The 71,290-nt window shown below is 33.2% G+C and overlaps 8 protein-coding genes and 1 long non-coding RNA gene across 25 annotated transcripts in view; 4 read left to right on the top strand and 5 right to left on the bottom strand.

Moving 5' to 3' along the window:
* Positions 1–308: 308 nt before the first annotated feature.
* Positions 309–3,662, bottom strand: LOC146940225 (uncharacterized). Its single transcript, XM_085753892.1, has 4 exons — positions 3,240–3,662; positions 1,447–2,910; positions 923–1,325; positions 309–829 (listed from the first exon to the last, which is right to left on the bottom strand). Exons 2-4 carry the CDS (start codon positions 2,898–2,900, stop codon positions 515–517), a joined length of 2,172 nt encoding a protein of 723 aa, XP_085610018.1. The 5' UTR covers positions 2,901–2,910; positions 3,240–3,662; the 3' UTR covers positions 309–514.
* A 2,106-nt stretch (positions 3,663–5,768) lies between these two features.
* On the bottom strand, positions 5,769–21,356 carry LOC146940226 (uncharacterized). Of its 12 annotated transcripts, none has more exons than XM_085753902.1 (7): positions 10,383–21,332; positions 10,172–10,238; positions 10,038–10,072; positions 9,800–9,905; positions 8,979–9,057; positions 7,948–8,023; positions 5,769–7,829 (listed from the first exon to the last, which is right to left on the bottom strand). In XM_085753902.1, exons 1-7 carry the CDS (start codon positions 10,415–10,417, stop codon positions 7,817–7,819), a joined length of 411 nt encoding a protein of 136 aa, XP_085610028.1. In that variant the 5' UTR covers positions 10,418–21,332; the 3' UTR covers positions 5,769–7,816. The 12 variants fall into 12 exon arrangements, 7 of the variants coding, with proteins under 7 accessions (XP_085610028.1, XP_085610025.1, XP_085610023.1 ...); XM_085753899.1 differs by lacking the exon at positions 7,948–8,023 and having other exon boundaries at positions 10,383–10,838; positions 21,116–21,330; XM_085753897.1 differs by lacking the exons at positions 7,948–8,023; positions 10,172–10,238 and having other exon boundaries at positions 5,769–6,734; positions 7,665–7,829; positions 21,116–21,356.
* A 2,768-nt stretch (positions 21,357–24,124) lies between these two features.
* LOC146940227 (uncharacterized) lies at positions 24,125–28,503 on the bottom strand. Its single transcript, XM_085753903.1, has 8 exons — positions 27,874–28,503; positions 26,718–26,876; positions 26,388–26,483; positions 26,229–26,303; positions 25,989–26,108; positions 25,591–25,752; positions 25,114–25,434; positions 24,125–24,708 (listed from the first exon to the last, which is right to left on the bottom strand). The coding sequence occupies exons 1-8, from the start codon at positions 28,336–28,338 to the stop codon at positions 24,430–24,432; spliced, it is 1,677 nt and encodes a 558-aa protein (XP_085610029.1). The 5' UTR covers positions 28,339–28,503; the 3' UTR covers positions 24,125–24,429.
* Positions 28,504–32,567: 4,064 nt separating this feature from the next.
* LOC146940228 (Cysteine proteinases superfamily protein) lies at positions 32,568–35,954 on the top strand. Its single transcript, XM_085753904.1, has 8 exons — positions 32,568–32,672; positions 33,552–33,671; positions 34,271–34,505; positions 34,609–34,776; positions 34,895–35,029; positions 35,124–35,205; positions 35,288–35,398; positions 35,485–35,954. Coding segments are annotated over exons 1-8 (915 nt in total). The 5' UTR covers positions 32,568–32,671; the 3' UTR covers positions 35,548–35,954.
* Positions 35,955–37,202: 1,248 nt separating this feature from the next.
* EMB2423 (telomere length regulation TEL2 family protein) lies at positions 37,203–45,833 on the bottom strand. Of its 2 annotated transcripts, XM_085753905.1 has the most exons (13): positions 45,677–45,833; positions 45,559–45,587; positions 45,189–45,291; positions 44,925–45,096; positions 44,563–44,748; positions 44,243–44,403; positions 42,481–42,757; positions 41,420–41,628; positions 41,017–41,115; positions 39,439–39,968; positions 38,364–39,133; positions 37,940–38,138; positions 37,203–37,610 (listed from the first exon to the last, which is right to left on the bottom strand). In XM_085753905.1, the coding sequence occupies exons 1-13, from the start codon at positions 45,825–45,827 to the stop codon at positions 37,458–37,460; spliced, it is 3,039 nt and encodes a 1,012-aa protein (XP_085610031.1). In that variant the 5' UTR covers positions 45,828–45,833; the 3' UTR covers positions 37,203–37,457. The 2 variants fall into 2 exon arrangements, with proteins under 2 accessions (XP_085610031.1, XP_085610032.1); XM_085753906.1 differs by lacking the exon at positions 45,559–45,587.
* Positions 45,834–54,708: 8,875 nt separating this feature from the next.
* LOC146940230 (Radical SAM superfamily protein) lies at positions 54,709–56,861 on the top strand. Its single transcript, XM_085753907.1, has 2 exons — positions 54,709–55,508; positions 55,839–56,861. Exons 1-2 carry the CDS (start codon positions 54,724–54,726, stop codon positions 56,500–56,502), a joined length of 1,449 nt encoding a protein of 482 aa, XP_085610033.1. The 5' UTR covers positions 54,709–54,723; the 3' UTR covers positions 56,503–56,861.
* A 4,076-nt stretch (positions 56,862–60,937) lies between these two features.
* Positions 60,938–61,849, top strand: LOC146940231 (uncharacterized). The gene is made up of 2 exons (XR_015031914.1): positions 60,938–61,402; positions 61,510–61,849. It is a non-coding gene; the product is annotated as an uncharacterized LOC146940231 (long non-coding RNA).
* Positions 61,850–67,845: 5,996 nt separating this feature from the next.
* Positions 67,846–69,960, top strand: AZG2 (Xanthine/uracil permease family protein). Its single transcript, XM_085753908.1, has one exon. It carries the CDS (start codon positions 68,071–68,073, stop codon positions 69,685–69,687), a length of 1,617 nt encoding a protein of 538 aa, XP_085610034.1. The 5' UTR covers positions 67,846–68,070; the 3' UTR covers positions 69,688–69,960.
* Positions 69,961–70,592: 632 nt separating this feature from the next.
* The window catches only part of LOC146940233 (B3 domain-containing protein Os01g0905400-like), a 4,701-nt gene continuing 4,003 nt past the window's right edge, over positions 70,593–71,290 (bottom strand). For all 5 annotated transcript variants that reach the window (XM_085753910.1, XM_085753911.1, XM_085753913.1 and 2 more), the window contains 2 exons: positions 71,269–71,290; positions 70,593–70,967 (listed from right to left, as the gene is read on the bottom strand). The exon at positions 71,269–71,290 is cut by the window's right edge and continues 61 nt beyond it. In XM_085753910.1, the coding sequence (XP_085610036.1) occupies positions 70,731–70,967; positions 71,269–71,290 (259 nt within the window). In that variant the 3' untranslated portion in view covers positions 70,593–70,730. The remainder of the gene's footprint in view (positions 70,968–71,268) is intronic.

Consider the following 71,290-nt stretch of genomic DNA (forward strand, 5'->3'; position numbering starts at 1 on the left):
ACGTAGTATTTGGAAAGCAAAAATCACGTGGAACATTAGGGGCAAGAGATGATATATTCAACACGGTATGGCTTTGCAGCCCCTTGTTCACGTGAATATTGCTTTTCAAAATTTAAAGGTGGCTGATCTTTTAATGTCCCATGCAATGTTTTACAAATCGAGAGTTTACCTCGACTCGTTTTACCTGGGTAAACTCGAATCGTAAACTCGACTCGTAAACTCGTACGAGTTTACCTAAAATTGAAATTTTATATAATTTATTATACACATGACATAGGTAAGCTAATATAATATTGTAAAAAGATTAATAGTGCAAAATATGACTTAATTATAAATGCAAAGTATACCAAAAAGTGGTATACTTAACTTAGTATCAAAATAAAAAAGTTAGCACACAAAAGCATAAGTTTTATAAGTCTTTAACACATCCCAAAAAGCAAGTTTCTAAACTTGAGAATAAAACTATCCAAATTCTTCTCTGTCTTCATTCCAAAAAGCAAGTTTCCAAATTCTTCTAAAGTTCCATAAGATCATTTTCATCTATGTCTTCATCTCCATCTACATCAAATTCTTCTCCAAGTGATAAAGAGTCATCAATATCAGAACCAGACACATGGCTTGCACTCACTTCAACATTGGGCAGCTGCACATTCTCACCATCATCATTATGATCAGTGCTAGTTAGAAACTCATCATCAGATTCAATATCAACAAATTCAAAAGGTTCCCTCTTTCTTGTTTCTCTCCTTGTTAACCTCATATTGGCCATCACATAAACCAAATCATTCATTTTCTGTTGGCGCAACCGGTTCCTTTTTTTTGTATGAACCTTGAAAAACAGAACATAACTAAATTTAAAAACTATAAACTACAGTAATATATGAATGTAAAAAGTAAAAACTATACTATTTTATTCAATTACCATTTCAAACGCACTCCAATTACGTTCACATCCAGAAGAGCTACATGTCAAGCTTAAAATTCGAATAGCAAACCTCTTTAGCTCTGGTGTATAATCTCCATACATCTCCCACCATTGTCCTGGATCCATCTCTGCCCTAGCTTTCTTTGCATACTCGGAACCAAAAAGAGGCCCTCTAGAAAAATGAAAGTCTGCAAGTTGCGAATTTATCTTGGCCCTCTCTGCAGCATCACTTACCAACTTTGATATTACCGAAAATAGTCCATTTTTAATGTCAATATCATTACCTTTAAAATTAGGGCCAAAGTGAATTTGGGGATTAAGATAATATCCAGCTGCATGCAATGGCCTATAGAGCTGACCCATCCAACGTTGATCAATAATTTTACATACAGGTTCATAACTACAATAAAAATAAATAACAATGAACTATGACATAAAATTTATCAAACAGTACCAACTTAAACTATCACAAATATAATAATAAAAGTTTAAACAAGACAAATTATGTAAACTTAACTTACCATTTTTGAACATTGTTGAAGTTGTTTTGAATTTGTTTTTTGCAAGCATCCATCGCCTCATAAATGTAACCCATGGCGGGTTTTTCTTCTGAATCCACTAAATGAAGCACATCCATTAGAGGAGCTGCAGTTTTGAGGCATACACCAATATTCTTCCAAAAACGTTGATCCAAGATACCGGATGCCATTTTTTTCCCCTCTTCTGTAGTTGCAAACCTACTAGACTTCCAATCATTTGAGTCAAACATATTAATCAACGATGCTTTGAGATCATTGAGACATCCAATAGTCAAATATGCAGTGGCAAATCTTGTCAAAGCAGGCCTAATCAAATCCCTCCCATTTGTGAACTTCCTCACCATGGTAATTAGTATGGTTCTATTGTAAATATAAGTAGTGAACTTTCTTGCATTCTTTATGGTGACATTGTGAATTATCATCTCTTTTTCAAAATCCTCAAGTATCAAATCGATACAATGGGCAGCACAAGGTGTCCAGAACAACTTTGTTCGCTTCAGCATCAACAATTCCCCACCAGCTTTGAAATTTGCAGCATTATCGGTGACAACTTGGATCACATTATCCTCTCCAACAGCATCAACAGCATCATCTAACATCTTAAAAACTTTATCAGCTGTTTTGGAAATATCAGAAGTGTCCAATGAATATAGAAAAACTGTCCCCTTAGGACTGTTCACCATAAAGTTGCAAATTGAACGTCTTTTCCTATCTGTCCACCCATCAGACATGAGTGAACAACCAGTTGTCTTCCACTCTTCCTTATATGTGTCAACAATTTCATTAGTTTTATCCACTGCTCTTACCAATAATTTATCATTCATATCACGATAAGAAGGAGGTTTGTAGTCAGGTCCATATTTTCCAATTGCCACGCACATTTTTGCAAATGCTGGATTTTTTATACAGTTAAATGCAATCGCACTTGTGTAGAAAAACTCTGCAACAGCATCATCTGCCTCCACCTTTAAGGGTTTTTTAGCAATGGCATCAATTTTGGTTTGAGTCCCGGAAGCGGTAGCTTTCCCCTTTCCTTTTTGCTGAGGCTGAGAGACTTCAAATGCCATATTTTCAGTTACATTACCCTGAGCAATTTCAGCCATTTTTCGTTTCTTCTCTGCTGCCTCTTCAAGAGTTGCAACCCATTTCAACATTTCCATTTTTGCTTCATCTGACACTAGTGCACAAGGACCAGAATCATCACTAGTCCCCGCAAGATGATGCTTGAATCTATAAATTCCACCAGAGATGACTTTTGCGCAAAAACTACATTTAACTTTCCTAGCATTACCATGAACATCTGTTCCATATTTCCACCCAATATCAGTCCTATTACCCCTAATATTTTTCCTCCCTCTTCCTCTAAATGAAGAAGATGATCCACATGCACTTATGTTCCTTTCTAGTCCTCCACCATTACTATTCTCAGAAGCCATGATTGTGAACCTAGAAAACAAAACATAACCTAATTTAAATAACAAACTTTAACAAGCTTCTGAATATTAACAAACCAGTTATTTAGAAAAAGTGAAAACTGAAAAACACTACAAGCAGTAGCACTAGCACAATAACACCGGTTGTGAAAACTGATAAAAGAGAATCAACTGTCGGAATCGGAAAAGAAACAATAAAGGAAATCGAAGTACCTTTTGAATAAAGGAAAGGAAAAGAAACAATAACACAGCTTTTGAATAAAGAAACAATAAAGGAAATCGGAATCAACTGATAAAAGAAACAATAAAGGAAAGGAAAAAGAGAGTCTGAATTTGAAGTACCTTTTGAAGTTTGAAATCGGAGTTTCAACTGTCGGAATCGGAATTTCTTGTTTTCCGTCAGAAACCTAATTTTCGTTCGCCGCTCCCCTGTTCTTGAGGACTCAGAGAAATTGATATGAAACTTTCCCTTTAGGTTGAAACGTGTGTTGTAAAGTTAGAAAGTACTAGAAATGTTTCATTTGGGCTTTAAAATAATGGGCCAAAAAAATGGGCCATTTTTAATTTTTAAAAAAAGGCTGGACTAAACTCGCAAAAACGGTAAACTCGCCCGATTTTACGCGAGTTTACTACGAGTAAACTCGGTCAAACTCGTCAAACTTCCCGAGTTTACCAGAAATCGAGTTTACCTCCGAGTTAACACGTTTTCGGCACCTAAGCACGTAAACTCGGTAAACTCGCCGAGTTGACACGCGATTTGTAAAACACTGGTCCCATGACAAATGTTGGAACATACCTGATAATTCATGCACTGTTCAACATAAAAGTACAAGACAAGTTTTGAAAACTCCTTTGTTTCGGTATGTTTAAACTTATGCGAATACGAAAAGGATGGCCTCTAGTATGTATTCGGTGTCGAGTGTATAACATTTTTGTATCACTCAAGCTGTGTTCGATAACATATGTGGGTCGTTGTATCCCTGCAAGATCAAGACTCCTTTCGCGTGGGGTTTAATGTCCAACATCTTATGTTATCTATGATGATGCTAACGAAGACAACCTACATGTCTTATTCTTGAGCCATAAAACTCATCAATGTTGGCAAAGAGTGGGGCTATGGACTACAATTGAAGAAGAGCTCAATGAAGATTTCACTATTAATTTCTTTTCCAAGAGAATGTCATGTTTTGGAGCCTTTGGAAACAAAAATAACAAGGTAAGGAACTGTTGGAACAATGTTTTAAAAAACTGTTTAAAAGGTTTTCCAGCCACATAAGAAATTTTTGGGATGAGTCACGTACTAGGTCACTATCTTTAAGATTATTCGTGGTACTACCAAAATTGATTATCAACCACTTAGCCTCTAGGATAAAACAACCTAATCAAAAAACTGTATTGGATTTCCTACTAGACTGTACCATTTTGTGTATACACCCTCTATACGGTTTTAGACCGCTCTTAATTCTGAAGGGACAATTCCAAAGGTACATAAAAGAAAGAGGGAGAAGTTGGATTGCATTGAGCAGAATAGGGAGAAGATAGAAAAGTTCTCGAAAACTCAATAGAACTTTTGGTGTGAGTAGAAGTGAAGGAGATGAGCTCCATTTATAGGCGAGGATCCAAGGATAAGTTACAAATCCAATGGGTTAGGATCATTTGACAGCTACAAAATCAATGACTTGATCCGGCCTCTTAATTTCAAAAAAATAATAATTAAGGTTTCGTGTTATTAAAAAAAAAAAATACCACACAACCGAAGCTACTCTCATGGGAGTCCTACCTCCACTATATAAACACCGGTGTTGTGTGTAATCTACTGGGACATAAGAATTTTCTCGACACTCATAGTGTTTCAACTTTCAAGAGGAACGATACTACTGAAACAATTCACGAGGTTTGGATAAGAGCAACCACTCTATTAATGAGCTAGAAAAATGCTCAATCTGTGCGGCAAAACACGTCTCAAACATATATGGACAAGATACATGTATGGTGTGGTCCAAACTCTAAACCTTCGTCGGGAATGTATAAATGCAACGTAACGTTGGTGCCTCTTTCTCCGATATTAATAATTTTTCTTCGCATTCAGCATTCTTAAACACAATTATGGAATGTAACCAAAAAAAACACAATTATGGAATAGATTGACCATTCCTAATTCATGATTCACCATGCTCATAATTTCATGATTCACCATTTACACTGAATCAAAACAATTAATTAAATGACACCTAACTCGGAAAGTTAGTGTAATTTTTTATTATAATAAAAATAAAAATAAAACACAATATATGATGGTTCCACGTTTTCTACTTCAATCAATCCCCAAATCAGAAACGTTGAACCTCATATTATTTCCAAACAGGAACATAATTTTATTTGTATTCGTCTAACTTTTCTTCCCCAATACTTATGACTCATATGTCAGTTTGTCCTACGACACCAAATTATGTAGCTCATGTGCCATTTCATATAATGTGATTCTTTTATTCTAATTTTAATGAGAAGTTACACTCATACATTGAAGTTTTATGCTACATCTACAAATTGTGTCTGATTAGTATATGTTTGAGAATAATGGGGAGACTACCAAATTGGAAAAGGGGAAAGTTTAGACACTAAAATCACTCGGAAAAGAAAGACGGAACTAAAGCCATACAATCGTGATATTTTGAGGACCAAAATGAACTTAAGCCCTTCTAATAAATAAATAAAAGTCATTAATAATATTGCAAAGGTTTGCAGGTTTGCATCCATTTGCCATCTGCATTTTGAAATAACAATTTCCCATAGTTACCTAGATGGCTACCTACCATAATGCCACGTCAATCGGGAAGCTATTTGATAAAGGACTGAGTGGGACTGTTAAACTTAGAGAACAATTTATCTTTCACTGATATGATACAAAATACGTGAAACTAATTAACTCCTATGTGATTATAAATGGAAAAATATCATCCTTATGATACAGATAATAACAAATTAACAATACAACAACCGTCTACGCAAAGGAAATGATTCATCTTCCTCTTGCAAATTTGATAGAGACTAACATTCCATGATGGTTTAGCAAAAACTACAAGTGGGGACACCATCATCATGGCATGCTAACCAAATGAGAAATTTTAGCATTTTCAAGCTTTATTTAGCCTTTAGCCTTATTTGTGTATCATTTTCAAGATTAGAACTTAGCTTTCATTTGTGTAGGTTCCATTAACATTTCCAGCTGAATGACAACATCAGTGACTTTAGAATTCAGATATAGTTGCATACAGGATAAACTTTATCCAATCATTATACCAAAATCAAAGATCACCAGCTCCTACCGGAATCTCTAAGAATAATCTTGGCCTTAGTAAGGAAATTCCAAACTACGGAACCTGAAATCTTACACCTGACAGTGAGTAGTTTGTGGTTCCCACACCAGGTTTCCAAGCATAGCAATATAAACTTTTGTAGCCATTCTCACACTTAAGCCGCAATTTTTTTCTACCCAAAATTATCACATTCCAGCATACTTGTAGAGCATAACAAAGTCTTTGAAACATAGAAACAAAGCATGTAAATCTCAATAACTCATGAAATTCCCCTGCTATCCATCATATTTGAATTTAGTCCTTTCAAACAGAAAATTGAGTCATGCACAACATCTCACATACCAAAGTACATATATAAAACCAAATTTAAGAGCATCTGGCTAGGGCCACCTAGGATCCTTAAATCTTTTCTTTTTAACTTTGTGCATCCTACTATCTAAACCTGAAATTGAAGGGAAAAGAAAAAAGAACTTCCTTCCAAGGTCGTCCTTGCATGACTGCCGCAAACAAGAATCCTCCTCTTGATTATGTATACATGTGAGCAAGGAATACAAAAGATAGTTAGAAAGTAGCATAATTAAACCATCACAGAATGATTTTTTACAAAAATAATCAACCAAGATGATTACCACCCACCCACTGCAGCAAAATCTACGATTGTGAAAATTTTACACGTGTGAGTCACCACAGATCCGAGCTTTTGAAACACTTCCTAATTCAAATATGTGCATTACATCTGACTTAACCTAGTACACAATGGATGCAAAGCCCAAAATATAGATCTCACATTAACAACCAAAGTATTTAAACTCAAAAGTTAAATTTACTTTTTTTTAAAGAGCTTCCACATATCACATTTTATCATAAAATAATTACATTAAGAAAAGCTTCTGCACATTTCCTATCGATAAATCAGTTATTTCATCCTTATGTATAATTCCTATCATAAAGTCAAGGGTAAGGGCCAAGGGGAATTACAGTCACTAATTCTCATGGAATCCACATGCAGTCAGACACAATACTCCATGTATATACCCAATATGAGAAGGTGATTAAGTAATTATTAGAGAGCCTAAGTAATAGGAGTATTCTAATTAAACACCTTATATTGTGACCTAACATGCAGGCTCTTTTTCATGGTCTCTTTTTCATTTGGACTGGGTTCCAATTCTCACATTCATCACATATAACTAATATGCACCTATATACCGCTCTTGTTTAGAGTCCCTCAACCTTAGAGTGTTTACATTCCCTAAAGTTGCATCTGAGGTCATAAAAGTGCAACCATCTTTAGTTTAGTTTCAAATTTAATTTCTTTAAGGGTAATGAAAGCACGATAGATATCATCTCTTACATCATGAATAAACTCACATTCATATCAAACTTAAGTCATCATTAACCCAACACTTGCAAAATTATATTAATCGACTCCTTTCAGGTTACAACTTACAAGACATCCAAATAGTCACACAATTTAAGCTCATATTCCATCTTCAGTGGCAATTCACATTCACAGTATAGAACTGCATTTGGGACCATAAGACATCCAAATAGTCACACAATTTAGGCTCACATTCCATCTTCAGTGGCAGCAATTCACATTCACAGTATAGAACTGCATTTGGGACCATAAAAGCACAACAATAAATTCATGGAGCAAATACATCATGAATAATGATTAACCCAACACTTGCAAAATTATATTAATCGACTCCTTTCAGGTTACAACTTACAAGACATCCAAATAGTCACACAATTTAGGCTCATATTCCATCTTCAAGGGCGGCAATTCACATTCACAGTATAGAACTGCATTTGGGACCATATAAAAGCACAAAAATAAATTCATGGAGCAAATAATATCCATAATTCATTTTGGATCATTGAGGTCATTGACTTTTATGCTATGAGTGAAGTGTTCAAAGTATTTCCTTTAGGGTCATTGAGGCGTCCAAACACTAGCAGCAATTATGAAACAAATAATATTCATTAATTCTTTTCGGGTCATCGAGGCATTATGAATGAATAAAAATTCATATCAATTTCGCATTTAAGGCATCATCCAACCATTACATTATACGTAAAGTGTTCATAATGTTTGTTTTAGGGTCATCTAGACATCCAAACACTTGCAACATTTATGGGACAAATAATATCCATCAATTCCTTTCGGGTCATCGAGGCATCATATAATTTCAAAATTTAGGCTCATATATCATATCTGAGTAACAATTCATAGTCTAGAATTGCACTCAAGATCATAAAATCACCGAGGCATGCCACCATTTACAAAATGTAGTATTCTTTAAAATCACCGAGGCATCCCACCATTTACAAAATTTAAGGAGCAAAATTAATATTCACCATTTCCTACCATTAGACTTTGGATTATATCATCCTTTTTCAAATTACACAAAAATTGATTTCAACTCACAAAGACAATCACAGTATAACAAAATCTCAATAAACTTTGATTATTCACACAAGATTTTTAACTCATGAAATTTCTTGCTATCCATCATATTAAATTTAGTCCTTTCGAACAAAAAATCATGTCATGCACAAACCTCACTATGCAGCATGCAAACAACATCTCACATGCCAATGTACATCATACATAAAAATCAAATTTTGGAGTCTTTGGCTAGGGCCACCTAGGATCCTTAAATATTTCCTTTTTTTTTTTTTTTTACTTTGTGCATATTTATAATTCATTTCAAAGATCACTCCCTTAAGTTTGTTGATTCAGTTTATTCCCCCATACCATTTTCTAAACCTGAAATTGAATGAAAAAGTGAACTTCCTTCCAACGCTGTCTTTGCTTGACCGCCAGCCAGAATCCTCTTGATTTAGTATACATGCATGATCAAGGAATATAAAAAATGGTTAGAAAGTAGTAGAATTAAACCATCGCTTGAATGATTCATGCAAAGGTCATCAACCAAGATGATTACAATCCATTGTAGAAAACTCTAAGATTGTTAAGGTTTTACATGTGTGAGCCACCTGAGATCTGGGCTCAAATCAGCTTGTACAACTGAAAATTTACTTTAGCTATATATAGATCTCAAGCTAACAACCAAAGTATTTAACTCAAAAATTAAATATACTTTTTCAAAGAGCTTCCACATATCATATTTTATCATAATATAATTACATTAGTAAAAGCTACTACATATTTCCTATTGATAAATCACAATTATTTCATCCTCGTAACTCCTCTCATGAAGTTAAGGGCAAGGGCCACGGGGCAATACAGTCGCTACTTATCCTCATGGAATCCAATGGCACACTTCTCCAAGTATATTAGACACGTTTGAAATGACAAACCAGCACTACAAGACTTGGTAGCTACAGTATTAGGACCCAATACGAGTCCAAATAATAGGAATATTCTACTTAAACACCTTTTCATAATGGGTCATAACATGCAGGTTCTTTTCATGGTCTCTTTTCAATTTCGATTGGGTTCCAATTCTATGGTTCATCACAGATAACTAAAATACATCTATATATTGCTCTTGTTCATCAACCTTAGAGGAATCTAGAGACATACTATTATTAAGCAACCTAAAATTGACATACCAGCATTACTTGACTTTTGTAGCTGCAAGTTCTATTCAAATTCAGTGCATCTATGCAGAAGATCCTTTCATTGTCTCTGTTCCTCGTTGGACTTGGTTCCAATTCTCTTGTTCGTCACATATAACAAATGTAATATATTATATATAATGTGATGCATTGATTAAAACACAAACGAGAACAATATTTATACACTAAAATAGCAACAGAACGCTGCGCTGAAGACAAACAATAAATATACCGAAATGCACTTTCAATTGGTTCTACTCCATAAATCTACAGAAAAAACAACAAAAACCGCAGAGTTAACAAGATAAATATTAAGAAAACTTGTTTCCAGTCCCCAAACTTAGTCCCCACATTCATTTCATCAACCTTGATTTTATGGTTTTCTCTCTTTACGAACTTTCCAGTACCTATTTTGTTTACCCAGGACTCAATCCTACAACCAAAGCATCAATTTTCCAGTCAAATCTCAGGGAAAGTAGTTTTACAGTGAATCTAGAAGGACGACAAATTAATCAGTTGCAATATTTTCACCCCAACAGCAAAATTAGGAATTAGGAAATATGAATAATGAGAATACCTCCAAATTGCAAGATTTTCAAATTGCTGCAACATATAGCTATATAACGTTTTGAATATTATCACTTCTGCCTTTGAAGAACTTCATCAACTCCTTCGTAGGGTCAGTCAAATATACCTCAACTCCAAAAGCTAAGAGTATAATTTATCCCTCAAAACTAACATTAGATGACTAGTCACTTAAACTATAAAGCCCCTCATCCTATGCTGACCGACTTGTAGGCTCAAAAAGAACAGTCTAGAATTTCATTGAGTGACATAAAAGTGCGCAACGGGTACCATCCCTTACATAATGAATAAAAATTCACACCAATATCACATTTAAGGCATTACCTAGCTTTTACATTATGAGTGAAGCGTGACTGATGCTTTGTATAGTGTCATCAATGCATCCCAACACTTACAAAATTCATAGAACAGGTAATATCCATTGATTCAATACAGTTCATCGAGACATCTGGAGAGACAGGCACAAAATTAAGTCTTGTATTCCATCTCCCAGTGGCAATTCAAATTGAATTTCATTAAGGGTAATAAAAACACGATAGATATCATCTCTTACATCATGAATAAAAATTCACATTAATATCACACTTAAGCCATTATCAAGGTTTTCCTTTAGGGTCACCGGGGCATCCCAACACTTGCAAAATTCATGGAATAAATATTATTAAATGATTCGTATTCCATTCAGGTCATTGAGGCATCCCATATTCCATCACATTGCGGAAATTTACATTTTTGAATTGCATCATCCAACTTTTACATAATGAGTGAACTGTTCATAATGTTTCTTTTAGGGTCATCCAGACATCCAAATACTTGCAACATTTATGGAACATATAATATCCATTGATTCCTTTCGGACCATCAAGACATCCCACATCCAATCTCATAGTGGCAATTCATAGTCTAAAATTGCATTCAGGGTCATAAAAGCACAACGGATCCATATCAATATGTATTAGGGTCATCAATTTTTACACTATGAGTAAAGTATTCAAAATATTTCCTTTAGGGTCATTGAGGCGTCCAAACACTTGCAACATTTTTTAAACAAATCATATCCATGAATTCTTTTCAGGTCATTAAGGTATTATGAATGAATAAAAATTCATATCAATATCACATTTAAGGCATCATCCAACATTAACATTATGAGTAAAGTGTTCATAATGTTTGCTTTAGGGTCATCGAGGCATCCAAACACTTGCAACATTTAACATTTATGGGACAAATATTATTCATCAATTCCTTTTGGGTCATCGAGACATCATAATAGTTTAAAAATTTAGGCTCATATATCATATTTGGGTGACAATTCATAGTCTAGAATTGCACTCGAGATCATAAAATCACTAAGGCATCCCAACATTTACAAAATGTAGTTTTCTTTAAAATCACTGAGGCATCCCAACATTTACAAAATCCTAAGGAGCAAAAATAATATTCATCGTTTCCAACCATTGGACTTAGGATTATATCATCCCTTTTTCATATTACAAAAAATGATTTCAACTCACAGAGGCAATCACAATACAGAATTCCAGTCAGGTCATAAAAGATATCATCCAACTTCTACATCATGAAAATAGTGTCCATTATATTTTCTTCAAAGTTGTCAAGGCACCCTAACTGTTTCAAAATCTAGGCTCATATACTGTGAAAAAAATTCATAAAATTCATCTAGCAGTGTTTCACTATTTTATAGGGTTTATATGTATATATACCCTTTTAACTTTTTGATTTACAAAATTGTAGGTTTTTTGTAACTTGTTAAGGAAGAAGATAGAATGTTTTTGAATATTCAAGCGTTAGAAATTGGCTAGCCTAATAACAAAATTCCCAACATGTATCATTTATTATAAAACCAGAAGGATTTGTAAAAATTCCCTTACCTTGGCTAACGAATAAATTGTCTTTTAAAACATCGACGCTAAAAGGTCTCCGAATAGAAATAAAGTTTTATTGAATGATTCCAGTAAATACCAATTTCATTGTTAATGGTCATCAATTTTTACACTAAGTAAAGTGTTCAAAATATTTCCTTTAGGGTCATTGAGGCGTCCAAACACTTGCAACATTTATGAAACAAATCATAACCATTAATTCTTTTCGGGTCATTGAGGCATTATGAATGAATAAAAATTCATATCAATATCACATTTAAGGCATCATCCAACATTTACATTATGTGTAAAGTGTTCATAATGTTTGCTTAAGGGTCATTGAGACATCCAAACACTTGCAACATTTATGGGACAAATAATATCCATAAATTTCTTTCGGGTCATCGAGGCAACATAATTTCAAAACTCAGGCTCATATATCATATGGGTCATCGAGGCATCCAAACACTTGCAACATTTATGGGACAAATAATATCCATCAATTCCTTTCGGGTAATCGAGGCATAATAATTTCAAAACTCAGGCTCATATATCACATATGAGTGACAATTCATAGTCTAGAATTGAACTCAAGATCATAAAATCGTAGTTTTCTATAAAATCACCGAGGTATCCCAAAATTTACAGCTCATATATCATATATGAGTGACAATTCATAGTCTAGAAATGCACTCAAGATCGTAAAATCAACGAGGCATCCCAACATTTACAAAATGTAGTTTTCTTTAAAATCACAGAGGCATCCCAACATTTAAAAAATGTAGTTTTCTTTAAACTCATTGAGGCATCCCTACATTTACAACTCATATATCATATCTGAGTGACAATTCACAGTCAAGAATTGCACTCAAGATCAAAAATCACTGAGGCATCCCAACATTTACAAAATGTAGTTTCCTTTAAAATCATCGAGGCATCCCAACATTTACAGCTCATATATCATATCTGAGTGACATTCATAGTCTAGAATTGCACTCAAGATCATAAAATCACCGAGGCATCCCAACATTTACAAAATGTAGTTTTCTTTAAGATCACCGAGGCATCCCAACATTTACAAAATTTAATGGGACAAATAACATCCGTCAATTCTTTTCAGGTTATCGAGGAATCATAATAATTTCAAAACTTTTGCAAAATCACCGAAGTGACAATTCATAGTCTAGAATTGCACTCAAGATCATAAAATCACCGAGGCATCCCAACTTTTGCAAAATTGAAAGGGACAAATAATATCCGTCAATTCATTTCGGGTCATCGAGGCATCATAATAATTTCAAAACTCGGGCTCATATATCATATCTGAGTGACAATTCATAGTCTAGAATTGCACTCAAGATCATAAAATCACCGAGGCATCCCAACATTTACAAAATGTAGTTTTCTTTAAAATCACCGAGGCATCCCAACATTTACAAAATTTAATGGGACAAATAACATCCGTCAATTCTTTTCAGGTTATCGAGGAATCATAATAATTTCAAAACTTTTGCAAAATCACCGAAGTGACAATTCATAGTCTAGAATTGCACTCAAGATCATAAAATCACTGAGGCATCCCAACTTTAGCAAAATTTAAAAGGACAAATAATATCCGTCAATTCATTTCGGGTCATCGAGGCATCACAATAATTACAAAACTCGGGCTCATATATCATATCTGAGTGACAATTCATAGTCTAGAATTGCACTCAAGATCATAAAATCATCGAGGCATCCCAACATTTACAAAATTTAAAGGACAAATAATATCCGTCAATTCATTTCGGGTCATCGAGGCATCATAATAATTTCAAAACTCAGGCTCATATATCATATCTGAGTGACAATTGTTAGTCTAGAATTGCACTCAAGATCATAAAATCACCGAGGCAACCCAACATTTACAAAATTTAAAGGGACAAATAATATTTCCGGTCATCGAGGCATCATAATAATTTCAAAACTCGGGCTCATATCATATCTGAGTGACAATTCATAGTCTAGAATTGCACTCAAGATCATAAAATCATCGAGGCATCCCAGCATTTACAAAATTTAAAGGGACAAATAATATCCGTCAATTCATTTCGGGTCATCGACGCATCATAATAATTTCAAAACTCGGGCTCATATATCATATCTAAGTGACAATTCATAGTCTAGAATTGCACTCAAGATCATAAAATCACCGAGACATCCCAACATTTACAAAATTTAAAGGGACAATATCCGTCAATTCATTTCCTGTCATCGAGGCATCATAATAATTTCAAAAATCAGGCTCATATATCATATCAGAGTGACAATTCATAATCTAGGATTGCACTCAAGATCATAAAATCATCGAGGCATCCCAACATTTACAAAATTTAAAGGGACAAGTAATATCCGTCAATTCATTTCGGGTCATCGAGGCATCATAATAATTTCCAAACTCAGGCTCATATATCATATCTGAGTGACAATTCATAGTCTAGAATTGCACTCAAGATCATAAAATCACCGAGGCATCCCAACATTTACAAAATTTAAAGGGACAAATAATATCCGTCAATTCTTTTCAGGTCATCGAGGCATCATAATAATTTCAAAACTCAGGCTCATATATCATATCTGAGTGACAATTCATAGTCTAGAATTGCACTCAAGATCATAAAATCATCGAGGCATCCCAACATTTACAAAATTTAAAGGGACAAATAATATCCGTCAATTCTTTTCGGGTCATCGAGGCATCATAATAATTTCAAAACTCAGGCTCATATATCGTATCTGAGTGACAATTCATAGTCTAGAATTGCACTCAAGATCATAAAATCACCGAGGCATCCCAACATTTACAAAATTTAAAGGGACAAATAATATCCGTCAATTCTTTTCAGGTCATCGAGGCATCATAATAATTTCAAAACTCAGGCTCATATATCATATCTGAGTGACAATTCATAGTCTAGAATTGCACTCAAGATCATAAAATCACCAAGGCATCCCAACATTTACAAAATGTAGTTTTCTTTAAGATCACCGAGGCATCCCAACATTTACAAAATTTAATGGGAAAAATAACATCCGTCAATTCTTTTCAGGTTATCGAGGAATCATAATAATTTCAAAACTTTTGCAAAATCACCGAAGTGACAATTCATAGTCTAGAATTGCACTCAAGATCATAAAATCACTGAGGCATCTCAACTTTTGCAAAATTGAAAGGGACAAATAATATCCGTCAATTCATTTCGAGTCATCGAGGCATCATAATAATTTCAAAACTCTGGCTCATTTATCATATCTGAGTGACAATTCATAGTCTAGAATTGCACACAAGATCATAAAATCACCGAGGCATCCCAACATTTACAAAATGTAGTTTTCTTTAAAATCACCGAGGCATCCCAACATTTACAAAATTTAATGGGACAAATAACATCCGTCAATTCTTTTCAGGTTATCGAGGAATCATAATAATTTCAAAACTTTTGCAAAATCACCGAAGTGACAATTCATAGTCTAGAATTGCACTCAAGATCATAAAATCACTGAGGCATCTCAACTTTTGCAAAATTGAAAGGGACAAATAATATCCGTCAATTCATTTCGAGTCATCGAGGCATCATAATAATTTCAAAACTCTGGCTCATTTATCATATCTGAGTGACAATTCATAGTCTAGAATTGCACACAAGATCATAAAATCACCGAGGCATCCCAACATTTACAAAATGTAGTTTTCTTTAAAATCACCGAGGCATCCCAACATTTACAAAATTTAATGGGACAAATAACATCCGTCAATTCTTTTCAGGTTATCGAGGAATCATAATAATTTCAAAACTTTTGCAAAATCACCGAAGTGACAATTCATAGTCTAGAATTGCACTCAAGATCATAAAATCACCGAGGCATCCCAACTTTTGCAAAATTGAAAGGGGCAAATAATATCCGTCAATTCATTTCGAGTCATCGAGACATCATAATAATTTCAAAACTCTGGCTCATATATCATATCTGAGTGACAATTCATAGTCTAGAATTGCACTCAAGATCATAAAATCACCGAGGCATCCCAACATTTACAAAATGTAGTTTTCTTTAAAATCACCGAGGCATCCCAACATTTACAAAATTTAATAGGACAAATAACATCCGTCTATTCTTTTCAGGTTATCGAGGAATCATAATAATTTCAAAACTTTTGCAAAATCACCGAAGTGACAATTCATAGTCTAGAATTGCACTCAAGATCATAAAATCACCGAGGCATCCCAACTTTAGCAAAATTTAAAAGGACAAATAATATCCGTAAATTCATTTCGGGTCATCGAGGCATCACAATAATTACAAAACTCGGGCTCATATATCATATCTGAGTGACAATTCATAGTCTAGAATTGCACTCAAGATCATAAAATCATCAAGGCATCCCAACATTTACAAAATTTAAAGGACAAATAATATCCGTCAATTCATTTCGGGTCATCGAGGCATCATAATAATTTCAAAACTCAGACTCATATATCATATCTGAGTGACAATTCATAGTCTAGAATTGCACTCAAGATCATAAAATCACCGAGGCATCCCAACATTTACAAAATTTAAAGGGACAAATAATATCCGTCAATTCTTTTCGGGTCATCGAGGCATCATAATAATTTCAAAACTCGGGCTCATATCATATCTGAGAGACAATTCATAGTCTAGAATTGCACTCAAGATCATAAAATCATCGAGGCATCCCAGCATTTACAAAATTTAAGGGGACAAATAATATCCGTTAATTCATTTCAGGTCATCGATGCATCATAATAATTTCAAAACTCAGACTCATATATCATATCTAAGTGACAATTCATAGCCTAGAATTGCACTCAAGATCATAAAATCACCGAGGCATCCCAACATTTACAAAATTTAAAGGGACAAGTAATATCCGTCAATTCATTTCCTATCATCGAGGCATCATAATAATTTCAAAACTCAGGCTCATATATCATATCTGAGTGACAATTCATAGTCTAGAATTGCACTCAAGATCATAAAATCACCGAGGCATCCCAACATTTACAAAATTTAAAGGGACAAATAATATCCGTCAATTCTTTTCAGGTCATCGAGGCATCATAATAATTTCAAAACTCAGGCTCATATATCATATCTGAGTGACAATTCATAGTCTAGAATTGCACTCAAGATCATAAAATCATCGAGGCATCCCAACATTTACAAAATATAGTCTAGAATTGCACACAAGATCATAAAATCATCGAGGCATCCCAACATTTACAAAATTTAAAGGGACAAATAATATCCGTCAATTCTTTTCGGGTCATCGAGGCATCATAATAATTTCAAAACTCAGACTCATATATCATATCTGAGTGACAATTCATAGTCTAGAATTGCACTCAAGATCATAAAATCACCGAGGCATCCCAACATTTACAAAATTTAAAGGGACAAATAATATCCGTCAATTCTTTTCAGGTCATCGAGGCATCATAATAATTTCAAAACTCAGGCTCATATATCATATCTGAGTGACAATTCATAGTCTAGAATTGCACTCAAGATCATAAAATCACCAAGGCATCCCAACATTTACAAAATGTAGTTTTCTTTAAGATCACTGAGGCATCCCAACATTTACAAAATTTAATGGGACAAATAACATCCGTCAATTCTTTTCAGGTTATCGAGGAATCATAATATATAATTTCAAAACTTTTGCAAAATCACCGAAGTGACAATTCATAGTCTAGAATTGCACTCAAGATCATAAAATCACCGAGGCATCCCAACTTTTGCAAAATTGAAAGGGACAAATAATATCCGTCAATTCATTTCGAGGCATCATAATAATTTCAAAACTCTGGCTCATATATCATATCTGAGTGACAATTCATAGTCTAGAATTGCACTCAAGATCATAACATCACCGAGGCATCCCAACATTTACAAAATGTAGTTTTCTTTAAAATCACCGAGGCATCCCAACATTTACAAAATTTAATGGGATTTGCACTCAAGATCATAAAATCACCGAGGCATCCCAACTTTAGCAAAATTTAAAAGGACAAATAATATCCGTAAATTCATTTCGGGTCATCGAGGCATCACAATAATTACAAAACTCAGGCTCATATATCATATCTGAGTGACAATTCATAGTCTAGAATTGCACTCAACATCATAAAATCATCGAGGCATCCCAACATTTACAAAATTTAAAGGGACAAATAATATCCGTCAATTCTTTTCGGGTCATTGAGGCATCATAATAATTTCAAAACTCGGGCTCATATCATATCCGAGAGACAATTCATAGTCTAGAATTGCACTCAAGATCATAAAATCATCGAGGCATCCCAGCATTTACAAAATTTAAAGGGACAAATAATATCCGCTAATTCATTTCGTGTCATCGACGAATCATAATAATTTCAAAACTCAGACTCATATATCATATCTAAGTGACAATTCATAGTCTAGAATTGCACTCAAGATCATAAAATCACCGAGGCATCCCAACATTTACAAAATTTAAAGGGACAAGTAATATCCGTCAATTCATTTCCTGTCATCGAGGCATCATAATAATTTCAAAACTCAAGCTCATATATCATATATGAGTGACAATTCATAGTCTAGAATTGCACTCAAGATCATAAAATCACCGAGACATCCCAACATTTACAAAATTTAAAGGGACAAATAATATCCGTCAATTCTTTTCAGGTCATCGAGGCATCATAATAATTTCAAAACTCAGGCTCATATATCATATCTGAGTGACAATTCATAGTCTAGAATTGCACTCAAGATCATAAAATCATTGAGGCATCCCAACATTTACAAAATTTAAAGGGACAAATAATATCCGTCAATTCTTTTCGGGTCATCGAGGCATCATAATAATTTCAAAACTCAAGCTCATATATCGTATCTGAGTGACAATTCATAGTCTAGAATTGCACTCAAGATCATAAAATCACCGAGGCATCCCAACATTTACAAAATGTAGTTTTCTTTAAAATCACCGAGGCATCCCACCATTTACAAAATTTAATGGGACAAATAACATCCGTCAATTCTTTTCAGGTTACCGAGGAATCATAATAATTTCAAAACTTTTGCAAAATCACCGAAGTGACAATTCATAGTCTAGAATTGCACTCAAGATCATAAAATCACCGAGGCATCCCAACTTTAGCAAAATTTAAAAGGACAAATAATATCCGTAAATTCATTTCGGGTCATCGAGGCATCACAATAATTACAAAACTCGGACTCATATATCATATCTGAGTGACAATTCATAGTCTAGAATTGCACTCAAGATCATAAAATCATCGAGGCATCCCAACATTTACAAAATTTAAAGGACAAATAATATCCGTCAATTCATTTCGGGTCATCGAGGCATCATAATAATTTCAAAACTCAGACTCATATATCATATCTGAGTGACAAATCATAGTCTAGAATTGCACTCAAGATCATAAAATCACCGAGGCATCCCAACATTTACAAAATTTAAAGGGACAAATAATATCCGTCAATTCTTTTCGGGTCATCGAGGCATCATAATAATTTCAAAACTCGGGCTCATATCATATCTGAGTGACAATTCATAGTCTAGAATTGCACTCAAGATCATAAAATCATCGAGGCATCCCAGCATTTACAAAATTTAAAGGGACAAATAATATCCGTTAATTCATTTCGGGTCATCGACGCATCATAATAATTTCAAAACTCAGGCTCATATATCATATCTAAGTGACAATTCATAGTCTAGAATTGCACTCAAGATCATAAAATCACCGAGGCATCCCAAAATTTACAAAATTTAAAGGGACAAGTAATATCCGTCAATTCATTTCCTGTCATTGAGGCATCATAATAATTTCAAAACTCAGGCTCATATATCATATCTGAGTGACAATTCATAGTCTAGAATTGCACTCAAGATCATAAAATCACCGAGGCATCCCAACATTTACAAAATTTAAAGGGACAAATAATATCCGTCAATTCTTTGTCATCGAGGCATCATAATAATTTCAAAACTCAGGCTCATATATCATATCTGAGTGACAATTCATAGTCTAGAATTGCACTCAAGATCATAAAATCATCGAGGCATCCCAACATTTACAAAATTTAAAGGGACTAATAATATTCGTCAATTCTTTTTGGGTCATCGAGCCATCATAATAATTTCAAAACTCAGGCTCATATATCATATCTGAGTGACAATTCATAGTCTAGAATTTCACTCAAGATCATAAAATCACCGAGGTATCCCAGCATTTACAAAATGTAGTTTTCTTTAAAATCACCGAGGCATCCCAATATTTACAAAATTTAAGGAGCAAAAATAATATGCATTGTTTCCTACCATTGGACTTAGATTTTATCATCCCTTTTCAAATTACAAAAATTGATTTCAACTCAGAGAGACAATCACAGTAAAGAATTCAATTCAAATCATAAAAGATATCATCCAACTTCTATATTATGAATAGTGTCAACGATATTTTCTTTAAAGTCCTCCACCTCCAGGCACCCTAACGGTTTCAACATTTAGGCTCGTATATTGTGTAAATTGATCTTGCAGCGTTTCACACTTCTATAGGGTTTGTGTATAACCCGTTTAAATTTTGATTTACAAAATTGTATAGGGTTGTTGTGGTTAAAGCAGAAGATTGAAGGTAGTTGAATAAGCTAGAATGAGAGAATGGCTAAGCTTAACAACAAAATTTCCAACAGAGCGTATAGGGTTTATGAATGAATATTCAACAATCAATACCTAAAAATCAAGATAAAGTTAGAAACGTACCATTGAAGATGAAAGGGACAAAACAGGGCGTGTTTCATCATCTTCTTGAAGAAAAAAGAATCCGGCAAAGAAACAACGAAACGACCGTAACCTTCGAATGGGAACGGTATTGATTTTCATGTTTTGATCGTTGAATTATTTTCCAACAGATCAAAAGGGTGTTTGGTATTTATAGGATTTTCTCATGGGCTTTTTTGATTTAAAGGCATGTTATGCCCTAATTCTGAATATTATTATTTCTTACTTTTATATTTACACCCGTTTCTTTTTGTTTTAGCGTAAGTAATTAGTTAACTATTTTTTTTACTTTTTTTTTTGTGTTCAACTTAACTTTATTTTTACTTTTTATTTATTATACACTAACTAAGTGTTCGTCAAAGAGATGGTAGAAAACTAATTTTTATAAAAAAAAAGTGATCAAAGTTGATTCTAAGTTTTTTTAATTAATAAAAAGTAACTTTGATAAAATAATTGATATAATTTATTTATTATAACTAGTAATAGTTCATCAAATTATTCAATATCCAATGTATAGAAGTTGAAAGTGTTTCAACTGATAGGGACAATGTATTGCAATGTGCAGGAGACAGAGTTCGAACTTTGAATTTTTCACTTTTTCATTTTTAAGGGTAAGTATATAGCCATTGGGCAATCATTTGAGAGAGAAAACATTTTCTAATAAAAGTATAGTAGTAATTTTAATTATGTAAGTTTTTTTTTTTATAAGCCAAAAGCAAAATGACATCAAAAAGAATAGTGTCCAACTAAATTGGTACCCTATTCTAGTCTCTTGCCAATTGCTCATATATATTATTAAAAAAAGGAAAAAATTACAGGAAAACTGGGGGGACATAAAACCTGACCCAATCAACAACCCTAACGGACAAAACCAAAAACTAAAAAATAAAAATCCCAAAAGTGGATTCAACCTTAAACATTTGTAATAATTAAGCTCAGGTCTAAATTTTGGCGAATGAACCGATCGTCAACACGAAATCGGATCACGTACCACCAACTCCCTGCAACAAAGACAGCAAGCATTGACAACTCTTTCGAGTCCCTACAGTACCACGGACAAATGCTTGAAAATGGGGGTGAATTCGACCTCCAACACTGTAATTAACGAATTCACGCGCACCAACTCATCTTAATTAGCCATTTCTGGCCCACATCAAGCGAACATACAAACTCAGCCGAGGCACATTTAGGATGGCATATGAACTCGACCGCCAACACGGTAACGAATATCGCACATCCACAATTTACAGTGACAAACGACGCAAACTCACAGCCATTTCTAGCCACACAATCCAAAATCGATCGCGAGATCGAGTAAGATTTTTTGAAAACGGCAACAACCAAAGCATGTCAATCCTTGCAAAACTGAAACGTGAAGCAAGCGAACCTGCAGAGAAACCAGTTATGCAACAACCGTCCAAACAGAAACCACCATCGACACCCACCACAACCCTTGCAGACGGCGAATCAAAGAAAGCCGGAGGAGGGTTGATCGTGTTGGAGCAGAGGTGGCCGCATGAAAGAATGGTAAATCTCACCTTGATTGTTGAAACCAGACGACCCAAACCACCAGCGGTGGTTGTTGAAAACAGACAGCCCAAACCACCAGCGATGTGGAGGACGTCGACGAACAAGAACAACCTCCCCAAAACCGTCGACGTAAAATCGCCGAGAGATAAGGGAGAGGGGTGGTGCGGAGGGCAGCAGCCGCTCATCGCACCACCATCTATAACAGCTACATGAGAGAAAAGAGCGGAAAGCGGTGATAGATTGGTGCGGCGGCTAGGTTTGGTGAGGTGAGGTGCGGCTAGGTCGAGAGAGAGAGAAAACCAACTTTGCAACGAAAATTAGCTTGTGCTTGATATAAAGATCTCTGAAAACTAATCTCTAGATTATTTTATTATACAGATAATACAACTTTTGTTTTAATCTTAAACAAACATATTGGTGTCCAACTTTGCAACGTGAGAAAAATACTAACATGATATCTATTTTTTTGACAAGATAGTGTAAGGGTTTGGCCCTTTGTAATTGATGAATGCAATGAAATATAACACAAATAGTGAAATAACTTTGTATGCTTCACTGAGTTACACAATACAAGAGAAATTGATGGAATTAAATGTAAATCAACAACTTAATGAACTAGTAGAAAGAGAGAAGAAGACTTAGTTCAAGAAGCTAAGCCATTACTCTCAAGGAGAGTACCAAAGGGAGAAGGAGACTTTTCTTCAATTTTCTTCATGCCCTTGCTTCCAATCATCAGACCCTTTTATAGAAGGTTAAGGGTACGTTTGATTTGTTAAAAAATGAAGGACATGACAGAACAACTCCAGTTGTCCAGTGTTTGATTTGTAAAACTGTTTCATGGACAGAACAAACTGGAGGCAAGGGACAGGACAAAAACTGAAATTTTTGTCCCTCACCAAACCACAGCACAACTTTTTGTCCCACGTACAAGTTGTCTAAAACACCAAAATAGCATTTCGTCCCCCAAAAATAATATAAAACAAGAAATTATTCAATACCATAAAAATTTGTCTTGTGTTGTTATGCCTTGTGTTGTGCTGTTCTGCATTGTACTGTTTTGTTCAGTACTTACTGTTTTGCAAACCAAACGCACCCTCAGAGAATATTTTCTTGTTCCCTTAATTATTGGATCAAGTGACAAATGTCCCAAATATTTTGAATCATAACAGATAGTAATCATCTAATTTTTTTTTACAGGAATAATCGACTAAATAGAGAGCTGAAAATTTGTAACATCATTGTTGTCCTTTTTAAAATGTTATAATGCGAGCTTATATTGTAAGACAAATAAAAAGCTCTTCATAAATTTGTAAAATTGAGTATTCGTGATTTCAGCTATTGATAATGTACTGGCCAATTCATATGTTAAAACACGAGGATTAAAAAAAAAAAAAAAAAGTCATGTTTCTCCATATTTCTCAGAACATTAAAATAACAACAAATAATTGAAGAGATAATAGATATGAGAAAAAGGATTGTTGTAATAAAATATGGCAAAGTACGTTCTTAACTAACTATTCCATGTCCAGTAAACTGAAATAGTTGCATGTGTTTGTTTCCACGGTGAGGCAATTGCAAACGTGGAAATGGATGTGAACTGCGTTTTCCTCCAAACATATACTCAACTATTGCAGGCAATTAAAAAATCCAGCATATTGAACCAATATGAGAAAAGGCTATCACATATGATGTTTGTCATTTATTATCAACATGATTGCCTTAAAAAATATGGTAACATAGCTAGACTAATTATAATTATCTGTACACTAAAACAAACTTATGTTACACAATAGGAGACAGCCTGAGTTAATTCTTTGTTGTTGCTTCCATCTCTCAGTCAGAAAATCTTCATTGCTTTTAACTTTGAGATACTCATCTATGTCAAATCTCAATCCTTTTGATTTAGCTGAGAATGACTCGTCTGGATTGCTATAAACTTTTCCAAGCTTACTGAATACATCCTTTCCAACATACTCTTTAAGGTAATCAGGGCTCCAGCTTCCACGACTACCGATAGAATGGTTGCTTTGATCTTTCAAATTTTCCTATGACATTAATGAATTTCAATAATTCAGGTCACAAAAAACGAAGAAAATTAAAACCTACATATAGTAAAATACTGGACAACAACTACTGGTATTCTTCAAAAAATTTGTATGTCAATGACAAAATTATAGTGTTTCTGCATCGTACATCAGCAGATGTAGAAGGTTTATGACTATGATTATACATTTTTTTGAAGAGGGACTATGATTAATGATTATACATTAAATTGCAATTACCCTAGACTTGTGCTTATTTAGCAGTCAATACAAAAAGTGTGCATGTGAAGAGCTGATGTGAAGATATCTTAATATTAGTATTCAAATGGTCATGTTACTGCCATGAATGATCTAAATGAGATCTCAAACACAGTTCATTTGAAAACAAATTAATAGGTCAGTGATAACCTGAGTGGAACTTGCAGCAGTATTCGAAGTTGATGTCAAAAGCGCCTTGTTCAGAGTTGCCATAGGAGTAGTATCGTTATTTGTTTCCCATTGCAACCATGGTAACGTAATTCCATCCATCAAAACAGGGAGAGATCTAGGCAATGGTGGACTGCTGAAAGTTTCTGGTTTTATCAGTCCTCCAATGGATGAGCTTGTGTCACTCCTTTCTCCATCAAGTGATGAAATATCTGTATCTTCAACATTTGAAATAAAATCTTCAATATATCTCTCAGCTTCCTCAGTCAACCGCATAGACATTCTGCTTCTGTCATTACTTTTCTGGAAAATAAAATAAAATGAAAACACTGCTTAAATAAGAAAAATAACGCATAATCTTTTCCTTTTTCTTCACAATTAAAGACAACAATGGTTTTATTCAAATTCAAATTACAAGGAAACTTTTGTCAAAATGTTGAACACAATAGAGGCATGCACCTTCCGGGCTCTTGGCGGTTCTGGTAAAGAATTGCTCTTTTTAGCGGGACTTGAATTGCTCTTTTTAGTAGGACTCAATTCATTAACGATCTTGGAAAGTTCTCTGCCTCGCTGCTCCTCGAACACAATTTCAGCTAACAAATCTTGTTTTCGTTTCTCTGACTGTAATTTAAAACAATAAAAAAATAAATGCTTTTGTTAGGCTAACCTGCAGTTTTACACAAAAAACCCCTTAGAATAAATAAATTCAAGAAAAGGCATATTAGAACATTTTGCAATTAATATCACCATTGCTCAGAATTTCAAACTACTCTATTTTTTTTATAAAAAAAAATGCAAATGTTAAAAACATGAAAGAGATAACATTTTCTTAAAAAATAGCTATTAACTTCTAATACCTGTTCCAATTCAGATTCATAGCTCCTTCTGACCGAAGAAGCAACCTGAATAGAATCTGAATTATCTGATGGCAACCGATTGCCCGAGGATAAAGGGGATGCCCTTGAATTCACCGCCGCCTTAAAAGTGAAAGTTTCATTAGAATGTAGGAAAACATTCAGTCCATAAGATTATTGTGTGCTCGGAAGAGAACATACAAACCAACATATTTATATAAAACTAATTCACATTTCACATACTAGATCAGTTTCCATATGCCTCAATTCTTTCCGCATTGCTTTGTGCAATCCATTAGCCATGTCAACGAGTCCAACCTGAAGCGTTTTTAAAACAAGAAGAATATTAGAAGTGAAATTCATAAAATTCAGCCTCTACTTGCACAGAGGTAATTCAGCAACCTTCTTTTGCGCATGAACTGCTCGTAGTTTCTCGCTTCCACTTTTTTTGAAGTGAACACCAGCTCCTTCGTCGTCAGTAAGAACTGAAGAATGACTCTGAAATTCATAGACACAATCACAGGTTAACTAAAATACAATGTGCTATGATAAAGTGAGAATAATTTAACTAGACAGCATGGATATCATTGTCAAAAAAAAACATAGATAGCATGTTGCCCTTTCACCTATCTTTTTTTTTTCTTTTGCATCTTCTCGACATTAAAAATTACTGCTACAAGGTTCCACGATGAGACAAACAAATATCAATTTAACAACAAAATTCACACTTACAGAGTAGCCATCATATGATCTCAAATCCTTTTGACTAAGGGACTTTTTCAGCACGTGTATTTGATCCGAAGCAACTGGCTTTTGCATTAGCTTGCTCCCAATATCGTTATTTGACGGATTTGCCCGACTTTTAGAATTATGCGAACGATCCAGGTCACTCTGTATCATGCAAGATATGCACGCACATAAATAACTCATAGTATTTTATAATTAAATGTGCTTAATAGCACCGTAACAAATTAAGTTGACAAAACTGTGGTTGGGATTTGATCCAAAAACCAACAAGTCTCATTGAGTCCCGGTAGCAATCTTCAAAACAAATTGTGTCTTTGTTTGTCACTACCAATATCATATTCTGTGATTCGTTGATAAGATAGAATTGGGTCCAAATCCATTTTCTCAAGAGTAATACTTGCAACATACGTGTGAAATGCATGCAGTTTCCACAAATCTACGTCGGCCGTATTCTCTGTTTAGAGGGACATATTTCCAAAGTGGTGGAAAACACTTGAATTTCACCCCAATGATAGAGAGACACTGTGCATGTGTTGCTAACATACTCCTTTTCAATTATTAGAAGAAATAAAATGTTCACTCTATCACCAGGTCCTACTGGCCCAGCTGAATCCAGCACATCAATGACTAAATCCAGCTCAGCCACTTAGTTAGATGCTTCTAGTTAATTAGCTTTGCTGTTATGCTTAATACTGTGCCTCTTGTTTTATATTTGAATGAGAGACACTTAGTTTGTATACTTAAGAAGTATTATATCATTCTTCTACATTTCAATGCAATGTTGAACTGTCTCTGTTCTCTCAATCTGATCATACATCCTTTGCAGTAAGCTTTAAATGAAAAATTAAAATTAAAATAGATTAATTTCATCAACCAAATATGTAATTATTAATTAACATTGCCTTGTTTTGGAAGCAAATAAGAGGTGAGTCCTAACATAAATGTAATGAAAAATCACTAGTTTTAATTTATTTATCCACCTAATTCAAACAGACAAATAGAATACACATTGAATTTTGACCGTATCCCTCTTAAAATAAATGACAGAACAACAAATTCAAAATTCCCTCAGAAAAAAAAATTCAAACTCCAAAATCAAGATCAAACGCGTAATTGGAATGATGAAAGTTTTAGTTGTTACCTCAGAATCACTAATTTGGCACCTAACCACTGAAAGTGATCTTCTTCTTCTCGAAGTCGCATCGGAGATTGTTTTTCCACCACCGCCAATACTGTTCCGTCTATCATCCCCAACGCCGGAGCTCCTCCTGGAAACAGACCTCCCTCTTCTCAACGACGAGGCAGGAGTAGACTCTGATTCAGAGCTTTTAGAATCACCTCGTCCACGGTTGGCGGATTCAAAAAACTCGATAGCGAGATCGTCGAGACTGATCTCCGGGAAGCCGGAGCCTCTGACAGTGTTGACGAATTTCCCTCTAGGCGCAGTGCGGTCAGAGTCACTGTCACGAGAGGAAAGAGGGCGAGCTGGTCGACTGAGGCTACGAGAGCGGCGGTGGTGGGAGGAGGAAGAAGAGGTGGAGTCGTCGGCGGAGGTAGCTCCGACGGGGATTCTCTTTGTGGTGGATTTGAATGCTGCGGTGGCCATTGGTGTAATTGAAATGTGTGTAAGATTAATATTAGAGTTGAGAGCAATGAAAATTGAAGATTTAAAAAGGATCAATAATTTGCGTGTTTGAATTCATTGATTTCCCGTGAAGAATAGTGAGCTGGAGAAGAGAAGTAACGGGGGGAAACAAATATTAGCGGAGATATCGACATATGCGTTAAACATTTTGATTTTTAATAACGTTTACTTTACCTGTATTAAACCCAATTAAGCAATTCACCAAAAAAAAAAAAAAAGAAACCAATTAAGCTTAATTCATCAAATTTTTTTCTTTTTTTTTGCTTTCCTTCAAAAAAAATCAATTTTTTTCTTTCTTTCTGTTTTTTTTTTGGTACAATTTTTTCTTTCTTTCTTTCTTTCTTAACCCTCTAAATTAAGTTCGATGGATGGTTGATTATAGATAAATATAAATATATTGGAATCTTCTAGCTAGTATTCTTTACTTTAATATTTATTTTTAAAATTTTCAAAAGAAAAATTATTACGTGCAATACTTTTATATGTTTATATGCACAATGAGTTTAAAAATAAAAAATATTTTCAATCAAAATTCAGTAATCCATAGCGATAATCATAAATATAAGTTTTTTTTATTGGTATGATTCTATTTTATTGCCGTAACTGCGAAAGATTAATCTCTTGAATCGGATAGAATCACAATCGGTATCAAAATTATCTTTTAAATGATTTATAATACTGCATTCTAAAAGATTCATTTAAACTTAAAATTTATGGTTAATGTCATAAGAACTTAAAATTTATGGTTGATCTTGTAGAAATCATTTGTCATCTCATACGAGTACTCTTTGTTGAAATAATGACTAGATTGCAACTATTTACAGTAAAAAAAAACTCTTTAAATGTTTTAAGATTTATGGAGTAACTGAATTAAGAAAAATATATAAATACACTTTAAAGCACGTGTCTTTATGGGAAAAAAGGCAACAATAATGCAAATCAATTGAAAATAACAAAAAAAAATTGAAAGAAATTAAAAATAACATTTAAAACAATATTATCTTGTTTTGGTAAAAACATTAAAAAGAATATTTATTGAGCAAGTAAAAAACTTTTTCGGCCGACAAATATTTGATTTACGAAGGTATGATGAAAATATGTTGGATCGAGTTAGACTTTGCAAAGTCTAAGTTTGCCTTGTTTGGAAATTTAAGGTATAGACTTGGCATATAGCCTCTCATAGTCTTATAGACATGAATTTCACATTTTAAAAGTTTGATATGACAAATAAGTGTGTTTAAAAGTCTTATAGGCATGAATTTCTCATTTAAATTAGTAACTATCCATGGTTACATAGACGAATGAGCTGATAACAAATTTTAACATGACCTTTTAGATGATTTGACTATATGTTATAGTAAATTTCAAATATGGTTTATAATAATACATCAAATACGTGAGAAGTGAACGTAGACTAATTACTTTAAAAAGTTAACAAATTTATAATTTCATTCTTTAAAAGAAATATATATATATATATATATAATTTCATCTATGACATAAACAGGTTCCGTTAAAAGTTTCTTTTTTTGCTTGGCGTCTTCTTCGCAACAGGCTACCAACCAAGGATAATCTTGTGCGGAGGAGGGTTCTTCAGGAAGGTGACAACGTTTGTGTTAGTGGGTGTAGTTATGCATAAACGGTTGGCCATCTTTTCTTGGGCTGCAATTTATTCGGCGGCTTGTGGTATCTCGTATGGAGGTGGTTAGGCATTTTCACGGTTGACTCTACGGTGTTACGCGGACATTTTCTTCAGTTTGGTCAGTTTTTTGGTTTACCTCGTTCATCTCATTCATCTCGAGGCTGGTTTGGCTTGCATCTGTTTGGACTATTTGGAAAGAAAGGAACAACCGAGTTTTCAAAAACACGGTATCGGATTTATGCGCGGTTAAAGGCATATTTGTTTACTTTTGCTTTTGGCTATCATGGTTGGTGGCGATACCCTCTCAACTATATGGGTTTAATTATGTAATTTTTTTTTTGTGGTTCCCGTTCGTCGGGTTTTGTTGCTTCGGCATTGGTTTCTTTGTAATTGACTTTGTGTGTCATTGTAATAAACTTCTAAAAATCCTTTAGACATCCATAAATATCGTACTTGTGTTTGGTTACACATGTGCAAGGTTCAAAACAAATATACGTGCAAATCAAGTCAAAATGATAAAAGCCCCATTATTGATGTTTATGAGTGAAAATAACAACGAGAGTTATGAAAGCAATAAAGCAATAAATTTTTATTTTTACATAATGGTGTTTTTTCAAATAAGGATGAAGTGAAGAAATCATAACCCGTTCATCTTGGTTTACTTCGCAAACAATGAAATTTGAACTTTGTTCCCCTCTATCGTAGAACACTCAAACATAAATGATGTACACTATTATTTGAAACCGTTAAGAATATTGTCAGGCATGCAACCATTCTCATGGAAAGGAATTCTACTATGATCACAAACATAAATAAATAGAGTTTAGACACACATATATAGAATTAGATTTTTTTCTCAAAGTATTAAATCACTTTATTGTCAATTTCTTTTTTATCATTAAAAATATATATTTATATGTATGTGCCGAAACATTTCATTTATATTTGTAACCATAGAATAATGTCTCCAATCTCCATTTATGTTTGTCTCCATAGAATAATGTCTCCCTCATAGCTATCTCTCAACATTTAAAAGACTTTAATGGAATACTAACATTGATCAAGTAAAACTACTTGAAATGTAGGGATGCCTATTTGGCTTATGGTTTCTCCTGCAAAAATAAAAATAAATTTTCTTACCTAACTAATTTCAATAAACAACAAAGTAAACTCATTCATTTTCAATCACACTTTGAAAATATTTAAGGAATCATTTTGAATTGTCACGATGAAGAACTAGAGAATAGAAGACGAAGAAAAGTAAAAAAAAATAAAATAAAAAATAGGCGATGACGGTTCATTATTAGAGAGCACACTTGCTTGGTCACAAATCTAAATAAAAATGATTTAGGCACACACATCAAATTATATATTGCTTACTTATTTAAAAAATATACTTTGTTTAATTCCTTTTTCTTTTACTTTTATTCACTCATGTGTGCGTCTAAAACTTTATATTTGGGGTTATAACCAAGTAAGAATAGGTCCATTATTAGATTCATTAGACTTGCATGATACGATGTTTAGGGACTAAATATATTAGTATTCAATTAAAAACAGAATTAGTTAAGAGAATAAATGTGTAGTTTATTTTATGACAAATAGTCATTTTCGTCATTGAAAGTGTAACGAGTAAACATAATAATCCTTCAGTGTGTCGAAATTTTAAAATAATTTTTGATTTTGCAATTTGCTATTTAAATTAGTCTTTAACTTCAAAATAGCCTTTAATGCTATCAATAACCTTTTTATTACAAGAATTGACATTACAATACTTATAATGACGGATATTATAGTAAATAAGTATATCAATGGTCTAATATGACAACGTTTTTTTTAAATTTAGGAGACGATATGACTAAGATACGTTAACAAAAAAATTATATTAAAGCTTAATATGTATGAAAAATACTTGAAGAAAATAAGTTTTTTTTTTGAGTAATTGAAGAAAATAAGTATTGATTACTCTTCATTATTATATTATTGTAAAAGTCATAATTTAAAAAAAAATAATACATGTGATCAAAATAAAACATTATTATATTATTATAAAAGTCATAATTTTAAAAAATAATACATGTGATCAAAATAAAAAAATGTGAAGTATTTTTTACAAACCATATTATATTTTCATAGGTTGGGATATCGAGAGAAGGATCATTAAAAGAACTCAACACAAATTTTATTTAACGTTGATTAATTGAATTACCCCTCTCATTACCTTCATCCATAAAAAGTATAATTTTAAGTGATTTATTGAGAAATTTTACTGATGCACGTCTAAAATTGAATCATATACATTTCTACTTTATTTTTACAACATTGTCTAACTTTTTTCTTTTCATCTTACAAACATCTTTGTGTATCTACGAAGTATCTATAAATATCCGATAAAATATTTTTTTAAAATTAAAATAATTAATTCTAATACGCATATCAGCAAGTATTTGTGGTGTATCGTATCCGATACGGGTACCTGTAAAAAGTAATTATTGAAGAAAAAGTGAAATAGGTCAATTGAAATGAGAAACAAATTGATTGGAGTGGCAGAAGAGCACTGAACTCAACGGTCCGAAACACTATAGAATTTCGTCAAGTAGAAATCCACCGCGATTCTCCAATTGGCCGCTCAAGTAAAGCGATTCTCAACACAGTAAGCCTTCACCTTTAAATTTTACTTCATATTCCATTGCTGTTTCTGTGATGATGATGATGATGATAGTTTCTGTTGAATATATAATACGCTACTTACTTTTTCTGCCTTCAATCTCATGTTTACGCAACAACAAATTTGCTTTTTGTGTAATTTATAGGGTTCTCAGATTCTCTAGCATTTTATTCCTTTTTTTTTTTTAATTATTTGGGTGGGGGTTTCATTAGTTTCTTTCACATTGATTTTGAGGTACTACTGTTAGGGCATAGTTTTTGCGATTTAGGTGGAGTTTGTGTTTGTGTTTTTGCCATCTTCCACATTCAGAAACTATGTTTTCTTTTTTGTGGTATCGTTCCTACCAACGGAGCTAAGCTCACAAGGACCCACATTTAGAAACATTGTTATAAGGTTATAGGTGTTTACGGAAAGTTAAAAGGTTTAAATATGTTTTAGCCTCTGCAATTATAGCATTTGTAAGTTTTTTTTTTGTTTGGATTCAGTCCCCGTAAATTCAAAAATTGTTGTTTTAGTCCCTGACATCAGCTTATAGAGACTAAAAATAACAATTTTTTAATTCACAAGAACTTAATCTAAACAGAAAATCTTGCAGGGGATAAAACCAAAAAACACTATAATTGCAGGGACTAAAATCACGTTTAAACTAATGTTTTTACAACAACAATGGTAGTAATTCACTTGGAAAATCTTCTTTTTAATGTTTTATGTCAACGTACCCGTACCTTAATTTTTTAAAATTTGATGTATTTCGTACTGGGTACCTACACGTACCTATGAATCATTGCTCATAAGTGTTTATTGAGAAGCTATTTCAAACTGGACATTGATATTGTTGATTATGCCTGTCATTGTTCCTATCAGTGGACTTAAGGAATAAGGAAAGAAAAACCAGCTCAGGATTTGTGCCCAAGAATGTTTATTCCCGTCAAAGAAAGAAGAAAATCGAGACCACAAGAGAGGTGATAGAAATTGGCCCTAAAGGTTAGTTTTTTTTTTTTTTTATCCTCATACATGATACACTCTTGCCTTCGTTTATTCAATTTACGGGAGATTCCATTGTTGTTTGTGTGAAAATAATAGCTTTGTTGCATATATAATAGTATAAACCTACTTTTTGTGCCTTATATAGAATCTTTACACAACACAGAAATTTGCTTTCTGTGTAAAAAAAGTAAATCAAGCTGTGTCCCCGCATTTATATCTGCAATTTATTTAAAACACTGATATTGCGTCTATAAACATCATAGGTCTAATTTGTGAATTGTAATTTGTGTTTGCTATTAACATAGGGAGCTTCCCAATTAAAATAAGTTTACGGTTTTCCACTTGCAAAAAATAGTTATAAGATTATAGGTGTTTATGTAAAGTTAATTGAGAGAGCTTGTGAAAAAGCAGCTATGCTTGAACTGATTTCAACTTATGCTACAAGCTATTGTTTAAAAAATTAATAGTTACTGTAAGATTCTTTTGAGCATTGCTTTTTCCACGAGTGTTTTTTGAGAAGTTCAATAAATCTGGATATTGATATCTATTGGGAGCCAATCAGAGAAGTTGATTATGTCTGTCATTGTTCTTATCAGTCGATTTTGCGAATCAGGAAGGAGAAATTGACTCAAGACATGGAACCAATATCGCTGATGCTCATCAGAAAAGCAAAACCAAGACTGTAAAAGTGAGAGGAAGTGATAGTTCGATTTTTACATTTAGTATTCCTCGGCGACCACGAACAAAAATCAAGAGAACATTCAAAGGCAACAAAGTTCTCGCTAGATCTAAGGAAAAGCTAAACAGTCGAGTCTTTGATAATTTCTTAGCGTGAGTTACATTAATGATTCACAGTTCAATGATTTTTGATGGAAAAGGAGCAACATGAAAATCATGCGTTTGTTTCTAAATATAAATGTTATTTATCTGACAGGAAAGTATGGGAGAGTTTTTCAGAAGATAGGAAGAGGTCGTTTGCATACATGGACAGCTTATGGTTTAGCCTTTACAGGAATGCTTCGTACAGAGATAAGGTGCTGAGTTGGATTGATAAAAAAAACATTTTCACAAAGGCATATGTTTTTGTTCCTATAGTCGTATGGTAAACACGTTCAATTCCCTTTTTTGATTAATTATTCAATTCCCTTTAATAACAAGAGCCATTTTATTTGTTAAATGTCAATCCACGGAGTTTATCCTTTGAAATCATAATTTTGTAGGGGGCACTGGAACCTTCTGATCTTCTGCCATTTTGGTGAGAACTTGCAATCCGCTACTGGATCACGTTGTATGTTGTTGCTGGATTCTCTTGAAATGACCGATCCAAGGCAGCAGCTTGAACCAGACATAAGAAAGTGTGCTTTGTTCAACTATATTTACTTATTTTGATCAGACATTTTTGCCCTGTCAGAGTATTTGCAATTTACCAGCTTTTATCTTCATTTTCAGATTTGTACAAGACATTTATAAAGTCGGGGGCAGGCCAGAGACCAAGGATCTTATATCTCGAATTCCACTTTTAGTGCCCAAGGTAATAACGACCCCTTTTACAATTTTCATGTCCAATGTAATCAAATCACCAATGGTTAAAAGAAAACCAATCTATATTGCAGGTGCCACAACAAAAAGACGACACTGATTGTGGGAACTTTGTCCTCTATTTCATTAAATTGTTTTTGGAACGCGCACCTGAGAATTTTAGCATGGAGGGGTACCCTTACTTTGTAAGTTTTCTCTTCAGCCATTCTTGAAAATTATTAATTAAATCGCACATTATGATTTAATTTTGTTTGCCATTGGTATGGTGCAGATGAAAAAAGACTGGTTTACCTTCGAAGATCTGGATAGGTTTTGTGAGAATTTGGTTCCTTGAACTGGATATCCCCAACATACTTCACTGGTGATTATTTTATTTTACATACATGGTAAGGGGGAATTTGTTCATATAGAAGGCAGACATATCCAGTTGATTTGTCCTGAAGAGTGAGTACAGCTATCATAAGTATGTAATTCAACTTTATGGGAATTCCGTTAGAGCGGCTGAAATTGATGTTTACAGTAGTAGTTGCTAGTTAGTTTATAATGACGCATTTTTCTATTTTTATTTTTTAACTCGGCTATAATGATGCAGTTGTTGACACTATTATGCTGTGTTTAGATTGATATAAGCAGTATTTTTAGCTCTACGAATATAAATTAACACATCATATAAATTAACACATCGTGCATGTGTTTTCATTGATGATATCATTAAATAAGAATGAGTTTTAACACTGAAAATGATTTGTTACCGTGTAAGATGCTTCACCGAGTTTAAGATCATACATGTATCCGTGTACAAAAGTCGAAAAACCTATTCTGTGATTTGGAAATTTAGTTTGATATAGAAATAAGAAGAAAATGAATGCGACAAACAAGTATCACATGTCTTGACTTTTCATGAACTTCATTCTATTATCTTATTTCCCAAAGAATTTTTGGATTTCACTAACGCATTACCTAGCAAGCGTAATAATACAGATTCACTATGCCACATATTGGGGATATATATATGAAAATTATGAAAGGAGAAAGTAGTCATGTAAATTGTGGTTGGTGATTGCTTCACAGCATGAGTACATGCACAACTAAAAACAATACACAGAAAGATTTTGGAATGCTCAATATTGAATGTACTGGAATTTAATAAATTCAAGGCTTAATTAATGATTTGGTCCCTTAAGTTATTTGTTGGTTACATTTTGGTCCCATAAGTTATTAACATTACAATTTGGTCCCTTAAGTTATTTGTTGGTTACATTTTGGTCCCATAAGTTATTAACGTTACAATTTGGTCCCTTAACTTACTTTTTGGTTTCGTTTTGGTCCCTTAACTTATTTTTTGGTTTCGTTTTGATCCCTTAACTCTAATAACATAAAGGACCAGAGTGGTTGACGGAGGAAGAGTTAAGGTACCAAAATGAAACCAAAAAATAAGTTAAGGGACCAAATTGTAACGTTAATAACTTATGGGATCAAAATGTAACCAACAAATAACTTAAAGGACCAAATTGTAACGTTAATAACTTATGGGACCAAAATGTAACCAACAAATAACTTAAGGGACCAAATCATTAATTAAGCCTAAATTCAAATCTAAATTCTTAAGAGTCCTTTTTTTTTAAATAAAAATAATAAATGTTAGAAAGATTTTAGAATCGAGGTCATTTAAAAAAATATGACAATTTGAATTTTTTGGAATATCAGAAAACTCAAAATTGTAGTTCTCCAAAAATTTATTGCCAGCATTGTTCAATGATTGACATAAGATAGATGCTTCTTGGTATGTTCTAAAATAAAAAAGAACATTCTGAGGACACCCAAATCCAAGAAATAAATTAAGTTGATAAAATGTATAAGTGAGACCAAGTTTTTTTGAAAAAAAATAATAAGTGAGACCAAGTTGACTTTTTTATGTTGACAAATTATATCAATCAACACAAAAAGCACTGTATCACACAAGAAATGAAAAATGAAAAACATCTCAAATTAAATAGCAAAAACGTAAGAATGTAAAATTAAATTTCGAATGAATTTAGGATAACTATATGAACATTGGTGTCATACCAAATGTTAAATCTAGATACCTAAAATATATACAAATTTCAAAGAAACTAACAAAAAAGGCCCGGATTAAAAGTTAAACAAACAAGGAAATCGAGTAGCAAATAGATGTTCAGCACAATTTCGAATTCATATTCTGGGGCAAACAAATGAATCCATTCAGAATAGCCAGTAGGATCACTAATTCCCATTTAAGTAGGGAATTTTAATGGTCATTTTGGATGCATCAGAACGAAGAGTAGGGATTGCCCTGGATGAACTTCTGGCTGACTCCAGCGCTCGGGAGGTTTGAAGAGCCATCTCAGCATGGAGCTGTAAACACGTCATAGCCATCTACAGTAAAACAAAAAAAATGTAAAATATTTATCCATATTGATTGTTATTATCTCTTAGAATTTCACTATTGGCTATTTTTACTCTGCTCCAGAGCCATGCAACCCAACCCACCCCTATCATGATATACATTTAAGTTGCTATAGCTATATTTTTAACTTTGTCACCATCAAATAATTGTAGACCAGTGCAGAAAAAATTAAACCTTTTTGATGACCGAAGTACTAGCCGAGATTGTACCAAAAAAAAAAAAAGTACTAGCCGAGAGAATTGAAAAGCTTGTAAGAAAAAATAGAATAGATTCTAAGCTTCAAATTTCCTTTACTTACCGTATAGCATTCTTTATCTGTGTCTGAGTCAGCTACATCAAGGGCCCATATGCGAATCCATTCAAGGCCATTGGAAATTTCAACGTTTCCTTCCAGTAAAGCAGATGATACGTAGGCAGGATGAAGGGCAACCAATGTGCATGCAGCTGCAAAAAGGACAGCTTTTCTCACATATGCTTCCTGGTGATGGCATAACTCCCTGCATGAGTTAAAATGCAAAGTGAGATGTTTTACTGCATTAGTACTAGCCACAAAAATGAAGTACCAACAGGAAATATAAACACAAATAACCAATACAACACCACACTATCAAATTTATCAACCCACATTTAGACACACTTGTAAGGGTGATAATAAGATTTTAGAATATGTCAGTCCTCATAGGGCTTTCAGTTAAATAGACAACTAATGCCTCAACCAATACCTGGATCTTAACATATCCAGAAGGGAAGGAGCCAGCACAGACGCTTCTGGATGCATGGCTGCAGATTTCATACAAACCCCAAGCATATAAATGAGTTTCCCCAAGACAATAAAATCCCTGCCAAGCAAGTCAACACCATGCCTTTTTTTATCATAACCCTCCATGGCAGGAAGCATGAATGCAGCAGCATACATGGGAAACTTGTTATGAGAACACTCCATCAGGTTTTGTTCAGAAGAAGGCGGTCTCAGGCTCCAACGGCGTGTTTTCCCTTTCTTGACCTGATTAGGTTTCGAGTGAAGTTCCCTCTCGTAGCTGTTTGACCAATTCAAAAAAGTTCCAGTACCTGAAATCTCTTTCCAGGAACTAGCTCCAGGAGTCCCTGAGCTGCTAGGCAAGAACCAAGGTCGGGTATCTGAAACAACTGATACAAAAGAACCTGTATCGCGTTTGGGTTTCATAATTTTTGAATCAGCAAGCTCCTGAGCTGCTTCTGTCATGACATCCAGTATCATTATTCGTTGACTAATATCTACATTAGGTGAATACAAAAGATTGTGCAGTGTGTCGAGTGATTCAAATGGGCTCATGACTGCCAAGGCAACTAATGCCCTTTGCCTTTTGTCTTCTGTTGATTCTTCTTCACCTTCTAAAGCTATATCACAGCAACGAACCTGAATAAGAGCTCTGGTAAGATCCCTTGCTGCATGTTTTAGTTCATCTGGGGATGCTCTTATGAGCTTTTCCGCCACATCAAGAGCTCTTTCCACCTGCAATAAGAGTAAAAAAAAAAAAAAAAATATTACAAACCATCAAACTTTCAGCAAAAAAACAGGATGTCAAGAAACTTGTGCCAAACGCGAGAATGTATTAGGTCGGTCAGGACTACAAAAATAGGTTTTTCAATAGCTCAGTCTAAACCAGAATATATATAATACTTAATAATGCAGCACTTGTTGAAAATTTAGATAATAGCCAATTAAACTTTTACCACGGCACAACAAATTGCATTTAGTGTAGGTAAGACAGATAATCAAAATGCAACTAAAAGGTGCTCTGAGAGGAAAAGACAAACCCCATCAGCATCATCCGATTTTCTAAGAGCCGCAACTACATCAGATAACTGTGAAATTGTTTTTTTCAAATCCGAGTCATCGTCTGACAAATCATACGGCTGTAAAGATGAATCATCTGAGGAACATGAGTTCTCACTTGCACTATCATCATTATCCTCATCATTAATATCTAATTCAAGATTCAGTGATGCTGGATCAACAATTTCATCAGGATCAAGCACGTTAAAGTCCAATAACTTCTTTTTATCCCTCACACTAATGCCTTTCTCTTTACTGGAAAGGGAATCAGAGCCCTCCTCTGAACTGGAAAATGTAGATATCTGTATTTCCTCAACACCTTTTTTTCTAGAATTTGAAGCAGTCAGTGTCCGTTTCTTGGGGTCAGTGAATCCAAATGCCCAATCTATTGTCTCCCCATTGCAGCTATCGTCAAGGTACAAAGGATTTTTTGGATCAATAATTTTAGACAACGCCAAAGCAATATTACTAGCCATTTTTCGAACTAAATGATTAGGACTCTCCAACCTACCTGAAACAATCACAAAAAATGAGATTATGAGTGCTGACTGCTGATCTGCAAGAAGGGGTAACAAACTACGGGTAATCAGATTTATAAAACTACCGAGAGGGAGTGAGATGAATATAAAGATTGACCCCTCAATGAAAAAGGAATTCATCAAAGTAGTCACATTCTTAATACAAATCATTCCATCTTGTTTTACAATATGATATTTTGCTGGTGAATGTATAAGCCAATGACAACAATCCAGAGGTATGGCTTGTTAGATAATATGATAACATGGAAATTATATTAATAAAAATATATATAGTTAAAAAGTGAAGAGTACAATGGGAAAATATTCCTGGCAATTTAATAGACTTGTTAGATTTTTATAGGAATTTATCATGGGGTACTAGTGAAACCCCTTGAGAAACCAAGGATACTGAGAAAAGGTCCTTAATCTGAAGCATAGAATTCTATATAATTCAACTTCACTTATATTATACCGCAAAAAATTGCTAATTGGGTAGTAGGGAACTGTAAGTTAGGGAGCAGAAACCATCATAGGTCATATGCTTTAAAGAACAACCTATTTTGATAGATCTGACATATTTGAGTCAACTGAAAGCAAGACCATAGGAAATAATGCAGCAAAGTTCAAGCGGAACAATTTCTCTATCTGGAAGGCCCCGATGCTCAAGTAGTTTTCTAAAACAGGACGAAAAGGGCATTTGTGAGAGCTTATTTGGGCTTATTTTATTTGTAAGTGTATGAAAATACTTATAAAACTAGTTTATATATACCCGTAAGTTGTTTAACCTATTTTTATAACTCCATGATACCTTATAGAAATAGCTTAAACAAAGCCTATGAAAACTTCACTCATTTTTTTATTGTATTTGTAGAAACAACTTATGCACAAGCTTTTATGCAATGATTCCTTATTGAATGAGTGCCTAATTTAAGTTATTTACACAAACGCTCCCTAAGTGGACAACAATAGTTCCTATCCCACAAAGTCCTTCTTGCGATCCTTATTATCAAAGACACCCATAATCAAGTAAGTGATATTTACAGCTAACTCCTTGAAGAATCGAATGCATGGCATCCTTCATCCTATCCAATTCCTCCTTAGACATTGTCTCCAGTGAAAGGCCAAGAGCAGCAGTTATATCTGACATAAATATAGGAAGACCAAATATATGTATCATAGTAATAAAGATGGCATCAGTCTAGAGAATACGAAGTAGAGGAAAGCATGTGAGATTGTTATGGTCATAATGCAGCAATGAACATCAAATTGGAAGGGGGTTACTTGGGTGAGCCATGGCATGACAGCAAAGTAGGCTTTTGACTTGACGATCATGGGCTGGAGGTGTAGAAATAGCCTTTCGACTTACACAGGTAAGGCTACATAATTACGTATCCTTCAATTCCCACATGTTTTTTCAGTATAGCAGAATGATGAAAAAGGATACAAGCTTGCTGCTCAATAGGTGCTGTTTGCACAAATTCTTTCTTAGACCATGTTGCCAGTAGACGTTGGACTATCTTCAAAAGACCAGGACAATTATGTCCTGATATAGACGTGCTAGGCGGGCATTCACGGACAGCAAACTGAAGGATCCATTTCAGGCAACTAACAGGGAATACCTTCCAGAGCAGGAACTTGTCAATAAACATGGACCTGGGAGAAGCCATAAAATAATGCAAGTTAGAGAGGCATAAGCATATACACATCAACAGTGGTATATGACAACATATCATTACAACTCTAAAAATATATAAAAAATAAATAAATAAATAAATAAAAAGAGGAATAAACTGCCCATGATGGGGCTGTCCTCCTATATAATCTAAGATGCGAGTATCAGAGTGCAACGGCCTAATGACAACAACAATAACCAAGTTAAATAGATTAGTTTCATGGACGAGCACAGAACATTGTTATCATTGGCAACATGATTTTTTTGGCAGGTTTCCTAGATGGCCAGACCCATCTCTTACATTTTTCTAGACCTTTAAATAAAAAATGTATTGATACACAAACAAGAGATTATCAAAATATTGAATAGATTAGTTTCATTCAAATCTGGTGAATATCAGTTCACTTTAAATGTTTCTATTACATAGTAATGCAGCACTGCAGTCCGATGAGTACTATCCTCTATCAATTTTACATGCCAAGGACATCAAACAAGAAGCTACACCTTCATCACGCACGTTTTGAAGGATATGTACCATGGTGTTCAGAACACAAGTCGTTCTTATTATACATCATTGTAAGATTCATACATTGTAGTATGTTCAGATTGCAGGAAGAAAAACGGGGAAACGGTTGTGGGAGGAAAGATAATTAATTGCCAGTGAAGATGAACTCTGCTGTGCTTGTGGTAACTTAAAAAATTTAAATTCATGTTTTTCCCACTAATTCTCTTTCCACGCAACAAAGTTTTGTAAGTTTTCTTCCCCGCAATCCAAATAGAGGATTATTTCAAGATGACCTGTGATTAAAGGAAAAACTAATATTTCCACTCACCTGACAGAAGCCTGAAGCTTGATAGTTCTATGGAAAAACAGCCACAGGACCCAATATGCTTGAACATCATTTGCTTGTTGACTTGCTAGCTCATGCAAAATCTGCTCAGAGATTTTTTCCATGGTATAAGGATCCCTGATTGTTTCCATGATGCTCAACCAAAACATGGCTTCTGGTTTTGACTCAAGCACTTCCTCATTAATAGAATTGTTACTTGATGATAAGCAGCTGTTGACGAGCCTTAGAACTCGAGGTACTAACTCACTTGATAGAAGATCTACAAGAAAATAGATTTGATCAGGAAACAACAATGGCATAGGATAATGAGAGTTATCACTGCTGATCACTGACTCTTTAGCTTTTACAAAATCACGGTGGCTCCGTGATTTCGGCAAAGTCACCGTGATATCAAACATGAACAGCCTAATGCCACCGTGGTCACAACTCTGTAGCTTTATTATATTATAAATTAATCATAGGATACGAGTAAAAAGACAACCTAATGCTTCCTGTTTCCAACCCAGTGTTCTACATACAGTGAGAGATAGGAGATCCTTATTCCAACAGAGAAGTCATAAATCTATTAAACAAAATTACCTAATCGACTCTGTCTTGAGGATTTGGCGACCTAATTAATTTTTTTTTTTAAACATTGTATGTTTTCATTTCTGATTTTCAATTTTAATTATAAAAATGACATCTTGCCTTTGCTATTTCTTGTATTTGAAGTTTTGTAAACAAAACAATGAAAGCTGTTTTCACTTTTTGTTGTACAAAATTTTGAATTAGAAAACAAAGTGAAAACAAGGTGACATTTTTGTAATTAAAATTGAAAACAGTAAACAGAAATAGAAAACAGAAAAGAAAAATGTCTGTATTTGTTATGAACAATCTAAAGATCAAGTTTGCTTAAAATATTTTGTTGATCCAAGAATCAGAAATCAAGCATGAGTTGTACACTCTTAAAGTAGCACAGAAAACAATTAATATATTCTTCTTTCAAAACCTCTGCACCCAACTTCCAAGAACCATCTAGAAGAGCTGATTAACAGGGATTCACATCAGTGTGAAATTATTTACCAAAGATTTCAATTAAGACTGGAGAGTTGTTTGTTAACTTACTTTTACATATAAGTCTATGGGCACCGCTCACTTGTTGGCCAGAATTTGGGAGGTCGCTTTAGGTTCTTCCTTAAGCAACCGACATCACACTATGTCTAAGGAAACAAGATATGACCTCCAAGTAGTATCCTTAATATTCAGGTGAATATTCGTGATGTTAAACGCTTTAATAGGTTACAAACTTATAGTGGTCCACAACCATTTGCCATGCATTTACTGCATAATATTCAAAAACTTTAAAAACTTGGCCCTGGTCTCAATTTGACACTGATTCGCTAAGATTCAGTCTACTTGTGTCATACAGCTCACAGACAATAGTTGCAAATAAGAAACTAAAACGCCTGAAGAAAACTATTACATGTTAGTATGTGACACTTACTTCTTCCACAAACTATTAGTTTAGGACAAGTGACAGAAGGTCCTTTTTTGTTTCCTTCACTGTATACAATAATTCTAACATACTGATTGGTACTTCAGACTTATTTTATATATGTGTGGAATTTGGTTAACAGAAGATACCATTTACATGAAGGAAATCCAATATATTTCACAGACGGTAGTTAATTCAAAGCAGTTTAATAATACTAGCTAATTTATGTGGTTAAAAAACCTGTTTCAGTGTTTGAAATTTTCTAGTTACCAGCAGAACCACGGCGACAGATGCGAGAAAACATTTCCCCAATAAACAATAGTGCGCCACTTTTGTCCATTTCATCTGAGGTTTCTATCTTTTCTATCAAAATCACTTCTCTTTCTTCTTCAAGGGAGAGTACTTGGACAATAATCTGCCTGAAGAATAAACTGAAAATACTGGTGAAGAAAAAACGGGGAGTTTGTATGGAGGAACTCAGTAATATAGTAATATAAACTAGATAAATCCTCCCAAGAACATCAATGAAAACTGCAAAACCATGTCAATATATGGAACCAATAAACTAACAAAAGGGAGCAAAAGGATACTGTGATGACAATGAAGTTGCGGAGTTCATTCTAGCTTTGTCAGGAATAGATGCAACAATCTGTGCCATTCTAGATATATCTGGTTTCATCTGTTCATCGGTAAAACCTTTCGATTTAGAAAGACCGCCAAACTCTCTTGCTATCTGGAGCACTCCATTATTTTCAAGCAGGCACAGTACAAGCAATCTGTCATTAATATTAAAATCTAATAAAGTTATTCTCAATGTCAAATTAATTTGGACAGTAAAATCGCAACATATTAAGTGCATGCATGTTGATAACCAGCATTAGAGTAAAAAACGAGTTAAAGGCATATAAAAATGAGTTTACGGGATAGTACAATATGAACATTCATATCATACCTTTCAGAATTTGAGATCACAACATTAATATCAAGATCATCACTCCTATTCTGCTGGAGAAAAGGAACCAGTATCTGTAACACCTCGGTGACAAATCCGTGAACAAAGAAAACATCATAAACATATTTCTGAGCTGAGAAGGGGAAACAAGCCAGCCAGTTGAAGGCAACATCTGCAGGGAGTTGCATTCGATGTGAGAAAAGCAGGGAAAGCAAAATCCAATATTATTTTGAGCAAATAATTTGAAGAGAAAAAAAACATTACCAAGTAACAAGAACCTAGCAAGCGTAGGAAAAGCAGGTCCTTGATAAAAGACACGCCACCAGTCATCTCGTTCCTTTGAAGAAGGAAGCTTTACAGTTAAAATCTGAACAAAGCAGTAGAAGAAACATGAAATTATAAAGCTGTAAGTAATTAAACAAGGCTCTGTTTGGATAAACAACTTAAATTACAACTTATAGCATAAGCGTTGCTCATGATAATCTCTTACTTATAACAAAAAATAAGGTTGAAGAACTGAAGAAAATAAGTTAAAAAGAGCTTATGGAAGTGTCATAAGCTGTTTACATAAGTTCTCCGAAACCGTCTTGAAAAGGTAAAAATGGCAAGAGAATAACGAAGTACGAACACAGACCTGTTCTCTGTAATTGAGACCTACACTGCCTGCAAAATTGAAGACATTGGTATAATAAAAAATAAATAAAATAAAATAAAATGAGATTGTTGGGTCCTAGGGTTAAAAAAGCGCGAACCTGAGAGAAGATTAGGGTCGAGTGGGAAAAGAAGAGTGGCGATGGAGTGAAGAGAAGAAATGACATGATCAACGTGCTTGGCGTTCTTTATAGCTGATATTACTTCTGCAACTTTGTTAACTACTCTATCTTCCAATTCTTTCTTCTCCATTGTTTCAGCTTCAATCGCCTTATATTTTTGTGATTTGTATGGGGGATAAAAGTGATAAATGACAAAATTGCGTGATTTGACTTGCATGTACTTACTTTTTTTTTTCTTTTTTTTTTTTGAGGGAGTTACATGTACATACTTCCTCCGTCCCTATATGTAAACTCCCTTTGCCTTTTTCACATTTCTTAAGAAAAGTTGTTAGTGTAATTAATGTGTATATTTTGTGTGTTAATATTACAAAATTGTCCTTTGTTTGTATGTGTATTAAATTTGACTTTACATATTTCAAGACAAGTTAGTAGTATTAATTACGGGCATGTTTAGGGAAAAAACAATAAATGCATCTAGTAATTTGAAAAGGAGCTTACATTTAAGGACAAATATAAAATCAAATGGATGGTTACATATAGGGACGGAGGGAGTACTTGTTAGCTTGCTTGGTTATATAAACCTTGAAATAAAGCCCTCGATTTTATGTAAAAATGAGAAAGCTGGATCATAGATTAGTTGTTTTTTTTTTTTTTTTTACATATAATTGGGATTTATTGTATTATTACCATTTTTGTCATACATTTTGGGTAGTATTTAAATATGGGTCTCGTTAACTAGTGTCCTAGGGGCAAAAGTAGAAAGAAAAATCAAGTTTTGAATTTAAAAAAACACTTTTTTACCTTTCAAAAAGTATAATACACATTTTTCAAGACAAAATTTCATTTTATTACTCATTAACCAGTGTCCGGGGACACCGGTTAACATTTCCCTTTAAATATTAGAAGAAGGGAGGATCCAAAGCAAAAAAATTTGGCTAAGCTAGACAATTAGGCTTAGCTTCAGAATTTGGATTAGCAAATTTAGAACATCTGCTGCATTAATTTTAGGCGGTTTGACTATACAGTTTACAATTGCTTTAGAGTAAAGATCAAATGCAATTCATTGAGTTAATGTTTTTTATTTTGTATCTTTTTGAATTTATGAGTTCCAGATTATGAGAGAGTTGAAGATGGGGAAGATCAAATCATCGTCTTCAACGTTGAATCGATTTCCTTCTTGTTATGTATTGTAAGGTTATGTATAACCAATTCTGGATGGTTAGATATAAATTTTGTTTCACCATGTCAATGTTTCTATTCCCACACATGATCTTTTTTTGACTTGCAATCATAAATTGATCTTTCGATTTAGCAAATACTATATATAGACTTTTTGTCCAAGAGACGTGAAATACGAGCATTTGTAGATACTAGTTGAGAGACATCAGGGTATATTTACAATCGCAAACCACTTTCGAAATTTAATGTTATTTTATTTGTTAACCGAGCGAGACATCAAAGGTTAAAAGAAATAAAAATCTTTTGTTCTCTACGAGACATTAAATGATTTGCTAACAAAACAAAATCATAATAAAAAAACAACTCAAGAGTTAACTACTTATTAATTACTGATTTCAAAAAACTACTTATTAATTACTTTTTGGTTGGACCTTTTCTTATACACTTTTACATTTAACAACTTGTTATCGTTATATAAAGACAAATCAAGAGTTAATTTACCTATTATGGGACCTTTGCTTAGACATCTTCACCCTCAAGAACCCAATCTTTTTCAAATTTGAGTTTGAATTTAATCTGCGCCATAGTCATATAAAACTTTAAAACTAATTAACTATTTTTGTATAATTATATAACACCATTTTTTAAATATTTGAATTTAAAAAATATACAAACTGGATATTCTAGGTAAAATTTAATAAAAGATTTACAACTAAACATTTTTCAACTTTGAGCTTGAATTTAATTTGCACCATAACCATAGGAAACTTGAAAACTAATTACGTATTTTCATGTGATTCATTAGCAAATTTTCCGTTAACAACATATTTTTAAGAAAATTAAATTAAATTTTAAAAAAATATAAATTTAATATTGAAATTTGAAAAAAATATAAATTTAATATTCAAAGTAAAATTTAACGAGTTCAGTCACCATCAAACAAAAGAAATAAAATATATTTTTTCTATAAAAAAACGAAATTAATTAATTAAGTAAAATAAGAAATTAGACAGTAAAATATGCGGATAGACGTACACGTTGGCACATGTCTTTCCACCAGCATATATGAAGGGGGATGATACATAGGTTTTAGACTTTTAGGTGGAATTTTTCTTTCATCATTGCCCTTTGTTTGAGCTATTTCATTGTTTTTATAATATTATTTAAATTATTAATTAAAAATACAGTTTACTTTGCCTCTTTGTTACCAGGCGATTGTGGATGAGAAATGGTTTAATTTATATTTGTCAAACATCGGTGAAAAAGATCGAGTTGTAGAGTAGAAATGTTCGACAAAAAATGTCCTGTTAAAAAGATTGACTCAATATTTTTTTGTCGGACATTTTTACCCTATAACACAACGAGAAATTGTCAGTTATTTTTTAAACAGTTTACGTCGCAGAGTAAATTTCATTAACCGATTTAGTCAAACGTCGATAGAGTATTGTAACCCTCAATGTGTTGCTCGTCAGTTTGTTTTTTTATCAATGCGTAGTCCTTAGTTATCCCAATTGTATTTAGGGAAGCTACCGGGTTTTCTTGCCAAATCTGAAGTGGCATGTGTACTTGAAAGGTATAGAAAATATGTTTCGACGCTACCAAGTCCAAAAGCGCAAAACAATCACATAAATACACAAAGTCAAGTAAACCTTAGAGTGTGTTTGGATGAGGTAATTTGAAAATTTTAAAGAGTTTAAAATTCTAAGCAATTTACCTCGAAGTATTTGAATTCCCTCATAATATTACATTTCCTCAACATTACATTACATTCTCTCGTCCAAACAATGGAATTCACCTCAAAGTATTTGAATTTCCTCATAACATTACATTCCCTCAAAACATTCCCCCATCCAAACACACTCTTAGATTCCAAATACTCCCATAAAAATCTTCTCACTTGTGTTCAAGCTTAAACTGACACATCCTCTTATCTAAGAGTTAGCTTGTAACTCTAAACACTTTAATCCTTTCGACTTCGTTGCTATCCCCAAGAGCTTGTTCAAGTTAGAGCTTTGAGAATACAAAGTGCATCTTAGGTTAAATCAAGAGCTTTGTATGTAACAAAGGATCTACATGTAGTAGGAAGGACATACATAGACTTTGGTAATTGTAATAGAATGATTATAGTGGATTTAAATCCTCGTTGGAGTTGAGGCAAAATCTTTCTATCTGGAGGGGACTGAAGCAGCTTACTGCGTTGATAGTAATCCCTATTTTCTTGTGTTCCTATCACCTTCGCGCTACATAAAGTAAGAAATAAATCTAAGAAACATCACAAAAAAAATAACACAAAATAACAATTCAAACTGTTTTTCTCAAAATTGATCGACCCTCAATTTCAACAAGCTAAACACAAAATGATCTAAAACATAGATAACTTAAATCAAACTAAGAAATAACCTTTGCAACATTTAATATTGTGAATTAGTCCGCAACTTGTCGGAATCAATTAACAAAGAGATGCATTTTAGAAACTCATCCATCCTTTAATGATTAAAGAAACAAAAAACACAATTAATATATCATAGATTTTAAACTGAAAAATAAATTATTAAAATTAAATAAATCACATACAATTGATTTTTTGTCATTATTATGAATCAAACACATCTTTTGGACTCGTCCCTAAAAAAAACAGTTGGAGTCATGTGTTTCATTCATTATTTTTTTAAGTAATGCATTTCATTCATAAACCCACAATTTACTACATGCACAAACCACCAATATAGCTTACAAAAATACACATTTTTCCCGTTTTTCATATATTAAATATGACCTTTTAAGTCATGCATGTCATACGAGAATGAAAATTATATATGCTAAAAATATAACGTGATTGTAAATTTTAACCTCTATTATATTTATGTATCTATTATATATTTTTTTAAGGATTATGCATCAATTATCTATCAACAATTGTTTAAACAACAACATAAAATTTTATAAAGTACTATTATTTTATGGAAACCTTATAATAAATTACATCAATTGGCACTTTAAAGTTAGAAGAAGAACATCAATGTTAATTATTTTTCTAGCATCTCATTTGTCTACATATATTCTCTTCTTATCCCTCTAATTATTAAGACACACCTTTATAAAAAAAATCGGTATTTTATTGGCGTTGTCCGAGATTTTTTTTTTGAAGGAAAAAAAATCTCGGACAACGCCAATAAAATACCGATTTTTTTTATAAATGTAAAATTGTTTTTTTTGTTGTGCATAATTTTTTTTTGTCCTCGTGAGCTTAGCTCAGTTGGTATGAACAATGCATAAAATATGCAAGGTCCGAGGTTCAAACCCCGGCCACCACCAAAAAAAAAAATTGTTAGGGTATCAATTTTTCTCCATCAATTTATCATTTAAAAAATAAATTATATATATATATATATATATATATATATATATATATATATATATATAATATCAATTTCTTATAACGATGCATTTTTTATATAAAAAACATGATACTCGTTGATATTTTTTTTGTGGTGTCCGAAGTTCGAACCTAAGACCTGCGTATATTAGCATTCTCCTTACTCGTTGATATATATGCAAATACTCATGTATGCCTTAATATCTACTAAATATTTTTTTAACAAGAATATCTACTAAATACTCACACAGTGAATATCCATACAAATACAAGGCTGCATAAATTTTGATAAGATAAGAAACAGTATTTAGTTCAAAATAGAGTAAATATAGAGATTTTAAAAGTTTGATAAGACGGCCACTTTATCCTTCATGGTAAAAAAGGATCAAAATCAAGTAAAATTTCTAAATTAACGAGAAAATTCTCTTAACCTCTATTTTAGCCGAATTTTGAGAAAATGCTAAGACATGAAACAATATTTAGTTCAAAATAAAGTGAATATAGAGATTTTTTCAATGTAGATGGACATTTAAAATTTAGTCGGTAAAAGAGTAAATAAAGGGGATTCATTTAATGTACATAGACTTTTAAAATGGAATAAATTATGAACAGATTTATTTTATATTTTAATATAATTTAAAATAGTAAATATGAAATAAAATTAATTTTAATTTCAAATAATTGAATCCAAGACTCGTGATCTCCAAAATCCTTCAATTGCCAAATAACAAAATGGGTTTCCTAAAAATCATGAAAAAACAAAGAGTGTCCCTAAAAACCAATAATGTTGAACCTCATCAAAACCCCGAGGAAGCAACAGTTAAGTGTATGTCTCGGTGGAGAGATCCAATGAAAATATCACAAGTTGCTCATTAGTAATACTACTATCATTGCAAACAATAAAATCGTCTGAAGAAGAAAAGTAATCACGAAGGATACGCACCAGTGTAAACTTGGAAAGTGGGAGGAAACGTTGAATATTCATGAAAGCTGAAAACTTACGACATGGCTCTTGCACTACCATGCCCCCTCTATATGAAACTCTACCACCTCATAAGTTTGAGTCGAAACATCGTAACCAAAAGAAAAAACTCGACTTAACGTACCTCATAGGGACATAAAAAATTTGAGTTTTTGTCCTGTGTTCCAAAGACAGAGGCCTGTAATACCCTTGTCAATCAAACAATTAGATCATTTGCAGTATCATATTTATGTTATGAAATTTTATTTCTGCCTCTCTGTTAGATTTTGCATTTAGTTCTCTTTACATATGATTCGAGTTAAATTAAATTTTCTAAGACATTTACTATTAAATATTTACATATGATTTGAGTTAACTTAATTTCTCTAAGACGTTTACTACTAAAGATTGATAATTAGTATATATATTTTTTGACAGACTAATAAGATAGAACTTTTCGAAAATGATAGGATCAATTATGAATTTTTAAAGATCAAAAATCAAAACCGAAACCTCAACTTAAAAATTGAATTTTGAGCAACTTTTTTTTTTTTTTTTTGCAGAAACCTCTATAAAAAAATACACAAAGAGGATCTGCAAAGATTTATAACATTCCAAAAACACCTCGATTTATTTTGCTATTTTTTTTACCAAAGCGTGCAAAATCGCAATTTTGTTTAGAGTAAACATATATTCACGGGTCAAATTTCGCTCTCCAATTTTACAAGCATGTTTAGAGCATCAGAAAAAATTCAACCCACAAAATTTTTGAGTTTTTCAAACGAGAGACAAATTAATTACGAATTTCTTAAAAAAAATCATAATCAAGCATTCCCTCATTTAAAAATTCCAGAATTTCATGATGAAAGTTCTTATGATGTTTTAAACATGACTGAAAAATTGGGGAACAATAATCTGACCTGTGAGTTGATGACAGTCAATCATTCTCTATTTTTAGTGTCATTTTCATGATATCTTTGAGTTCACAAGCAAGATTAAGTAGCAAGAAGAAAAGCAAGAAAAAACTGAAGAAACTGAAAAATGGCACCGTGTCACGATTACTGAAAAACGTGTCACGATTTGGAGCTTTCAAGAAATATGCATTCGACATTGGTGAAAACGTGTCACGATGGCAAAAACGTGACACGATTATGGAAACCCTAATTTGGGTGGTTTGTTACAAAAGGCAGCAATGTGTCATGATTTACTTAAATCGTGCCACGATTTTAGGAGCAGTTGTTGCCTATTTAAGCTGAAGACTATTATGAAAACAAGGGTTACTAATTGGAGAGACAAAAGTGCGATTTTGAGACCTAAAGACGGCTAGGAGGGCGATTTCTTCAACCTTCTATCAGTTCATGTATGTTTTGATTCCTATATTGATTATGCTATTTGTAAACTCGATTATGAGTAGCTAATTCTCTTAGAGATTAGGTCTGAGATGATTTTGTGTAACCCTAATTGAAACATGTTGTTGTGAAACTCTGTCTATTGTGAATAACAATCTAGTTTTTATTCAATTCAATTGTTCTTGATGCTTTTTATATATTGACACCATATAAACATGATTCCGTAAGAATGAATGACTGCTGACCATAACTTTCAACTTATACCTAATTGAATTGTTAAAATAAACAGGGTTAGTCTAGGAATGGATAATCATTTATTTGTGATATTAAGTTAACGTTCTTAAAACCTTCAAAGAGTATTAGACCACCTAAGGAATTAGGGGTTGTACCATGAGAAGAGGGTCCTAAGTCAAGGGATTGATTAGGCTATTTTGTTAACCATCGTGAAACCAGAGAATCATTCGTAAGAAATAGGTGCAATATACCAATTAGGGGAACTCAGAGGATTTGAAAGACCTGATCTCATCTCTCTCCTTATATTTTCCAAAACCATCTTTATTTTCTGTTTATTTAATTTCATGCAATCAAAACTACTGCGTCGGGCATTAAAATAATTTACACATCCTAGATATTAACCTTATTGCTAAATTGAGATTAACACAGTCTCTGTGGATACGAACTTATAAATTTTATTACTTCGATAGTTTTAGTACACTTGCTAAAAGTCTATCATAAGTATATACTTACTCAGAATAAAATTGCAATTTTGCTCGTTTTGATCGAAAAATCAAAATAAAACGAGGCATCTTTGAAATTTTATGAAACTTTACAGATCCTTTGTATGTACTTTTATAGAAGTCTCTGTAAAAAAACCAACTCATAATTTTATTTTGGGGTTGACGTTTTCATTGATTTGATTTTTGACGTTTTAGTGCTTTAAAGATTCCGAATTAATTCGCCTCTCGATGAAAAGTTATAATTTTATGTGCCAGGCCTGATCTGAACGTCCTAAGTAAGTTTGAAAAAAATCATAAAAAAGTTATACATATAGATCATTTTTATGGTCTTTTTCCCTCGTTTAATGTTTACAAGAAAAAAATATATTCAAAAAAATAATGAGGAAAAAAATTACGCAACAAATGTCACATCATCAAAAAAAATCTATGCGACAACAAGTCAACAACCACGTGGCAAGATCCTCTCTCACGTCAGTGTCTGACTAAGCTGCTGGAGGATCAACATATGAAGAATCTCAAATGACAAGGATAAAATTTGTGTTTTTGTTTCTACAAAGGTTATTTTCAGACGTCACTCATATTACATGGGCTTATTTCAACACTTAAACCAAATTACTTATAAATTTCACATAAATTGTCTGTGATAATTATATAATTTTGTAAAGTGAGTGTTTTGTACTCTAGAATTTTGTTAGATATCGATATCTTGTATATAAAATTGATTTAAAATTTAAATAAAAATTTGTTTTAAAATAAGTAATAATTAGATTTAATTACACTTTTTGTCCCCTATCTTATCAAGCTCACAAAAATAGTTTTTTTTTTTGACAAAAAAATAGTTCTTTTTTTAAATCAAATTGTTTGTTCTTTAATTATCACAATTTTGATTCTAACTCGTATTTTTTGCAACAAAAAAAAAACAGCGAAATTTGGCATAAAATTCAGTGTAATCAGCGATTAAAAATGCATTTTCTCTTTATATTTTGAATTGGGGAATGAATCATCACCACTACAATAAATTCAGTTGTGGTGATGATTTCTAACTCGCATCCTTATAAAAAATGGACAATATTTCATAAATGTAATAAAATAAAGGGTTATGCTAACAAACGTTCTAAGAGCGTTTGTCAAACATTCAAAAGAGAAAATGATATATAAATTTTTTGTAAAAAAAGGTTTCTTCTTAGAACTTCTAAATTCTAATTAGCATTTCCATAAAATAAAGGGAGTAAAAATAAGATTAACCCTAAAATTTAATTATAAAAAAATTGACATAACATCAAATAATTAGACAATGAACTTATCAGACAAATCTGTAAAGAGCAATGCTAGCCACACTATATCTCTAATCTCTATTAACAAAAATCATCTAAGGGCACTTATAATACTCTTTTCAGGGAACACTTAGCATTGTGCACCACACAATGCTAAAATCAACATTCACACCCTTTTTTTGTGCACTAGCGCCCAAACCAAAACCATCAACCCGCGTAATAACAAACACTTTTTCAAACAGCACACCAACTGTTCGACAAAACTCCTCCTCACTCAAAAACAACCCAACCATCACCCCTTCTTCAGCTTACATTCACCTCCCTTTCTGTCGTAAACGCTGCCACTACTGTGACTTCCCCATCGTCGCTCTCGGCTCCGCTTCAACGCAAACAAACGACGACCCGCGTGTCATAAACTACATTCAATGGCTCTGCAGAGAAATCAATGGAACTAAAATAGAAGATGAACTTGATTCTGCAAAGACGCCGCTTCAGACGGTGTTTTTTGGAGGTGGGACGCCGTCCCTGGTTCCTCCAAGTATGGTTGGAACGGTTTTGGAGACATTGAAGATGAAATTTGGGGTGAGTGAAAGTGCTGAAATTTCGATGGAAATGGACCCGGGTACGTTTGATTGTAAGAAGATGGAAGAGATGATGTTGTTGGGAGTGAATAGAGTTTCTCTGGGAGTTCAAGCGTTTCAGGAGAAGTTGTTGAAGAGTTGTGGGAGGGCACATGGTTTGGATGAGGTTCATGAGGCTATTGATATAGTTAAAAAGTGTGGGGTTGAGAATTGGAGTATTGATCTTATTGCTTCATTGCCTCATCAGACTGGTGAAATGTGGGAGGAAAGTTTAAGGCTCGCCATTGAGGCACAGCCAACTCATGTTTCTGTTTATGATCTGCAAATTGAACAAGGCACAAAATTTGGAAGGCTGTAAGTGGCACCTATATTTTACACTAGCGACTAAACCAGTGATTTCGCGCCTAAACTCACACCCTTTTTCCTATTTTGTCACTCGAGTAAATGAAAATAATAAGTAATATTCCTAACAGGACGAATGTGACAAAACGCTAAAGGCTACTTGCTATTACCACTTATTATTTGTATTTACTTAAGCGACAAGACGGAAAAAGTGTGTAACTTTATCGATGAAATTGGTGGTTTACTCTTACACTAGCAGCATTGATAATTTTTTGGTTTAATTTTTAAGGTTTATTATAATGATGATGATGATTTGGAAGCTGAAGGTGAAAATGTTAACAGGTATTCACCAGGGGAATTTCCATTGCCTTCTGAGACACAATCCGCTGATTTTTATACGATGGCTTCAAGGATGCTTCGTGATGCCAATTATAACCATTATGAAATCAGCAGCTACTGTAAGAGTGGTTATGAGTGTAGACACAACTTTACCTATTGGAAGTACAAGCCTTTCTATGCCTTTGGCCTCGGCTCTACTAGTTTTATTGGTGGTTTGAGGTTTTCAAGACCCAGGAAGGTGAATGAGTACATGAAATTCGTGGAAAATCTGGAAAATGGATCAGTAAATAGCTCATCTGATGACAACATTAATAGCAAGGACAAAGCATTGGATATTGTGATGCTGTCCTTGAGAACAGCAAGAGGTCTAGACTTGAAGCGTTACCAAGAATCATTTGGCAGCTCTCTGGTTCTCTCTCTGGTTGAGGTTTATAAACCTTATGTTGAGAGTGGACATGTGGTTTTCTTGGACGAGCAAAGGAGAGCTGTTAGAATAGACGACATCAACAATTCTCTTTTGGACGAAACTGACTTAGAAAAGAGAGTGGCCTATATGAGGCTAAGTGATCCAAATGGTTTCCTTTTATCAAATGAGTTAATAGCCCTTGCTTTTGGGGTTATTGACTCTTGGAGGGATTATCCTTCTGCACTCCAAGAAGCTACCTGAAAACATGATTATCTATCTGTTTATTTAATACGTTACACAAGTTACAGAAGATGTTGTATATGAATTGCAGAAAAGGCTGCAAGGTTGGATTATTTGCACATCTCAATTTTTTTTCAACACTCTGCATTCCGTGAATTGCAGAAAAGGCTATCAAAAGTTTATTTTATCTTTTCAGTTGATTAACTTTTGTAGTTCATCATATTTGTTAGCATTTGTTAAGAGATTGCAACTGTGTTCCTAAGTTGTAAGTCCTCACCGGTGTAGATTATTTTTGTTTCTGCTGACTACTGTAGCTAAAACGTGGCAACTTTGTTCTTTTTGTTGTAGAATATTGATCATTCTTCCCGATTTTTTTTATACTTCTTGTTTAACACACTTTGAGGTTAGTTGCATTACTCTTCTAATCATTGAGAGCCACATACTTGAGATGCTAGCTCAGTGGTAAGAGCTTAGCCTTGTAGCATCAAGGTACAAAGTTCGAATCCCCTTGACGACGGTTGTCAAATGGCCATCAGTGCCACTTTAATTAATAAAATTTTCCCCTTCCCTTCCCCATTTTTTTTTTTAAAAAAAAAGAGAGCCTTGAACGTTTTAATATTTTCCCTATCTCTCATCCTATCCGAACTTTCTCATTGATAAGTAGATGGCGTGTCCACTCCAACATATCTGTGATTATGTGAACTTTTCTTGTTATTGCTATCTTCAGGAACATGTTTGTGAATTGAAAAAGGGTGTGGGGACTGGGGAGAGCATTGTCCCCACTACGGGTTCATCTGACTCGACCTATTGGTTGGTGACTGGGGATAGCATTGTCCCCACTACGGGTTCATCTGACTCGACCTATTAGTTGGTGACTTGGGGTCCAATGTGACTTTTGGATACCTCTAAACCAAAAAAGTATATATGAAACCTATACGAATTTGGTGTTTTGTCTTCATCACATGATTTGGTCGCCTTGTTTGGTTCATTTGCAGGTATTATACCATTACAAGGTTATTCTTTTTGGTGACTTTTATGATACACTTAGAGAAGTGAGGTTGTTGGGAAAGCTTAGTTCTTTTTTATTTGTATTAAAAAAACTTTTTCCTGCATCTGATGAAAAACTTGCCAGGGAAGCAGAGATTGAGCTTCTAATTAACAGAAGTTACAGACTTCTTTGGATGTTTTCTTTTCTAGTGAATGTTAGGTTGGCAACATTGATTTCTATATTTTCTTTTTAAGGGATGGAAATTGTTTTTGCTTGTGCCATTTTTGTGTGTATGATAGTCGATGCACAGCATTTGTGGTTTAGTGAACTTTCATGGGATTTTTCTTCCATCTTTTTGGTTCTAGTTGTATTTGGAATGGGTGTGTTGGCCTAAAGAAATTAAAGTTATTTAGTAGCAAGCATGATGTGAATACGGGACAATGTGGGATTTTAAGTTGCAGCAAGTGGAATAAGGTCAGTTGGGAATTTTGTTAGAGGAAACTATTAAAAGTAGCGAGAGGGAGGGAGGGAGGGGATTGGTATAGTCATTTTATTTCTGGCCTAAAGAAATTCCATGATCACCACTGTTCTAATCTGGACTCTGGAGATAGAGATGTGGAATCTGCACGACAATATTCTCAGGTTCAATCCGATTTTATATTTTTCTTTCAGTTCCCATTTTTGTTTGTCTTGAGTTTACATAATTTGGTCACTGTGACTTTAAATTTTGTCTTGAAAAAGGCATTATCCATAGGAATTAGCACTTAGTGTTCAGAGGAAGACAATTAAAGTTGTCGTGTGAAATGCCATATAGAAACCTTCTGAAATTTGTCATTTAGTTGATTGTTATGGCATTTTCTTCAACTGAAGTGTTGTTTTGTGGTTTAATTGCAATTTATAGATGTGGTTTGAATCTGTATTCAGAAACTAATTTGTTTTTTCATAATTATGTCACGAAATTCTATTTACACCTCTCTATCATTGTATGTTATCGAACCGTTTAGATTTCACATCTAGATGCTCTTCACATGTGAGAGTTAAAGGAATTTTTTCAAACCATTTACCATTAGAGACTGATCATTGGTATTGATTCACTTAATTGGTTTTGCAGGTACTACGACGCTCTATTGTATTTGAACTTGATCAATTTAAGGTAAATTTATTTTTATACATACTTTACTGGTCCTAAATATGTTAATATACTATTTGCTATTCCAAGTACTGCTCCGAAATGTCGGGCAGTTTGATGTAATAATGTTGATATAGAGTTTTTTCTGTGACTAACACCAAACTGGTTTTGTGCTACAGCTGCAAGAAATAATTGGAAGCTATGTGGACAGCCGGGCATAGTGGTTTCCAATCACTTGTTTACCAAGATGATGAGAGTAAAATACTTATCCCCTTATAAGAAGCTAATTTTGTTTCAAATTAACCACAGTTATGCTTTTATTTATCAATATCCATCAAATTTTCCCATATACAATGTACTGTTTGATCATTATGATTGTGTCTCGTTGTCTGGCTGATCTACTGCCTTTCTTGATTGTGTCTGGTTGTCTTTTTGCCTACAAAAGCACCTCCGAGCTTCAATTAGTATTTTTGTTTCTTGTTGGACGTGAAGCCAGGTGAGTCCTTGAGGGATTTCTGTATGCATACAAGTAATTGGCAAATGGCAGCCCATGAACATACTCAGCACACTGGAAAAGTAGGTTATCTCTTTTCTTTTTTTTCTTTTGCTACATTATGGGTTGTAGTTTGACTAATTTCCTCCTTTCCTATATTTCTTTTGCTACATTTTATCTTTTACTTAAACATCAGTAGCACTATTAAATCTTCCTGTTATGTATTTTGGAGGAACAGAGAAAGAATCCAGTTGGTCTTTCTGTTTTCCTCATCTCAAATTGACCAAGTCCTTGTTAAAAAATTACAAAATGTTGGTCTGATCAGCATACAAGTAATATTTAATGGAGACTATATAACCCTGGACTCCATCTTTTTGCAAACTGAAATGATGACTTTTAAAATCCTCTTCTTCAGACCCTTAGCCATGACTAATCCGCTAATCATTCTTATTTGCTTCACCCATTAAATTATTCGTTAAATGCTTATTTCACAATACCTCTAAATATTTATTTGAATTTCTCTATTTTTAATTTAAATGATTACATTTTTTATGGCCTGGTCTTATTTATTTTATTTTGTAAGTTCTAATCATTTTTTAATATTAATTGTTGTAAATAATAAATTTATTTGAAATTAATAACTATATTAATAGTAATTAATATATAGCATAAATGTAGATTAAAAAATAATCAAATTTTATCAATAATATAAATGAAGTATTTTAAACATTATTAGTGTGAGTAAACCCCCAATTTTGTCCCTTAAGCATCACCCTCTCTTCTATTTAGTCTCTAAAGTATACACGAAAGTAATTCCTAAAGTTTTATATGGAGTCCCTAGTGTCTTGTCAATACATAACATCAAGAACTAACGAGATGGAGATTTGTATACTTTAGGGACTGCTTATTATTTTTATATCTTTAGAGAGACAAAGCGTTACTCGAGGGACTAACTTGAAGGTTTACTCTTATTATTGTTGAGTACTTTAAATATTTTTAACATTAAATTGAAATGAAGTAATACAAATTATTACATTTTAACAAATTTTAACATTAAATTAATTCTTTCTCTACAAATATTAATATGACATTGCTCCCATATTTTAGTTATCTAAATTATTACATTTTTTATTCAAATCATGTATTTTATATATTGATATTTTGAAATTTTATGTATTGATGGTATGGTTATCATACAGATGGAAGCTTAGAATTGAATGATGTCATGAGCCTGTTTGTGTGTTAATTTCAAGTTTTCAATTAAACAGAAGGACTGCGTAGTGAAATATTTGTAGTTATGGACTAAATCAAAAAGTTCGTAAGTTATGGTGCCAATATGCAAAATGGTCAAAGTTCAAGATGGTTGTATGTATTTCCCCCCCCCATTTCATTGGTAAATTGGTTAAGTTTTTACTACTTTGTTTGTGTATGCATTTATTTACTTACCTCTTCACCTGATGGGAAAATGCTTTAGTTGGCGGCAGTGGTGAAAGCGGTATATGCCTTTGTTGACATTATAATGCAATGAATATATGTTGCTCAAATTTGGTTGAAGTGTTGAACTTTCATATCATCATGAAACGTACCCTTAAATTTTTTGCCCTTTGCTTTTGTTTTTACCTGAAATAAAGCTTCTGGTGCCTTAGTTAGGGTAAAGTTTTGAAAATTTTGTTCAAAAGAACAATATTTTGGAGTGAGGGTTTTCCTAGGAGGTTCCAGGCATTCATTGAATTCATTCACCTGTACCAACAATCCATTTATGCAGGCGGTACAAAGTCCAATCCATTACTTTTTAGTTTTAGCTGATTTTACCTTCTTGGTTTGTGCTATCATGACAGATTTTGCAAGATAAAATTTTTAATAATACACATTTGTCAGTTGTGGGTTCCTCGGAATCGGTACTTATTGAATATTTTAGTCAATTGTGGAAATGCACAGAAAAACCTCTGAAAGGACTAAGGATTTGGTTATTTGGGGTGGAAAACTGGGAGGGGATGTATTTTGAAGGGTGAATAATCACTCATTCTATAGAGGTCGAATTTTGTGGGATGAAATCTAAATGAGTTGAACTCTACTATCAATTGCATGACCTAAGTTGTGCCAAGAAAGTTTAAAGGAAATTTTGTTCGAAATTTGCAATCTATTGTTGTTACTCCTCTAGCTCTATTTTAAGTTCCTCTCTACTTTAATAGTAAAGACACTTGTTCATATAAAAATAGACACTCATGATTGTGGTGAAATTCTTATGGTAATAGGTACTCTGTAACTGCAAGGATGGTTTTGATTTTGCGGAAGTTCTATTCTTGAAGAGGTAATGTTTTTCGTGATCACATCATTACCTAAAATTGGCAGCTAAAAACCATTAACATAATTACTATTATATTTTTTAATTATAACTCATTTCTTTGGTCACTGCAGCTGGCTTTATTATAAACTGAGCAGAAAGCTGAAGAGGATGAGGAGCCTGAAACTAGTGCCAATAAAAGAGGCAGAAGAAAACTAGAAACTGACAATTTTATTTACTTCCAGGCTAGGGTGCCACAAAGAATGATGTGATTTTCAATTTTGGTTTAATTTGTTGTCATTATTTGGAGAGATGGTCTTGAAAACTATATGCACACATTTTGCATGCATGATGACTTTGTAAATTATGTATTCGATGCAAATATGCTTGTGCACAAAAATCAGTTGCACCATGAATTTCTTCCCCAAAATCGGAGTATAGAATCCATCTAAAAATGAAGAGCTAACTTCAAAATCCGAGGTCCATTGACTTGTTTGTTCTACATGTTAAATGTATATAGTACTTGCCTATGCTTGAAGATGAAATTGAGTATTGGCTTTTGTATGTTGTATTTCCTTATCTATCATGAAACCATTATTGGAACTGAGCCTCATTAAGAATTGGCTGATGATAAAATGTTTTTTTATTTTATTTTTATTTTTATTTTATTTTATAAATGATGATAAAATATTTATAGATTGCTTTATTGGAACTTGAAGAATGTATATTAAAAGGTGAGAATGTATGACAGTGTATAATACTATAATTTATTGGCAGTGATTATTATTATTATATACCTTTTCAAAATATTAGTTATTTTAAGGGAAAAATCATTGATTATTGATTATGAGATTATTCAAAATCAACCATTCAAGACACTAAAAACAAGTCAGGTGTTTTGTTGAACAAGTTTCAGATTTATAGGGTAAAGAATATGGTTTGGGACTGATTTCTTGATCTTTTATTGTCTTAAATGGTTGATTTTGAATGATCAAAATTGAAAGTTACAAAAGTGGGGAAACTTAGGAGGTTGGAATGTGTTTTTTTAATAGGGGGTCAAAATCGCAACTAGTGCAAAGTTAGGTGACCAAAAATGTGTTTTAGCCTAAAATCAACTGAAAGGTCATTAAACTATACCATCATCCATCAGTTTGGTTCTAAACAAGTTAAGCGAGGGACCAAATGGATAGATAATTGTTGGATTTAAGAGTAAAATGAATGGAATCCTTCTTCTAAAATTGAGGAGGATAAAATTATCTGTTTTATTAAAATAATGTTAACTTAAGATATCAAAATAATAAAATTGTAATCTTTATTCAAATGGTGAACATTGGTGGAAGCAATAAACTCCCTTTCAATGTACTATATTAAAACACTACTTTTCTGTAAAATCTAAAACAAACATGCATAAATGTTGTATAGTTAGCAATGCACTACCCATCCACTTGCTTTAATTTACGTAAACAAATAAGAAAGGTAATGTGAAGTGGGGAAGGGAACCCGAAGCACACAAAAAGAAGAGCCTAACAAACCATTACTTTCTATTACATAATACAGTAGTAATAGTATTTCCTAATCTTTCTCAAATGATGCCAAAATTTAAAGCTCTCTCAATGGTATTCTTTAGCATATGGTATCTCAAACTCTTAAAAGATGAACCAATTGCAGTCTATACACTCTCCAAAGGTCAAGGGACCATACTCAAATATTATATAAACAAATATAGCAATACCTATGTGTAAAAGATAGAATGAATAACATCAATTTGTTCACGCATGCAAGAGTTGCAATTTTATATTCATGCCTTTGACCTTTAAAGTTCAAAGCTGCATTACATTTAGGAATATTATTTGAAAATCCAAAACGGATATTTTGGTTTGGGCTGCAGGCCGGCGTGGCTGGCCTATGTTGTGTTCTGCCTCCATTAGTGGCCTAAGTTAGAACAGAATTAAAGGTAAAAATTACTGTACTAGATTACACATTCATTCTTCTTGTAAAAATATTAAAGCTTACACATTCTTGAAACTATATACTCATATGTCATAGTGCAATTGGAATATCACAAGTAACGAGAAAGGAGGACAGCTTTTGAACAAAAATTACATAATCAATCAGAAGGAAAATATTATTGCTCTTAAACTATACATCTGAATTGATAATTGTACTAGTAACTTAAAATATTTGTGTCTTTTTCTAATATGTTTTCATACATATTAGATCCGGATGCAGTTTTCCATTTTTTTTTTTTATGTGAGAAAAGTAGGGTAAGAGATTGGTGAGATATTCAAATACAATATGTCTTTTTACCACTGGATCAAACCCTTGAAGTTAATAATTTTTGCATTTTAATTATGTGCAATATCACTCATGTATATTCATTAGAAAATATCACTCACAATTATATATTAATTATAAAATACATGTATACAAATATATTTCACATGTATTAAAAGCATATTTCTTTTTATTATCATGCATAATGTATTTTTATCTGGAATTATTCTCTTTATATCTTTTTTTGGTCAGAATTTGAAATTATTCTCTTATAAGAAACAAATATCATAGACTTGGTTAGGCTAATTAATGATCAAAGCATCTACTAAGCTACACTTAGTTCATTTTTAGTGGCTAGTTGTTGATATTAATCTTCTTAATAGGCCTTAATTTTGCATGAACATACTATAAGTCTTTGTATAAGAAGACTAGTCTCCCTTTTTGGTTGTAACCCTCCGATTTTGAGGACAAATCAATTATAATAATTTAAAGTTCAATTGAAGAGTAAGTGAAGTATAACCAATATTTATTTGAGTTAGGATTCAAACTCAACACTGCGGATTTATTCATTCTTAGATAAAATCCATTAACCTTTTAAGTTCTACCACTTGGTTGATACTCATATAAGTATTATAAAAAAAATAGTCATACAAGATTTACCCATACCGTTTTATTTCCGTTTTTTGCAATGCGGTTTGCTACTTTGTATTTGTTATTTTCTCTTTTAGGTACATCTTGTGTGTAAACGTTTTTTTTAATAAATTTATCTTTTGACTTCTTAAAAAACAAATCTATATAGATTTCTACTATTGTTATACTACTCGAGTGAATAACTTTATTTTAACGAGAAGGAGTGAACAACGTTATGAAGGAGACTACTATACTACTAAACTGACGATAAAGAGTGAATAACATTTGAAGCATCTGTTTGTCTATTTTACCAACAACATACAATCTAACACACACATTCTTATTAATTAAAATGTATATGGATATGATCAAATCATCTGTATCCCACATAAAATTTGTGAGACTCATGAATTATCACCACTATTTTTTTTAGAACATCAAAAGTAAAATTTATTAGACAATAATGAGAGAAGTACAAGTAGCACTCAACCCAATAGTCCTAAATAAGTACAAGGGTACTTGACCCATCCAAATAACCACCCCCTAAGTTACATATTAAGACATAGGAGATGATTCAAACCCAACCCCCCTCCCCCTTTCCTAATAATAAACCACCTCCAAGATGTTAATTGAATCTCATCTACAATTTGTTCCACCTCCGGAGACTTTGAGGAAATGACGATCTCATATCTCGCTTCCCAAATCCTTCATAATGTCGCATGTCAAATTAGTGTTAGCCCTTTCATGTGATTCTTATTTGGAGAAGAGCTAGAAAGGTAGTCAAGAAGGGTGGCTACCAATAAAAGATAGTGTGTTAGAGAGTATGTTGTTGATATTATTTATAATTAAATTCAAACCGGAGTCGGCTCAAAAGTAAGGCGACTAAATCCCTCGACTTAGATCCACCGACAAAAAAAATCATTAAATTTTATAAACAAAATGCCATTGTGTGTGGTAAAAGATTTACAATATTTTTTTTGTGTGTGGTAAAAGATTTACAGTATTTTTTTTTGTAGTGGCCGGGATTCGAACCCCAGACCTTGCATAAATTATGCATTGTCCTTACCCACTGAGCTAAGATTACGGGGACAAAAGATTTACAATAAAGATTTACAAGGTAGTGGCCGGGATTCGAACCCCAGACCTTGCATATAAAGATTTACAAGGTAGTGGCCGGGATTCGAACCCCAGACCTTGCATAAATTATGCATTGTCCTTACCCACTGAGCTAAGATTACGGGGACAAAAGATTTACAATAAAGATTTACAATATATTAAAACTGTATCAGACCTCACTGTTCAAAGTTTTTTTTTGTGGTGACCGGGATTCGAACCCCAGACCTTGCATAAATTATGCATTGTCCTTACCAACTGACTAAGCTTACGGGGACAAAAGATTTACAATATATTAAAACTGTATCAGACTTCACTGTTCAAAATTATTAAAACTTTTTTTTAGTTAGAAAATGAATTTGTCAAGCTAAACTTAAGTTTAAGTGCCCGTGATTTAATTAGCTTAACTCACTTGCAGTCCTAGTCATTTCTAATAGTGCTTTCAGAAAGATAGGAACACTTGAGTAGTGTTACACCCTTTAATAACTTTATCCTAGACGCATATTTTACAAAATTGATCTTCTCCATGGTTTTTTATGAAAATTCGAAACCATTATAAGTGTAGTTAAAGTGCGTCGTGATTAACCTCTGATTTTTATTGAATAATAATAACGTTGATCTAAATGACAAAATATATATTGTAATAAAAAATGGCTATATATATGGATTTTTGGGGTAATTATTGCTTAAAAATCAAAAAAAAAATTGGATAAGCATAATCATATTTTATTATTAAAACAATAGTTTCAATTTGCTTCACAATTTTTAAAATAAGTTTAAAGAGATATATACACACAAGATTCCCACACGCCGACTGCAAAAAAGAAATATTATTTGATCTCTTATAGATTTTGATTTTGGATTTTTCAAGCTAACTTGTTGTCTTGCCTTGGTTTACTGCTTTGTAATGAATATTCTGTCATATTTCATGCTTTAAAAAATTATGTGATATTAATTTTAAATCATTATTGTGTACCATACATACACAGCACTAAATACTATAATATTTATAGACCAAATAGAATGTGGATATATTTCTGTTAGGATTCTTGCAATCAAATCTTATATAAGTCATTTGCTATTGTTTTCATTTTACATTTTCTTTCTTTTTTTACTATCATCAATTAATTTGTTAATGAACTTTTATTATCTCAAAATTATAAAATATATATAAAAAAGACTTCTAAAATAAGTATCATCGTACGAGACAAACATCATTTGCTCTCTTGTACGACTCACTTGTGCATCACATGGGTGCATTATTTAGTAACAATAAATCATAAACAAATTCCATTCAAAAAGAAATAAGTCGTAAACAAATGGCTAATGCTAACATGTGCCGCATCCTAAAAAATTTAAAATAGAAATAATTATCTTGAAAATTGTGCATTCAACTTTATTCAACATTTTAAAGTCAAAATTTTGTTGTTTTTTATGGTAAGCTTTTAATTTTGGATTCTTTAACTTGTACTCTTAGGACACAATATAGCAAAACCCTAAACAAATTGATCAAAATTTCAAAATTAAAAACTGATTGCATCATGTTTTCAATGATGCCTTCATAACCATGTATTTATCGTGGTCTTCCATGTGACATATATCAATTATTGATGAATACATTATTAGTCGATAATGCATATTAATAACTAATCCAAACATTTGATAAAAAAAAAAAAAAAAACTAATCCAAACAACATCTTCAATAAAAGTGAATACAAGTGTCATACAAGGTTTCAAAGTTAATCATTGGAGAAACTTGATGTAACAAAGTGGGTAGCATAAAGATTGCTTAAATATCGTAAATAAGAGATACGATAACATCAAAATTTTAATCAATTAATTTTTTTGTTTGAGACAACATTAACTAGAAATAAAAAAAAATGTATAAGTATTATGTGGGTATTATTTGTGGGACTGCCCGTTAATAGTGTATGAAATTCAAAACGATGAGCTCTTTAAAAATCAACCATTGCAGAAGATGCTCTAAGTGTATTATATGTACAAAATAATAATGTTAAAATCGAATGTTTGATTTCCACACAAACAAATTAACATTACATGTTAACAAGAATAGGAGTGGTCAATGTAATAAACGATAAAAATTATTTTCATATAGCCAAATAAGCATGGATATCATCTAGGATCGTAAAAGAAACTAAAAGATGATAATATGAACGTGGTCAAATAAGAAGAAAAAATAAATAAACATTACACCATATCAGACCAGAATCAACGAACAAAGAATGTGAATAAATAGCACTCTAGAAAACTTTGACTGCTACTTAAGGTTAAATTATAAATATGTTTTTTTAAGGAAATTAATAAATATATTTTTATTATTTAATTAATACAAAAGCAAGTACTAGTGCTAGTTGGTGATATCTCTCTCTCTCTGAGTGAGTGTAACAACAGAACAAAACCATATAAATAAGTAGCCATGTAGTGAGGTAGGCAAGGCATATTCACCAACCTTTTTCATTTTCAAACCTTCCAATTCCACTCTCTTCTTTCTTCTTAGTATATTCACTTACTCCCACTATTTCCATTGTTCTCTATTCTACTCATAAAAACATCTTCAATATCACTTCATTCCTTCTCCTTCATTTACCAAATACCTTATCATATATCATATAGTTATATATCATTCTCATCACACTCCACATAATTAATATAGAAGTATGGGAGGAGGGAAAGCATGTGGTGTATTTTCAAGGCTAAAAAACACATGGACTCAAATGGAAAAATCCATAAACAACGCCGTTACAAACAGCTTCATAGGATCCTACTTCAAGTTACAACAAAGAAAAACATGCTTCACTAAAGAACTACGCGCCGCAACTGCCACTTTTCTAACCATGGCTTACATCATAACCGTCAACGCAACCATCCTAACCGCCTCAGGCGGAACCTGCTCCGTTGCAGACTGTTCGCCTACTGCAACACCAGATTGCACACTGAAGCCTAATGCTGGATATGAAGCTTGTCTAGCCAAAACAAAAAATGACTTGGTGGTTGCAACTTCTGTAACTGCTATGGTTTCTTCTGTTGCAATGGGATTTTTAGCTAACCTTCCTTTAGGTCTTGCTCCAGGTATGGGGCCCAATGCTTATTTAGCTTTTAACCTTGTTGGTTATCATGGAAGTGGCTCAATCTCATATCAAACTTCAATGGCTATTGTTTTGGTTGAAGGTTGTGCTTTTCTTTTAGCTTCTGCTTTTGGTTTAAGAGGTAAGCTTGCTAAGCTTATACCAAAATCTATTAGGCTTGCATGTGCTGCTGGTATTGGGCTTTTTATTGCTTTTGTGGGCCTTCAAGTTAACCAAGGTGTTGGGCTTATTGGGCCTGATCCGGCTAATTTGGTTACGATGACGGCCTGTAAAAGTATCGACCCAGAAACTGGGGCTTGCTTGGGTGGTAAGTTGCAAAGCCCAAAGTTCTGGCTTGGAGCTTTTGGTTTTCTTATCACAAGCTACGGTTTAATGAAGAATGTTAAAGGTAGTATGATTTATGGTATTCTCTTTGTGACATTTGTGTCTTGGTTTAGACACACTGAGGTTACTTATTTTCCTGATACACCACTTGGTGATGGGAATTTTAGTTATTTCAAACAAATTGTTGATTTTCATAAGATTGAATCAACTGCATGGGTTTTTAACTTTGGTGATTTTAATAAAAGGGAAGTTTGGGAGGCATTGGCTACTTTGTTTTATGTTGATGTAATTGCTATGACTGGTATAATGTATACTATGGCTGAGATTGGTGAGTTTGTGGATGAAAAAGGAAACTTTGAAGGTGAATATATGGCATATATTGTTGATGCAGCTGGTACTATTGTAGGGTCAGCTTTAGGTGTTACAACAACTGCAACATTTGTGGAATCATCAGCTGGGATGAGAGAGGGTGGTAGGACAGGATTAACGGCTGTGATCATTGGATTGTATTTCTTTTTGTCATTGTTTTTCACCCCTTTGTTGTCAAGTGTTCCTCCATGGGCTATAGGTCCTTCACTGGTGATGGTTGGGGTAATGATGATGAAAGTTGTGAAGGATATTGATTGGACTAATATAAAAGAAGCAGTTCCTGCTTTTGCTATAATGATTTTAATGCCTCTAACTTATTCCATAGCAAATGGTATTGTTGCTGGTATTGGTCTTTATGTTGCTCTTAGTCTTTTTGACTATGCTGCAAGCATCATAAATTGGTTGGGGAAAATGAGGAGAAGGATGATCAAGGAGCATAACCAAGTGTCGGCCACTGCAACAACAGGTGTTGACTCAATGGTGGAAATCATTTGAAATGCTATGGTTGGTTTGGTTGTCAATTTTTGACTTTTAGGGTATTGGTAAGATCTTCTTGCCTGTAGATTTTTGCTGCTAAATGTATAGGCTACTAGTTATAAGACCTATGCAGACACAAGATAAATTGCATTGACAGTATTAGTAGTAGCAGTGATGGTGGTTTTGTATATTTAATTATGCTGTAGTGAACATTGTTGTTATGCTGTGTACCTCCAAAGTTGTTGCTAGTTATTATAGGTTTATAATGGCAGCTTATTTGATCTCTAAAAACAATTCAAAGACTGTATCACCCAAAAATATAATTACTACCTTGTATAAAATAGTGTTATTTATTCAAAGGATAAAATACCTTATAAAAAATAGGCTTAATAGCAGTTTTAGCCCCCTGTGTTTCATGAAGTTGCGATTTTGGCCCCCTGACTAAATAAAATACAAAACCGCCCTCTAAATATTGACTTTTTTTGCAGTTTTGACCCATAAGCAAATTTTGACCAAGTCAAAGCTGACGTGGACGCCACGTGTGTATTTTTTTATTTTTAAAAAATATTTTTTTTAATTATAAAAATAAAATAAATACACATGTGCATTGACTTGGTCAAAATTGACATGGGGGCCAAAACTGCAAAAAAAAGAAATCAATACTTATGGGGCGGTTTTGTATTTTATTTAGTTAGGGGGCCAAAATCGCAACTTCTTGAAATATAGGGGTCAAAACTGCTATTAAGCCTAAAAAATAATGTTAGTGTTCTGAATTATGTTATAATATTTCAGAAACACAAAAATAGAGACCAAGTAAAAAGTAGCATCTTATAATTGTCTCTATTCAATGGCAGACAAGCACCACAAGGAAATCTGTGGATGTTGACATGAAAAATGATCTTCAATTGAAAACAAAACCAAAATAATGATAGGATAATAACAAGATTAATATAATTTAAGGACAGTGCTCAGGTTTTCGTTGATACAAAACTATTATAGTACACACGGCAGATAGGTAGCAAAAGAACACCTAAACATTGCAGCACATGACTCTACTAACATCACTTGTGGTGAATATCTACAGCAACAATAGATTTAGACTTGTCCTCAACCCGAAAATCACACGCATCACCTGATTTAATATTATTTGCTATTCGAAAATCTGACCATCCACTTGTCAACGAAGTTTGTTCAAGGCAAAGGACCGGCCACAATCTCTCCAGTGCATCCTTAAGTATCACCACCATCCTCTTTGAACGTAATCCAGCGCGAGATAGTGGCAAGCATTCTGACAATGTCTGCAGTACGTGCAAGTTCAAATGGTCAAAACGGATATAGATAGAAGAATGAGCAACCACAGGTCATTTAAAATTACAACCTAAATGAGTAGTGATAAATTTTAGCATTCAATCAAGATGGAGAATGACAAGCTTTCAAAATAGAAAGGAAAAACAAAATAAAGTGCTGGGCTAGATACAACCATAAACCCTGCTCCTACAATCCCAGTTTATAAGGTAAAACCATTTAATAGCATAAATAAAGTACAAAACAATAACAATGTATATAACACAAGCGCATATAGGTATGTTAATTTCATACAAGATAATTGTTATCAGCGAGC

This window comes from Medicago sativa, chromosome 3 (assembly GCF_051527215.1).
Source record: "Medicago sativa cultivar Bolivia chromosome 3, Bolivia_mono, whole genome shotgun sequence".
In the NCBI taxonomy this organism is placed as follows: domain Eukaryota; kingdom Viridiplantae; phylum Streptophyta; class Magnoliopsida; order Fabales; family Fabaceae; genus Medicago; species Medicago sativa.

Excerpts from the sequence above, each read along its gene's own strand:
- EMB2423 (XM_085753905.1), bottom strand. The coding sequence starts at position 45,827 with ATGGAGAAGAAAGAATTGGAAGATAGAGTAGTTAACAAAGTTGCAGAA. Across the intron at positions 44,749-44,924 it reads GTGATCTCAAATTCTGAAAG|ATTGCTTGTACTGTGCCTGC; the intron begins GTATGATATGAA and ends TATTAATGACAG. Across the intron at positions 42,758-44,242 it reads CTGTCGCCGTGGTTCTGCTG|ATCTTCTATCAAGTGAGTTA; the intron begins GTAACTAGAAAA and ends ATTTTCTTGTAG.
- LOC146940230 (XM_085753907.1), top strand. The coding sequence starts at position 54,724 with ATGCTAAAATCAACATTCACACCCTTTTTTTGTGCACTAGCGCCCAAA. Across the intron at positions 55,509-55,838 it reads GGCACAAAATTTGGAAGGCT|GTATTCACCAGGGGAATTTC; the intron begins GTAAGTGGCACC and ends AAATGTTAACAG.
- LOC146940226 (XM_085753897.1), bottom strand. The coding sequence starts at position 21,235 with ATGAAAATCAATACCGTTCCCATTCGAAGGTTACGGTCGTTTCGTTGT. Across the intron at positions 10,073-21,115 it reads TGTCCCTTTCATCTTCAATG|ATTTATGGAGTAGAACCAAT; the intron begins GTACGTTTCTAA and ends TTTTTTCTGTAG. Across the intron at positions 9,906-10,037 it reads CCAATTGAAAGTGCATTTCG|AGAATTGGAACCAAGTCCAA; the intron begins GTATATTTATTG and ends GTGACGAACAAG.
- LOC146940228 (XM_085753904.1), top strand. Across the intron at positions 35,030-35,123 it reads CTTGAACCAGACATAAGAAA|ATTTGTACAAGACATTTATA; the intron begins GTGTGCTTTGTT and ends CTTCATTTTCAG. Across the intron at positions 35,399-35,484 it reads TGGAGGGGTACCCTTACTTT|ATGAAAAAAGACTGGTTTAC; the intron begins GTAAGTTTTCTC and ends GGTATGGTGCAG.
- LOC146940225 (XM_085753892.1), bottom strand. The coding sequence starts at position 2,900 with ATGGCTTCTGAGAATAGTAATGGTGGAGGACTAGAAAGGAACATAAGT. Across the intron at positions 1,326-1,446 it reads TTCAACAATGTTCAAAAATG|TTATGAACCTGTATGTAAAA; the intron begins GTAAGTTAAGTT and ends TTTTTATTGTAG. Across the intron at positions 830-922 it reads ATTGGAGTGCGTTTGAAATG|GTTCATACAAAAAAAAGGAA; the intron begins GTAATTGAATAA and ends CTGTTTTTCAAG.
- AZG2 (XM_085753908.1), top strand. The coding sequence starts at position 68,071 with ATGGGAGGAGGGAAAGCATGTGGTGTATTTTCAAGGCTAAAAAACACA.
- LOC146940227 (XM_085753903.1), bottom strand. The coding sequence starts at position 28,338 with ATGGCCACCGCAGCATTCAAATCCACCACAAAGAGAATCCCCGTCGGA. Across the intron at positions 26,109-26,228 it reads GGCATATGGAAACTGATCTA|GCGGCGGTGAATTCAAGGGC; the intron begins GTATGTGAAATG and ends TTCACTTTTAAG. Across the intron at positions 24,709-25,113 it reads CTGCTGCAAGTTCCACTCAG|GAAAATTTGAAAGATCAAAG; the intron begins GTTATCACTGAC and ends TTAATGTCATAG.